Below are 72,089 nucleotides of genomic sequence, written 5' to 3' on the forward strand. Positions count from 1 at the left end.
TTGAAAATTAATTTTCAAGCTATATTGCTCACTTTTTCTCAAAGCCCTCTTGCTCACATATTCTTGCTGAGAATTTTCTGAGATAAACTAAGTCTTTGATCACTGATCTGAAAACAAACTTTTGAGGTTTGATGCAAATCAAAAGGAAGAAACCTGGTGACATTCTTGAGCTTCAAATTTCATTATATTTGATATTTACTTTGAAGTATTAGTTGTGCTTATTCTTGTACCAACCAGCTCTATCTGAGAACACTTCTTGTACACAAGATTTCTTTCGTGTCTCTTTGTTTTCTTAACGGTTCAAGGTTATTGGATCATTGTACCAAGTGTGGGGTATCGCTTGGAGAGGGGGCTCCACCCTAATTGAAGAAAGGATTGTAACAGTTTGTTCCGCCCGTAAAAGAACATTATAATGGAATCCTTAGGTGGTCTTGCCTAAGGCGAGGACGTAGGCTGGTATAAGCCGAACCTCGTAAAAACTCAATCTCACTCTCAACCCTTACTCTTTAATTTTTCAGTATATATAAATTGTGTGGTTATGTATCTGAGTGTAGGAATCTGAAACAAGTGAGATTGAGAAAACTTTTAATTTAAGGAAGTACGTTGATTGATATTTTATGAAAACCTTAAAGGGAGTATGTTGATCAATTGCTTGCGGAAACTTTGGTTAAAAAGAAGTGCATAAGATCCATAAATACAAGGCTTTAATCAAACTCTACACTGAGTTTTGCAAACACTAAATCAAGGAAATGCTGCTGTAAATTTTGTGTTGGTAACTTGTTGATTGGTAAATTGGTTGATTGATTGATATTGTTGAAGGTATTTGGCTTGTGTTGATATTGAGTGTGGATTGTGGTTTGTTTAATTAAAAATCAAATCATTCTTGTGTGTTTGCTAAGTTTACAAAAGGTTGTGAATTTGTAAAAGGATTTAAAAGAAACTTTTAAAAACCCAATTCATCCCTCCCCTCCCCACCCCCCCTCCCCCCCCCCCCCCCCCGGCCTCTTGGGACTACACCTTAGTTTTCACACCACCTTATTTGCCACTGAGTCCCATAGGTTATTCCCCTTCACACCCTCTAGATATCCCAAAAAAATGCAATGACGAGACTTTGGGTCAAGCTTAGACCTCTCCTCGCTACATACGTGAACATGGGTTGGACACCCAAATATTTTTCAATCCGGAATATTCTACTGCATTTTCTGTCCAAACCTCTTCTGCCACTCTACCCTCTAGTGATGCCCTTGGTGATCAATTTATCAAAAACCAAGTCATACTCACTACCTCGGCTCAGAAGTTCTTCGATAGCCCTACATTTAATCTGAGACACTGAGTCTTTTCAGAAAGAGTACGGTTCATCTGTTCTGTCACACCATTTTGCTGAGGTGTCCGGAGAACTGTAAAGTGTCTCTGGATGCCCTGCTCCACACAAAACTCCATAAACCAAGAATCGACGTACTCGATCCCATTATCCGACCTTAAGTATTTGATTCTCCTTCCTGTCAGGTTTTCCACTTCAGCCTTCCAAATCTTAAACTTGGAAAACATATCTAATTTACGATGCATGAAGTAAACCCAAACCTTCCGTGAGTAATCATCAATGAAACTCATATAATGCATATATCCACCCTTTAATGCAACTCTAACCGAGCCCCAAACATTTGAATGCACAAAATCAAGAATACCCTTTGTCTTGTGTATAATTGATCTAAACCTTGCCCTATTCTGTTTTTCAAGAACACAAATCCTGAAAAATTCCCAACTGGCATGATTTCAAGCCCTTCAACAATTTCCTCTTGGGTAGTTCTTTCATGTCGTGTTCCCCCATATGCCCAAGGTGCATATGCCACAAGACGGTCTCATCTGATTTAGCATCTATGGCTGCAGCTCCATCTACAATGGTAGTTCCCTACAATGTGTAGATATTCCCATCCAGTTTCTACCCTTTCATTACAGTTAGATTACCTTTCCATACCATCAAAACTCTACCTTTGGACTTGTAATTAAAGTCATTACAATCTAAAGTTCCAAGTGATATCAAACTCTTCCTTAACTATAGTATATGTCTTACATTACACAAGGTTCTTACAGCACCATCAAATATTTTTATCTTTACATTTCTTATGCCAATGATTTGTTAAGAAGCATCATTACCCATAAGAACTGATCCAGAATTCACTAACCTGTAAGTGCTGAACAACTCCTTGTTCAGAGTCATATGATAAAAACATGCCAAGTCAAGTATCCAAGAGTCCATTAGATTATCCGACCCTATTGAAACTGATAGAACATCACCATCACTATACACTGAACCTCCTTCTTGAACAACATTCACAGATTTTGAAGTGCTCTCATGTTTTTTAGAATTTCCCTTCTTCCAATCCGGACACTTCGGTTTTACATGCCTCTTTTTACCGCATTTATAACACTGGATTTCTTTCTTCTTCTTGGATTGATTTCGGGATTTCTGACTTGATCCATGTTTGGATTTTCCTTTGTCTCGTTCATTATTACCCTTTACCACAAGTCCTTCTCCTTCATCACATATTTTCAATCTTTGATGAAAATTTAGTAAAGCACTTGTTACCTCTTCAAGCTCAATAGTTTCTTTTCCCTATGTAAAAGTGGTCACAAGATTTTCATAGGTATAAGCTAAGGGCAAAGAGTTTAACAACATCAAATTTTTGTCATCCTCATCAAACTTAACATTAACTCTCATCAAATCACTAATAATTTGATTAAAAGTATTAATGTGTTGATTTAAGTTTGATCCTTCAACCATCTTAAGTCAATACAAACATTGCTTAAGAAAAAGTTTATTATTAAAAGATTTGGACATGTACCGACTCTCTAACTTTCGCCATATAGGCGCTGGAGAATCCTCCTCCATCACCCGATAGAGTACTTCGTCGGCCAAACACAAACGTATTGTAGAAGCGCCTTTGCATGCAATTCTCCCTATGTTGCCTCATCCATTCCATCCGATTGAACACCAAGTAAATTCTTTCTCATTCCTTGTTGTACAAGAATGTCTTTCACTCTCCTCTGCCATAAACCAAATTTCCCGGTTCCATCAAATTTGACGATGTCAAATCTTGCAGATGACGATCCCGATGCCATAACAACAATCGTTATGATACCCATTTGTTGTGATATGGATAGGATAAATATAAAGTACAATGGAATAAATACAAAAAGTAAATAAGCACAACTAGAAAATGATAAATAGTAAGAACAACAACAAGGTTTACATGGTTCGGCAAAGCCTACATCCATGAAAGCAATGGCACACGAATTTCACTATGGAAATCTTAAAGTACACAATACAATTCTCAAAATGATCACACACTCTCAATACATGCCCAGAATGACATATTTAACAGTGTTTCTAAGGTTTCCCTCCGATTACCCAACCAACCAAACATTCAAATTCAAAATTCAAAAAACTGCTCGCAGCCCAGAACTTCTCATCGACAAGAACAGGGGATTCTTCGACGAGACCAAGAAGGACACTCATCGATGAGAATAGGGCTTTCGTCAACGAGCCCATTTTCTGCTCTCGGTACCTCAAGATCTCTGAATTTTTCTTGCTCTCTGGATTTCCTCGTCGACGAGTACAGAACATTTGTCGACGAGTCTTCTGCTGCCACTTAGGAACACTTCAAAACTCATGTTTTTCTTCCTTTGTTTGTGAATCCCACTAAGTATAAGAGTCACACACAAATATAAAAATTATTATTATTATTATTATTATTATTATTATTATTATTATTATTATCGTTGTTGTTGTTGTTGTTGAATTTTTGAGTTCTATCCCATTTTGATTATGACAAAGCACCGCATCTCGTTTGTGCATTAAAAAAATGAACGAGTTTACGTTTTTATAAGCACAGATGACCAATGCAAAATGGAAGCCATGAAGCACTTACACGCATACATCATTTGGTGTATTCCATGGATTTGTGAAGAGCAAAGATTGAAGACTTTATATTTGTGTATTGTTTATAAGTTTAAATTGTGCATGCATATCATTTAATTTGAATTGAAGCTTTCTCTCAAACATGACCTTAGTTGGACCCTAGGCACTCTGTATTTCATGGAAAGTTATTTTACAAATGTGCAAAAATTATTTCAAGTGTAAAAATCATCTTTGGAATGAGGAACTCCAAAACATGATTTTCAAAATCCCCTTCATGTTTCTGTCGTCTCATTGATGAGCGATTTTCTTGATCAATAAGTTCTCATCCTAAAATATCTTCAACTTGAAAATTGTATGATTTTATCTTAGCCTTCTTTTGATACCAATAACGTCCCATTTGGAGTTTTCTAAAAAAAGTAATGCCCAAAATATTGAAAGGTGTCCGCAGCTAGAAAAATTCTCTTCATGTTTCTTTTGTTTCATTGATGAGTGAGTTTCTAAATCAATCACTTCTTATCTTAGAAGGTGTTCAACATAAAAGTTGTTGGATGTTTTCTTAGCTTTCTGCTGATACCAAGAATGTCCAATTTGGAGTTGTGTAGAAAAAGTTATGTCTAAAAAACTGAAGGATGTTTGCAACCTCTCGGGAAAGGCGTAGAAAAGGCTGGAAAACGACTAGTTTTCAAAATAAATTATATTTTAACACCCTCAACAGCCATAAAACGGCTATATCTCCAATTCCCCTATAAATACCTTGCCCAAACACTTGAACAAGCCAAGAAAATCATTTGGAAAGCCTACTTGCATATTCTTTGATTTTTAGTCATATTTGAAACTCAATTTGAAGAACAAGTTCAAATTTTCTCCTAATCTTTCTTTTTGAAAATACTTTTAGGGGAAATCTTTTTGGGTTATTCAAGAAAGGCTTGAGCATATATTCACACTCATATATATTGTTTGAAAGCCTTCTAGCGTTTGATTTTACAAAGGTCAATCTTGAAGAAAATATTTCTCCTACTCTTCTTTTGAAAATTCTTTTTGGAGAAAATCTTGTTAGCACAAGAAAGCTTTGCGCATATATTCATTTATATATACTTTCTTAAAAACTTTCTTGAGAAAGGCTAGAGCAAAATATTCACACTCATATATTTTGCTTGGAAGCTTTCTTACATTTTTATATTTAAAAGATTATTTAAGAAAAATTATTTCCATAATCTTACTCTTACTTGCAAAATATTTTTGAAAGAAATCCCTATACTCTATCGAACTTCAATTTACAAATCATTTGAGAATGCATATTAGAATATTTTTCATTGTGCAAATCAGCTTGTGAAGAAGCACTTTCTTGTACGCAAAAACTATTTTCTATCATTTGTATTTTTGCAGTTCAGGTTGTGAACCATATACCAAGTTAGGGGATATCACTTAGAGGGGTGACTCCGCCTATAAGGAGTGGCCAAGTGAGGGGATATCGTTTGGAGAGGTGGCTCCACCTATAAGGAGTGAACCGAGTGAGAGGATATTGCTCGAAAAGGTGGCTTCGCCTATAAGGAGTGTGTAACATGGTGGCTCCGCCCGAATAAAAGAGTGGTATAGTGGAAATCCTTGAGTGATTTGCTCAAGGCGAGGACGTAGCCGGGGATAGCCGAGCCTCATTAAAATTGTTGTATTTGATTTCTCTCTCCCTACACTATTTATATTTTCGCACGTGTATATTTGTTTATTTATTGTTGTGATTGGTTTACATACATGCTTTAAATTTTGTTTGGGATATTATTGGTGAATCGGCAAATTAATTAGCAAAATTTTTTAAAAAAACTCTTGGTATTACACCAATCCTCACAATTATTATTATTATTATTATTATTATTATTATTATTATTATTATTATTATATTTGTTTTCTTTTAATACTTTATCTCAAGTTAAAATATGGAAACATTAAAAATAAATAAAAGTAGCAAAATTGATATTAAATAAATTATAATGAGTAATAATAGTTACAAAATATATAATAAATGTATAATAATTACTAAATAAAATATAGTTTCACTCTCATGGTCTATGCCCTATTCTTTAAAGATATTTGTTATGAAAAATCTATTATTTTCTAAAAACTAAAGCACATTATTTTCTTATGTAATTGGTAAATCAACCTATATATGGATTGAAAATCAAACTTAAACAATTAGGGGAAAAAATTTTCACTAAAGCATTGCAGATGGATCAATCGATCAACAATGCTAGAACTAATATATAGAAAGGAAAAAACTTGCCAAACGCACAAGGCACATTAAGACACAGAATGCACCTAGGGACTTGATATAGTTTTTTTTCTTTTAAATCAAAATTAACTATAGTAAATTTACCTTAACATTTTTAGTTCGTAGAAATATGTCAAGTGATAGGAATATTTTAGGAATTCAAAAGCCTAATCTAAATTAAAATTGTCTATCTATTGGTAAAAGAATACTCATTCCACACACACAAAGCATGTATATATGTTTTTGTCATTTTTAATCATCAATTTAATTAATTTATTTCATTTCTAATCATCAAAGTAATGTCAATTTTATCCTTTATTATGTGTTTATGAAAATTAAAATTCTATGTCTCAAATACTAAAATTGAATGTTTAGATCTTCCAACATCACCCATTGCTTATTCAATGCAAGAAGATCTATAGTCCTATTTCAGGTCCCTATACATACACCCTCCTCTTCATGTATATCATAAGCATCATACCCCTAGCCTCAACCCATTGTTGTCCACTGTCACATGGGTGCGCCATCAAATGCTTTAAGCAATCAATCAAAGAAACTTTTGCCAATTATTTTGGTAAGAGGATCCACACTGTATTATTTTGGTCATCATTAACTAATAAGGAAAGTTTCGAGGTTTTGCGGAGACAAAGTGTCTTATATTTAAAAGTTTAGGTGGATTTTGATTAGTTATGTCTTCAATTATTTGAAATATAAAGATTAATGATAAGGTGAAAGTGAAGATGGGCACAAGTGTTGCTCGTGCTGCATTGCTAGTTCTAGTTTATCAAAGGGACGAAATTGAGTCTAACATAGCCTCAATTTAGTACAATTTATTAAAAATAGCGTGATTTCCCTCACATATGCAAACAAAGGTGGTCTAATCTTTTGGAATATGAAAATTTGGAGTTTAGATTAGTCCCGGGTGAAATAAGTAACTACATTCACTTAACTTGAACAAACATTCTAACTAGCACATTAGTTATAATTTTATGTTACATGAAATTTATGTTTGAAAAATACACAAAAACTATGTGCATACAAAGATATATAAATTTGCAATAATTTTTTTTTCCTAGGAAGTTAGTGATGAAATCACACATTTTCTTACTTTTAACTTTCAAATCATTTTTCTTTCTAGAAAACAACAATTCTCTTATGTATTTTTAGCTTTGATAAGCTACTACTGTCAAGGTCGTAAGTTGGAAACAAGAAAAATGACCATTATTTTTTAATAGAAAATTAGTTGTCATTGGAAGCCTTATCTACGGTGAGAAGAACAAAGCTTGTAATGCATGAACTCTATATATTGGAGGGTTCATTCAAGCAAAATATTTGATAAAAAATGCATACATACGAGAAATTGATGGTTTCTTGATAGTGTGGTCAAGAGGATGAGTCAGTTGGCTTGTGAGGGACGGTTGTCCCATATAGGGAGCCTGGAGGAGGGGGGCTTCAGGGAGTAAAGGGACTTGAAGTCCTATATTGTGGAAGGCTCGAGAGGCTTTGGGCTAAGATCAAGTTTGGAGACAAAGGGGTTGATAGTCCCATCTGCTAGGCTTTTCCAAACGTCCAGTCCAGCTGGAACATGCTGTGCAAACACCGGGGATGGGATAGACAAGCAGAAGAGTGAGCCAAGGAGGCTTAAAGAGTGGGGAGAGAGAGAGAGAGAGAGAGAGGTAAGCTTAAGGGATGATTGTCCAATAAAAGTGATTATCTCATCTAAAACCATCAAAGATATAGTTAAAAGCTCAAACTATTTAGCTGATATACAAAATTGAAGTTCTTTGGAGGATATTGATGCTATGTTCAAGACACTCAACACACTCAATGACATGGCATGGAGTTTTGATGCTATGATTTTCTGAACATGCTGATCCTTGGAGGATATTGAAACACTTATATGAGTTGAAGATGTTTGGTTGTTGGTGATCGTATCTATGATACCTCATGGAAGAAAGGTTTAAAAGGATTAGATGTTACTACTCATATCAACAAGGTGCACCTTTCTTTTCGAGAGCTTTCCCATAAGAACTCCACGGTTAAGCGTGCTTGACTTGGAGTAATCTTGGAATGGGTGACTTTCTGGGAAGTTTTTTCAGGAAGTGTGTGAGTGAAGATAAAACACACTGAAAAGAACACGTATTGGTCTGTGGGGCCAGTCATTAGTCTGATAAGGCCCTCCCTCCATAGTCTGGTCAAGATGAAGGAGGAGATATGCAGTGTTCCCTAATAGACTCAGGTTGGGGCGATACAAAAATGGTATCAGAGCAATTACCCAACCGAAAATGTGATGAGATTCACATCACTTGGGTTTGGAAATGTGGGTTCACAACGAGGACGCTGCGTTCTGTAAGTGGGCGGGAGTCTTCCCATAAGAACTCCACAGTTAAGCGTGCTTAGCTTGGAGTAATCTTGGGATGGGTGATCTTCTGGGAAGTTTTCTCAGGAAGTGTGTGAGTGAGGACAAAACACACTGCAAAGGACACGTGTTAGTTTGTGGGGTCAGTCATTAGTCCGATAAGGCCCACCCCTTATTGTCCGGTCCAGGTGGAGGAGGAGAGACGTAGTACTCCCTCGTAAACTCAGGTTGGGACGTTACAGTGTCTCTAGCTGCAAACACAATGACAGCACATATTTTTGGCACAACATGGACTTTTGAAAAAGGATGGATCTGACGCAATATGGACCCTGGATGCATCAATATGGGTTCTCAGGTTAGATTACACTGTAAATGTATTTTTTGCTATTTTACATTTACTTTTGGTGCCCTAGTAGTTGAATGATATGATAGGAAGGCTATAGATTAAGCTTTTTGATTATATTGTTATGCAATGATGATTGGGGCTTCTTTAAGTCCCCTCTGGGTATGCCCAGAGTATGCTTGTATATACACATTAGATTAATACACTTTTACCTTTACTGATCAAAAAAAAAAAAGCTCAAACTATTTAGCTTAGGAAGTAGACATAGATCTAGTGAGCAAACCATTATACATGTGTCACTTTCTTTTTTTGATTTCATTGTGCATGTAAACTAATTCTATAGGTGAGCATGAACCAAAGTATATGATGCAGGAGTCATCCTCCAATGTGTGTGCCCCAGTTTGACTAATACTTGTATGGTAGATAATTATTGACTCAAATAGATTGAAAGAGCTAAATTTTTGTAACCACCCAATTCAACCCTCCCACTTGGGTGACTACCAAAACCAACAAAATCTAATATGAACTCTTTCAATTACTACATTGTGACATCTACACGGTTTTGATATTCTATAAATTAGCACTTGATTGTATTATGGAATAAAACATGAACTAAAAGGGAAAATTAGTAAAATGACAATCTAGGTGAAACTCCCTTTCTCTCGTCCATTAGTAGCAAAAACCCCGAAACACATCAAACCTCAAAATTCAACCCTTCATAATTCACTTTCAATCTGTGTCAGTCTCTTTATAACCCATGCTTTCTAGTTTCCACTTCCAAAACAGTAGTTTTTAAATCACCATTATGCAGCTTACGCCATAGCGTAGGGGAAATTGAACAATTTGGAGCATCATCCCAACTCCCACTGCACGACAATGCATCCCACACGATCAGCCATTCATGTTCATGCACTTGATTTGTCTTGATGTTAGTATGTATGAACATTGAAATTTAATCACCCATTTATGTAATGAGTTAATATATATATTTTGCAACTTACAAATTTATAAATTGAAACACAAATTTAATTATTACATTACAAAATGAATTACAAATTAAGTAGTTAAAAACAATATATTATTGTTAGAAATGGTGGATTATTTGCCATCCACCCTAGATTATATAATCCAAGCTATCATAAACCCATCAATATAAATTATCATTTATTCATCTATTTACCCACCTAATCCACCATAGATTAGTCATTCTAATCCACTTTAACACACTAATCATGTCCCCTCCCCAGCTTTGGGCTCTGATTTCATTTCAATTCCTATAAGTTTTGCATTAATAGGCATTTAGTTCTAACATCTTTCAACATTCTGATGTCTATAACATTCAATTCCCAAGTTTATTCGGACTACCAAATATCCACATTGTAACATTTAGAAGATTACCAAATGAAAGGCACCCATTCTTACCCTCCCCATGCGTTGGTAGGGAATCCATTCACATGGAGATATTTTACTCTTGGAATTGAATTGCCCTCGCAATCAGTTGGAGAGCAATGCTCCAAAATATAATACTCTTGCACTATTATTATATTTAAAATAATTATCGTTAATTAAGTAAAATTAATATTATTATGTAATAATAATATTATATATATTATAATATAACAATTAATATTTAGAGACCACAATTATTTTTATTTCGGAATTATTTAAGTGCTGATTTTTTAAGAAAATTTATAAGTATTAAAAGAAATTTGGATATAAATTCAATTAAATGTTCTTAGTTTGTGTTGAAAGCATGATTATTCATCCTATACTACTTAAATACATAAACAGGTCAAGAGTACACAAGAATTATTCATCAACTTATATATTTATATGCGAAATGTTTACACAAGAATGTGCAGGAAATTTTGGTGTTAAAACCAGTAGGCATTGCCTAAACCTTTTTTTCCCAACGAAGGTGACCCAAAAACAACACACAAATAAAAAAATGAAATACAAAAAACTAAATGACGAGCACAGGCGCCCGGAAAGAATCAGGTTAGCCTACATTTCTATACTTTACAGAGGAGGATAGAAATAGGAGGACAAGGAAAAACACAGGAAAAGCAGACCCCCAACAGTGGCAACCGTTCCTTGAGAAATCTTTGACGCTAGCATGCTGCCTCCCACCACCGCCAGTGATGTACAGATGGTATGCCCGATCGTGGCACCTACGGCAACTCCAAGCGCATTTTTATGTGTTGCCAACTGCAGAATCAATATTGTGATTGAGAAACAAAGGCCAAAGACAGGTACAAATTACTCTGGTGCTGAAGAGCACACGTGGAGACTTTCTGCACGCTAGAATCAGTGTGATGAGAGAGTTTGAAAAAATAAAGGGTCTCGTCAGCTCTCAGAAAGAATTGAAAATCAGTGGAGGGATATGCAACTTCAATAATTAAATAAATAAATCGATGTACAAATAGGACAAGGACTTTCAGTAAAGAGCCTCAATTCCAGATCAAGGATCATGGACTGATATATGGGCGGCGTCGATAACAGTGGGCAACAGAACAAAGTATTGAAGGAGATGTGAGGCTTCTGCTTCGAAGCATGTAACTCAACTACAGAAGTATCAAAATGTCATGTGCATGACATTGCAACCAACATAAATAACTAGCTGTACGAGATAGTAAACTAACATGTTACACCCATGCAAGGAATCAAGTCAAAATATGAGACATGCATAATAAGCTCAACTTCTAATAAGCTATAGGAATCATATACTAACCTGAAAAGGTCTAATGTCTGCATAAATTTTGGATTAAAGGAAGCCAGTGGGACATACCTCATGTGTTTTGCATACAGAAAATACATAGAAATACATAAAGCAGTTAGGGGGTGGGTCACTTAAATTTGTCAATGAAAAGTGAATATCATCATTTCCACAGAATTTAATTAAAATTGGTTACTTGAACTTTGAAAATTAGATGGTTTACCATCAAGCCAGTAACAAAAACATTCAAAAAAAAAAACCGTAATGGCAAAATATTATGATGAGCATGGAGCTAAAAAGAAGATAAGAATATAATTGAACAAGAAAACCCAAAAGTACAAAATATGGAGGACAAGGTTTCCTCCAACTAAAGATGCTACATTGTCAACCACAAAAGAACAGCCCCTCAATCCCTTTGCAAATCTGTCAACAGAAACTCCCCATAACAGAAAGCAAAAGTCCAGAAGCAAAGAACACAATTCTATACCAAAGAATATTGGAGGAAGTGATTTAATCTTTGGAGGTCCTAGCATTCCCCTCTTGCAGAGAATAGCAATCCTAGCACGAGTCCACAACATATACCCTTTTGTTTCTGTCAAAACCACAAAATTTTACAACAAAAAATCCTCCATATCATGTTGGACCACCAAAGCCTCACCAAAGATAAATAGCCTACACCAGAACTGCATAGCCACCATACAAAGAAGGAAAGATGCTCAGCTGTCCATTCGAACCCAGGCCTACCATACAGATGTTTGGGTCTTTATGAGGCCTTCTCACTAGCAACAAATCATTGTATTGATCCTGTCCTAAACCAAAGTCCAATTTTCAAAATCTTAAAATGATCACGAGCCTTGCAAATTTTACTCAACAGATGGAAATGAGAAGGGGTTGGAGATTTGAATAAATGTAGCTGGAAAGACTTAGAAGCAAATGTTCCAGAAGTACATCCTCGAGCCAACTGCGAGCAACACTCAATCGGGGGAACAAAAGAATCCAGAACCGTCGTCAAATTGACAAGGTGAACAAAAGAATCCAGAACTGTCATCAAATTGACGAGGTCATCAACCTCTTACGCATTAGGATTCTGCAAGAAATGAAGTACCAAGAAATAGAGCCACTCTGCAAGGGAGAAAAAACAACACTATAGGTGCATTATGCAAAGAAGAAAGTCATGAAAGATTAGCCAAATCTGACAACTCATAACACAAGGATTCTACCAAAAACAAATAAATTTGCCATTGCCAATTTATAATGAGTATGAGAAAAGAACAACCGAGATATCTGAGGGACTAACTTCCAAGGACTTGCATTATCAACATAAATATTTTTCTTGACATCCCACCATTACAAGAAGATTACTTGCTCACAGTAAACACGTCCCATAGAGTGTGCTTCTTAGGGAAACCTCCTCGACCTTTTAACTACTAAAGATAAGCACAGACACCAAATTCCCCAGCCCCAAAGCCCCTTTTAATTTGGATTCCTAACCACATCCCAGCTCACTAAATAATCCCTTGTATCTCATACCCAATCAAAGCAAATCTCTCATTATCCTCTCTAAATGATTGGCTAAACTAACAGGGATCCTAAAAAAGTACAGTAGGAATAGTCATGAGACAAGCAAAAATAGGCATGATACATACCGCTAAAAAAAATTCAATCCCTCTTCCAAACCTATATCTTACCCACCTCAAGTCTCAACAACTGGATCCTAAAAAGACACAGCTCTAAGATTTACATATCAGAGATAAAACTAAATAAGATATGGACCAAGACAACAAACACAACCAGCAATAAAAGCCATAAATGCCACTGCAGCATGGCGCAGTGGTAAAGTAGGAGGGTTCTTTACGGAGTATCGGAGGTTCGAATCCTCGCGGCAGCTGGATGACAACATTTATGTTGGAAGGCAGTTTGCCCTGTAGAGACAAAAGTCATGGTGCGCTCTGTCGCCCCTCCGGGGGTCCCATCCGCAGGACATAAAGGGGGGTCCACAGGGAGGGTAACCACTTCCCGAACGTCCGGCCCAAGTGTGTACAAGCTGTGACCACATCCAATTTACCTAGGTGGCAAACCAAGGGGGAAGGCCGCCACTCATCAGGATTAGTCTGGAGAAGCTCGGACACCTGCGCTATCAAAAAATAAAAAATAAAGTAAAATCATCCACCTCCCCTGAACCACGCTAATCCTGGCCACACCACTCTTAGCCATATCAATCCGCAATAAATTTTTCTCCAAAAATTTTGTTTTCCAAAACTTGTCAAGATTATTTCTACCACTAGTTAAAAAGAGGACTTAGTTTTTAATTAATATGTTTCCTCATTATTCTTGTTAAAGCTTGATATACATTGTTCAGCCACAACCTAATAGCTTAAGCTCTTAGATGAATAGGTAATCTAACAATTCTTAAAATGCAATTGGCCTTACAAGCTATTATTTATTCGCAAGATTTATAAACCATGGATTTGTAAGTAATTAAATAGAATAACAATTTTTAATAGCAAATTTTTTAAATATTTCTACGACTCTTCCATTATCACCATTAACAACCCCATCATCAACATAACTTCCACTTTTCTAAAAAAAGGGGCTGCGTAAAACACGCATAGCGTGTGCCCACAGCTAGTTCTCTAGAAAGAGAATGGTAACAAAAAAAAACCTGAAGATAGACACTTCCCCCTCATCAGCTCCCACCCTAAGACAACTGATCGCCCTAAGCATAGGAAAACGATCAACTCAGCCCATCAACCACTAATGATAACAACAAAGAGTAAGGATCCCCCTGCCTAAACCCCTGAGTGGCACTAACCAATACTGAGGTTGCCCATTCACCATTACAGATATATTAGTAGATGATAGATAACCTTTAAACAATTCTTCCAAATCACTCCGAAGCCTTTATTTTCCGAAACCCTATCTAGAAAAGTCCAACTCACCCTAATGTAAGCTTTCTCAAAATTAAGTTTAAATACAACATCCCCATTACCCCTAAACTCAATATCATCTATCACCTCATGAACAGCCAACACAACAACAATAAAATCTGTAACTAACAGAGGCACACTACTCTTTAGTTATCATATGTCCCAAAACCTCTCTTTAGTCTAGAAGCATATAGGAAGTTTTCTCCTCATATGGCTCAAGAAAAAATGATTCCAAGTTATTAGGCCAGTCGTGAGCGAGGAGGCCCCCGACCCCATGGTTCATAGCCACGTGCTCTAATCAAGCCCCATCCTATCTCCCAAAACTACTCTAAGCCTCCTAGGCAACACTTTAGCCAATATTTTATTCAAGCCAGCAACCAAGCTAGTAGACCTGAAATTCCTCGCCTTAGAAGAATGGATATCTCAAGGAATAAGAACAGCTAATGTAGAATCCAGAGTCTTCCTTACCACCCAATACCATGAATTTCATTGAAAATTTCCACGTAATCCTTAATCACCTCCCAACCATCTCTGAAAAGTGCAATCATGAATCCAACCATACCATAAGCTTTATCTCTTTCCATATCAAAAATCACCACCTTGACCTCCACAACCTGAAAAGGTCTCTCAAACCAATTAGCTTTCCCCTCTTTAATTGGACTCCAATCAAGACCCTCAATCATCAACCTATCCTGGATTTCTTCTGAGCAAATAATTGACGTTTCACGCGCCTACTTTTGTTTTGAGAATAGTATGCATATCCAAGTGAAAGTGATATCAAAGACAAACTTTCGTCCATAATTTGCTGTCATGCTACCCAAAGAAAGAAAAAAAGAAGGAACAAAACAAAACAAAAAATGGAGAACAAAAAACAAAAAACAAAAAGAACAATGAAAAAAGTGCACCATATTTAGTTGCTAGGCACTTATCAGCCATTTATGCTCTAACATTTTCTCATATTCATGGCACAGAATTGCTGTCATATAAGGAAATAAATATCGTCTCTAAAAAAAAAAAAACGTCAATATTTAAATTTATTTGCTAACAGATCAAAGAACCAAATATACAAAAAACAAATCCACCCAGAGGACTTGCGAAAAAAGATTAATTCCAAAAAAGAAAATTATTTCTTAGCCATAAGGAAGAAGAAAAATATAAGCCAATTGTACACTAGAAGAAATAAATCATCTTACAGCAATTGTTGCTATCTGACTACGATCCCCCCACTCTGCTAGAAAGGTTAAGATGAATGACTGCAAACAAAGCAACAAAAAGAGATGTAGCAGCGAATCATGCCATGTTTTTTAATAATAATAATAACAACAACAACAACAACAATAATAGTAATAATTCTTGCGAAATAGTAATAATAATAAATTCCCAATGCATCAAGATGACAAGTATCATGGTATATCTCAGGGGAAAGCAATACAAACCACAGAATCTATCATCCCTCACAACTGCTAATTGAATAAATCAATAATTTGAAAGGCAAAGAGGTAATGTGAGAGGCATTTTAACCCTCAAGCCTTTTCAGAATTTTTTTTTTAAGACAAAATATGCAATAAATAAATACATATTTTTTTAGAAAAAAAAAAATTTTAATCACCAATAATTTTTTTTTTAAACCAAATACAGTTTGTAAGCTACTTGTTGGCCATTCTAAGAATCCTAACTTGAATCATTTAGAAAATCATGCTAAGGGATAGTTATAACATAATAAAATTCAAATTATTTTTTTCATCTACTAAAAAGCAATTCTTTATTTTGGAAAGGTTGAGGTTCAAGAGATTTTGATATCAATTTGCTTTAAGGACATTCCTTCATATAAACATGCCATTACAATTTTGCAGGCAAATCTAACTTCAGATCCACACCCAAAACATGTCAGCCTCAGTTGAAAAGGAACAAAAGGCTTGCCTTCCGTACAAATGTGTAAGCCTCAGTGTATAAAGCATTGGCCTTTTCTAGACTTGGCATTTTGGACTATGCTTCAACGCACTTTGGGCATGCCTCATCCACAGGCAACCCTTGATTGAGCCTTTTAAATACTAGAATAATTTTCTAACGAAATATTGGAAAACTTAGACCTTCAAACTACCAGAAAGTTGAAATATATTTAAAACATAAAACATACCTCCAAAAATATTGGTGTACAAAATCTTGAAAAGAAGCGACGAAAAGCCGTTTTCCCTTGTCCCACCTCAAGTTTCTCTTCTACCTATACATGATATGACAGGAAGTCAGCATAAATTCGTATAATCCTAAATTCCAGTGAAAACAAGGCTCATAAATAATGGTTTAGCAATGACCAGTTATGGATAAGGTGTCGTGAATAAAAAAACAAAAAAACTGAAAATTCAGTCCTTACTTTTCTCAGTACAAGGATATTGGTGCTTTTTTTTTTTCTGAAATGGTATCTAAACAATTTGTAAGATGGTAGTGAACAGACTAAAAGTGAAAACAAAGTTTTGCTTCACCATGAAAAGCTGCCAACAGTGTCACTGTAGGTGAAAGCGTCACTGTAAGTGAACTTACTGACCATTCACAAAATGATAGCTGCTAGGCTGATATGTGACTGGCTAATTGGCCAGCAAAACATGCGCGCCTTCTAATGAAGACAACAAAACACAAGGAGTTTGCTAATGAACAGTGTATTAGCTAATCTCACGAGCTTATGGGACATCATGTGCAGCTGATCCCTTCAAACCATAATTGTCAGAACGAGACTTGAATCGTGAATTGAAATTCCAACTTTGAGAACCGAGAATCGAGATTTGAATTGAATCGTAAGATTCGGTAGAAATTTCCAAAATCAAATTCTAAATGACAAGCATATATTGATATATGAACAACAAGCCAAATAGTAAAATACATTTAAATTTTGACAAAAAAAATCATATTTCATGTGTATGATTTCCTTGTACAAATGAAAAGGGAATGAGTCAAGAAATATAAATAATAAAATGACCTTTATGTTGTTTAAGCAAACGATTCAAGAAAAAATTAAAAAAATTGAACTTTGATGTTTATCAAAATTTTTATTAAAAAAAATAATATTTCATGCATATTCTTTCTCAAATTAAAAGGAAAAAAATAATAATTAACTTAAAAAATGATAATAATTGAAGAAACTACTAACGAAAACCAACTTATGACTCTAAACAACACAACAAAACATGAGTATCACCTTAACGAATGAGTGTGATGCTCCTTCCTAATGGCACAACACTATACACCTCCAAGAGTGAATGGTTTGGGAAGGCATGAAATGAAGGTAATCATGAAACAATGAAAGTAATATTTAAAAAAATATTTTTTAGGCTTTTAAACCAGTCCGGTCTGTCAAGATATGACAGGTCAAGAATCGTGCGAATCAATGGATTCAAATCAATTTGTTAGATTCACTAGGTGAATCAATTATCTTCGTGGTAATCATGCACTTCATTGAATTGCTTGTACAGTCAGACATCACTTAATACATATTTTTGCTCCAAGTATAAGGGAAACCATTGATCATATTTTACTGCTTGTTTAGAGCCTGGCTGGTTGGAAGCCCAGCAATCTTTATTGCTGAGAGAGATTCGCCATTTACTGAAAGACACAATAAATCAACAATAGAAAAACAGACTAGAAATGCACCTGGGCTTCCAACCAGCCAGGCTCTAAACAAGAAGTAAAATATGATCACTGGTCTCCTTTCTACTCAGAGCAAAAATGTATTAAGTGATGTATGACTGTACAAGCAATTCAATGAAGTGCACAACTACCACAAAGATAATTGCAAATAAAATTGTTGAAGTGATCTACTAAAGATTGGGATTATTGAAATCTTAACAAGAGAAAAAAAAAAATAAGAAAAGAAAAATAAACTCAAGGAGAACTACAAAGGGTGAGGAGTACTTCAAACAAGCTCTACAAAAGAGGAAGTAGAGCACGCACAAAAACAAAACAAGCTCAACTCCACTGACTATTGTTATATCAGTGATGGTACTAATATTCTTATCACCACATTATACTTACTGCTCTACAAACCACCAACACAAATAACAGCAAAAAACAAAAGTAACAAAAAATGCAAACAAGACCCAAGCATGATAGGTGAAGTATTTTTTAGTATTCATTACTTTATTGATATAATGCATCGGAAGCCTAATGGCAGAAATGTTAAGAGTGAAACTGTCAATTTGGAAAGAACTGGAACCACAAGCAGTGAGTGTAATTATTATTTTCACCTCCACTTCACCTATTATGGTATGAAAGCAGAATTCACATTCCTGAATTGTGTTTTAGTTTAAAATCTCGCAGGACACAGCAACATCAAGCCTTCATTCACTAATTTGAAACACATAATGTCTCAAAATCATTATAACTGAATTTTTTTAGGACAGAAATGGTTCATGCCACTCCAATTTCCAAAAGAAAGTATATAGCACAAACCATCAAGCAATATTAATATCAAAGAAATAATTATTAAATGCAGTATCGAACAACAATCATGAAAAAAATTTTGAAAGAAAGCTCTGCCAGTTTTGTCCCATAGAGACAAATTTAATTGACTTAGCAACTAGGAATCTGACAATAAGTACCAAAGAAACACATACTTCCTCCATTTCCTTTTTCTGGGATGCTTTTGAATCAGATCTCCAAGCAATGTAAAGCAGCCGAAGCCCAAAAAAAGCATAAAGAACTGCAGATGAAAACACAACTGCGAATTAGTTAATATTAACTATATAGGGATTTCCACAGAGTTAAAAAGAAATTCACTTGTACAATTAAACTCTAAAACATCATCCATGCAATTAAAAGTTATTTTCCATACAACATCAGCACTTGAATAAGGTTGCAATTAAGTCTGGAATTACATCTAGAGAATCAATTGCAACAACATAATTGTTTATATAGTAAAATCTTTGAACAAATATGGGAGTTTGTACAAAAGATATGGCATCATAAAATTAAATGAACTCAAGGGGCACGATGATGCAGCATTAAGTAATATAAAAGTTGCTGTCTGGTGATTTAATAAAGGATTCCAGCAGCAATAAAACAGAAAAAATAGCTAAAGGACGGACGCAATTGAAAAGGCAAGGAGAACTATTGCCAAGAGAATTTGGAAGACAGAGAAAGCAGAGAAGGGTGTTGGTAAGAACAGCAGTAAGGGTATTGTCCAAAGGAGAATAGGGAGAGGAGAGGGCAAGAAGAAGAAGACAGAAGAAGGAAGAATAAAGGAGGAAGAAGATAGACGCCATCGCGTGGGGTGTGGTGGTGTAAACTCACACGCTCTCTTCAATTCAAATTCAAGAAAAACTAGCTTCCACATGGCTTTCAGAACCTCTTTATAATAATGCCTAAATTACAAGAAATTATACATAAACCCTTACAGATACATGAAATTACAAAAGAACCTGACAAAAAACACATCTATGACAAACAAACGCCCACATAAACACAACCCTAATAAGTTACTCCTAAATCTAGACTGGAATCCAATAATTCCTCAACCCAATCTCTTTAATCAGCCTCCAAAACAAGGTCCATCCATTGTCCCGCTTCTTGTTCTACACGACATATTTGATTTTCTAGGGTTTGTGACTTCATAGTCAACTCAAATTTGAATTTATTGAGATACATATGAGAAAACAGCTACAAGAGCCTCCATAAGAGGCTTCATAAATAAACTACTGAAAACCTTAAAATCCCAACCTTATCTCCTTTCAGTGAAGAATCATGACAACGCATTACAAATAAAAACCAGATTCCCAATTCTTTCACTTCTTGCGGCTACTGCAGCCATAGTAATTTCATATTTAAATATATTTCTGTGCATTCATTCATTACATAAATAATTTTTTTATTCGAGAAAAAATTAAAATAAAATTGCAGATCGAGATTGTAGATTCAAATAAAAATAAAAATACCTTAAATTTACAAAAATTTTGAAAAATAAGAAAGTTATTCAAAAAAAAAAATTCTATTTTTGACAATATGCATTAAAATTGCTCTTCGAGGATTACAGAGTGAATTTAAAAATATAATTATTAATCAAAATTCCAATTTTATTACAATAAAATTTAATTTGAACTAGTTTGACTTTTTCATTATTCTAATTTTTTTAAATTGATCCAGGATTTGAAATTATTTCTAATGTTTGATTTGTTTGATTTAATAAGTTTAATAGAGGTGCCATCAAATTGCTCAATACTTGATGATGAAAATTTTTATGTTGATTGATGAATGGTATGATATTTTTTTTTATAAGAAAAAAGCATTATTAACAACAGAAACAGAGAATACAAAGAACAAGATGGCCAAGAAGAGTGGAATACATCCAAAAAAATACTATCGCATAAAATTTCAAAAGCAATTAAAAAGCTCCACCCCACACTCCCTAATAAGATCGGGCGGCAACAAAAACTCAAAAGAATGGTGAAGAGAGAGGCCTAAAAATTGATCTATCCCACAACAAAACAGGGGATGTTATGCGGTCCTTCAAGGTTCTCACATTTCTTTCAACCCATAAGGTCCACAAAATAGCAAACACTACACTACCCCAAAGCACTTCACCCTTCCTACCCTTTCCAATACCCCAATAACTCACAAGGAAAAAGACCCGCACAGTCCAAGGAGGCACCCAGGATTCGCCAAAGCAAGGGAAGAGATCTCTCTAGAGGACAGCAATAGGAGGCATCAAAAACCAAAAAACTGAACCAAAGTGCAGAACTGAATCAAACCGAACCACAGTTAACCATTTTCCCAGTCTGGTTTCACTTTGGAGTTTCCAATTTTTCAGTTGAGCATTCAATTTCAGTTTAGCCTATTTAATAACCGCGGTTAACTGAACCAAACCATCATATTATAAATATATAACATTTTAATAATTTTAACAAAAAATTGTTTTTCGATAACTATTAGAAGTTGGGTTGATTATTTTTATATTACTTCTCAGAAAGAGAACTTGGATGCTGATTTTGTTTCATGTCTAATTCACAGGTGGATATTTTTAAGCTTATGAAGGATGTTAATTTAAAGTTTATGACTTTAAGACTTCTTATTGATGCACAAATCTAATGTTTAAATTTTAAAATTTACATGTTGATTATAAATTTATAATGGAAGGAAAAATATTAATTTATAGTGACTTTAAATTTGAAAATTGTATCCAACCATTCAGTTTGGTTAACCATTGGATATCGGCCTAAAAACCAGTTAACCGAATTTCGAGCAACCGTTTGGATCAGTTCAGTTTTGGTTCACATTTTCTAGAGAATTAAAACTTCAATTCAATAAGCATTTCCCAGCCCTACAGAGCAACCCTACAATGTAGCAAAAGGTGAGCACTCATTTCATTGGACTCGCAGCACATAACACACATAGCAGGCATGTAAAGCCTTCCTATGTAAACCAAATCATGTGTGTTAATTGTGTTCAAAGTCATTATCCAAATAACGGTCAGAATCTTGAATGTAACTCTAGCCTTCCAAATGATGTGGCTCCAAAGAGACAATTGGAATTGGTGCAAAAAAGTCCGAGTCGCATCCCAATACTCTCTCATTATCCCTCCTTGCGGAACAAAATGAATCAATGTATGGAGTAAAGTGATCAGCTTAACCACCTCCTTTGTTGAGATTCCTAAAGTAGAAATCCCACGAAGAACCCACCCGCCAAGAAGAAAAGGCGCTAATAGGAGCAATATGGAGGGAAGAGAGATTAAACAAAACCCTCTCCCACCCAAAGATTCTCCCAGAACTCAACCTTTTGTCATTGCCCAATTGCACTGTATCAAGAGACAGATACAGAATAATGACTGCAGCATTGCACGGTATCAAAATGACTGCTTCATACAAGATTCATAACAGCCCAGTTGCACTATATCAAGAGATAGGTACAGATTTGGGGTTCCACACAAATGGACAAGCATGCTAGCAGTTGGGAGGCTGCCACATAGCTCAAATATTAAAATTTTGTTCGCACTCAATCTCATTCAAGTATGCATTAAATGTTGCTTATAATAAATGCTATCTAATATTATTTATATCATAAATAAGCTAACAATTTTACATTTAATCTTGTTTATATCTATCTCTTGAGAACTCCATCTAGGATGCACTCAAATGTCCTAATTTTTTTCCCATACAACTAATCCAAAGCCTGGATAAAAGAGGTGGGTTGCATTACGCAGCTGACAGCTAGATCCTTATGACATGAATCTATGCATTGGTGCATCCCCTACAAGCGATGCTATTGCACTTATACCACCCAGGTGTAGCAAAAAATGGGCGAGGGTGGGCTAGTTGTCAACATCAAGTGACATACAATGCCAAATATGCAGTGGTTCCCACATCATTCTGGATGTGCACAGGTAAAGGAGTTAGTCCAAGAGACTAGGGCAAGATTAGCACTCTAGAATTTAGGGACATTTACCTATAAAAGCATGGAAATATTTAACACAAATCTACCTTCAAGAAACTAAGTGAGTAAGGAAGAAAGCTAGAGAAATTGAAAAATCAAGATTTCAACTTTAATACACTAGAGAAGGAAAATATAAGAATGGGGTAGGAATCACTGTAAACAAAGACCTAAAAGATAGTGTTGTAGATGTCAAAAGAGTAAGGGATAGGATCATAAAAATTCTTTAGGTCAAGGGATAATTATTGCTTAAATTCCTCAAATAAGCTTAGCAGAAAACCTTAAAAGACAACTTTTAGAAGATACGGATGGTATTATACATGGGATACTAGGGATTCAAAAAATATTCATAGGAACATATTTTAATGGACATAGTAGAAAGGGCAAAAAGATTATGAAAGGATAAATGGCGGATAAGTTTGATGATATGATCTTTTAGACTTCACCATGTCGATCTTATTACAATGAATACATACTTTAAGAGCGAAGAACACTTAATAACCTTCAAAGTGAACAAAATAGAAGTCAAATAATTATTTTTTTTTTTTAACTAGGAAGGTAATCATTTATCATGTAACTACGTAAGGATTGTAAAGTTGTCCTAGGTGAAAGTTAAACTACACAATATAGAGTTCTAGTGTTAGATACATGTATTAAAAAATATAAAAGAATGGGTAACATAAATCAATGCAAGAAACTAGGTGGTGGAACCTAAAGGGAGAAAATAATAAAGTTCAAAGATAAAATGATCAAAGAGGGTGATTGGACAATAGTGGATAGTGTAGTTGCAAACACCCTTTAGAGTAGGATAGTCAGCTCTATTAAAAAGATAGCAAAAGAGATTTTAAATAAATTTAGAAGAAAATTTTCGGTTAGTTAGGAAAGTTAGAGGTGGGATCACAATGTCCAAAAAACCATAAAGACAAAAATAATTTAATATGAAACAAAGCAAATATATAGAAACATGGACAACTTTCAAGAAAAGATGCAAAAAATATCAGCAGTGAAGCTAAACGCAGAGCATATAATAAGTCATATGCTAGATTAGACACAAAAGAAGGAGAAAGAGACATATTTAAACATGCTGCAGTTAGAGACAGAAAAAATAAGGACTTAGGTAATGTAAATTGTATAAACTTAAAATTAACAAATGAGGAAAAGCCTAAAAATATGACATTTATTTACAAAGTTAGAGTTAATAAAGTTAGGTTTGCATTAAAAAAGATGAAAAGTGGAAAAGCTATAGGGTTAGATAACATCCCAATTGAAGTTTGGAAATACCTAGGTGATAATGGAATAATATGGTTAACTAATTTATTTAACACAAATTATAAAAAAACAAAGAAAATGCCAAACAAATGGAGGAAAAGCATTTTGATACCTATATAGAAAAATAAAGGAGATATTCAAAAATTGCAATAACCGTTGTGGAATTAAACTTATGAGACATACAATGGAACTATGGGAAAGGGTAACTAAACAAAAATTAAGACTAGAAGACGGGGTCTCAAAGAATTTGGTTTTATGCCTAGGAGATCGACTAAAAAAGCTATGTATCTTTTAAAAAGATCAATTGGAGAAGTTTAGGAAAAAGAAGATGGAGTTTTATATGATTTTTGTTGCCTTGGAGAAAGCCTATGATAGGGTACCTAGGGAAATTATATGGTGGGTTTTAGAAAAGAAATGATAAAAAAAGAGTGAGGAGTAGGCATACTAATGTCACGGTAGCGTAATAACTATCGTTCGGATTATAGGTGAAGAGTCCAAAGAATTTTCAATCACAATACGTGTACATCAAGGATGTGCTTACAGCCCTTAACATCCAAAATGAAGTTCCGTAATGTATGTTGTTGATATTGTCTCTATTGATGAAACTATGAGTGCGGTAGAATTTAATTAGAATTATGGAGAGAAGCTTTAGAATCTAAAGGTTTCAGGATTTGTAGAACTAATACAAAAATATGAAATGTAATTTCAATCATGGTAGAAGGAAAATTGGAGAAAACATTAAACTTGATGGTTAAGAATTAATAGCGCTACTAGAGTTTTGATACCTTGGATTTATTAAGCAAGCTCAAGGAGAAATCAAAAAAGATGTTATACATAGAGCTACTACACAATGGGCAAAATGGAGAAGGGCTTTGGGTGCGTTGTGTGATCATAGAATACCTTTAAAATTAAAAGGAAATTTTTATAAGACTATAAGACTAGTTATGCTTTATGGATCAAAATATTGGGCGACTAAAAAACAACATATCCAAAAAGTAAGTCGCCAAATGAAAATGCTAAGATGGATAAGAGGTAGAAAGTTTAAAGGAAAATTAAATAATGAACATATTCACAATAAGGCATAGCACCAATAAAAGATAAGAAAAGGGAGGGGTAGCTGAGATGGTTTGAGCATCTACAACATAGGCCAAATAGGGCACCAATGAAGAGGAGTGAGCCAAGTCACAACAATATACGGGGCAAGGCCATAACGGTGGATCTAAAATAACTTGAAATGAGATGATGAGTAAAGATTTAATAATAGCCCTTAAATTTTCGGATGAAATTGCCCACCGTGTAAATTGGCAGAAAGAGATTTACGTAGCCTACTCCACTTAGTGGGACTCAATGCTTGGTATGTTGTCGTACATCTATCTTTCAAGAGACTGCCACATTCTTAACATAATAAATTTGTGTTTGTTAAGTGCCAAAAAGAGAACAAATAAATAAATCAGCTGCAAACTCGCAAACAAAACAAAACCCAAAAAAAACAAAGCTTCCTTTCTTCTTTTTATATGGGCCTGACTTATACCCAGACCAAATTCTTTTCACAAGTTAAAGTGGGGTATTAAATAAGTTTCAGATGAAATGTGAAACACTTCCTTTGAAAGCTCTATAATTTCCATACACCCTCTGCATTGGCAAAGAACTCTTTTTGGTGTCAAATTTTACCAAAGGATTTTGGGCAAAGCATTTTAACATTGTACGGAACTTTGAACCCTGGTTCTATTCAATTGTTCTCAGCCTCAGTTTAGGATTGTACAGGAAGAAACCTGGGGCCACAAGATACCTAAACAACACAGGGACCAAGTAGAACGCTAGTAAATGCAAACCAACTCCTTACGGGTGATTGTGTATTACCTACCCACAACAATGTTTTGCTCAACAAGGTAATAATACTCCATACAACAGATCAACTGCGTATGCCCATATCTTACAAAATTGCTTTAAACATACAGCCCTTATTATCTTAACCAGAAGATTATTTGAGGCAATGCTAAATTGCCTCAAGTTCTCAGGTTTCACACACTTACGAAGCATGGACACTGTTTGTGCCAGCAATATCGTCTCTTAGAATATGCTGCACACACTGCAGAATATCCTTATGCTGCATCAATAAAAACTAGGGAAAAAGATGTCCACCTACAAATATGAAAAAAAAACAATAATTGCAAGAGAGAGCAGCCCCAAAACCACTTTACGAATCAGTCAAAGAAATAGCCAAAAACACCAAAGAAGCCAAAACCTAGAGAGAAGCAGGAAAAGCCACTCTATCCCATGAAAAATAGAAAGGCATGACTTGATCTTTGAATACAGCAATCCTCTCAACCCATAAGGTCCTAAGAATAGCATAACAAGAACAACTCAAGAACACGTTCTTTCTTACTTCAACCAAACTTTCAAAACTTCTCTAACATAAAATCATCAACTAGAGGAGTTTCACATCTCCAAAAAAAAACTGCTCGCACCAAAGCTGCCTAGCCACCTAACAATGAAAGAATAAGTACTCATTTGTTTCATTGAAAAATAAGCACATCACGCAAATATCTGGACTAGATTGCTTCAAAAGATAAGCAAAGCATGATAGGCGTTAGTATTAATTCTGTTAACAACCAAAGTCCCAGTAATGCTTTGATTGGAGATGGAACCTTTGCCTTCTAGTTTTCATTCTCCAAAGAGGAAGGTGAAAAGGGGTCAGAAATTTTAAAAAATACATTTGAAAAGATTTAAAGTGAATGTACCATAGATAATCCCCAAGCCAAATACAAGCACCACAGGTCAAATGAAAAAACAAACAAACAAACAAACAAAAAACTGCCATTAAATGGATGAGCTCTACTTCACCACCCTCCACATAATAAAAAAATGCAATAGGAGCACTATGCATGGAAAGTCCAAAAGACACGAAACTAAAACCAACAAAGAAGTTTATCCCACCAAAGGATCCTCCCAAAAGTGCATAGAACTACCATTACCAACCTTATATTGACTAAGAGGAAAGAAAAAGTGAGATGTTGAATACAAACTTTCAAGGACTTGTATGAGTACCATAAACACTGCTTTTGACATCCCACCCATTGTGATGAAAATATAGCTTATATGGTTTCGGTAAAATTAAGTGTTAATTTCTCAACAGTGAATGAAGTTTTGAATCAGTGATCCAATTTTTATTATAAGCTTGGACCAGTCTCTAAGTCTAAGTTGAACTATTAGTTGTTAATTATGTATGCTTTTTCGAATTTTAGTCAGTAAACTATTCAAAGAAGAACTGTTTTGTAAAAATTAAGAGGTAGTTGCAGAAATCAATTTTTTTTTTCTTAACACTAGTTGCGGGCACACACAATGCACATGATCTGTGAATTTTGAGTGACAATTGCAACAAAATTTACAAATAAATAATCTTTCAAAAACAAACAATAAATATATATTTTTTTAAAAAAAATTATTTTATGATAGTTGTGGGTGGTTACGGGATTTTTTTAAAATATTTATGGGTAGTTATAGGAGTAATTTTAAAATATTTTATGTAGTTATAGGGACTTTTTTGGATTATTCATGGATAGCTATAGGGGCATTTTGGGATATTAAAAAACCAAACCAAGAAATACGGAATCCCCTTTCTAATAGCTAATGTCACTCATTATTATGTTAAGAATATTGAGAGACATTAATTTTAAACTCTCACCTGAGTAAGCACAACCAGGTTCAAGGACTCTTTGCCACTTTGGATCCCTAGCCCACCGGACCACCTGACTCCTCACCTTGCTTGGCCAAAGATGTCTAGACTCAAGGAGACTAATACTATGTGATTCAGCTCTCCAATTCTTGCAGCTTCGCTCAATCCTTTGTGTTCCTCATCGAATTCATCGAGGCTTTGACTCTTTGAGCTGCATGTTCCAATGCAAATGAACCTGATCACTCTACTCTTGACAGTGATGGTTCTCCTCTTTGATTTTGTCCGCCTCCCTCCTCCACACTGACATTGCTCTACTGCTACCTGACAGTACTCCAACGCCGACAATCTTAAATGCACTACTCTCCCGATGGTTCTCTGCTTTGACTTTGTCTGCCTCCCTCCACTGAGCTCATGACCATAGCAACTCTCTCCTCGATATCTAAACTAAATTTTTTGTTGTCCACTAGTCTCACTTCGCCCTCCCACCTACTCACAATAAACCTCCACTCGTTTCCTAGGTTTGCAAAAACGCTAACTCTAACCCTAAAAATCCTTTGTTCCCTCCATCCCCTTTCTAAACCTTAAATTCATACACAAGAAATATTGACCTTTTCCCCAAAACCTTTCGACATACCCAGAAAACCCAGCATCTTACTCATTGAAACCTATACCCTTTCCTTCTTTTGCTAACCTAAATAAAACCATGTCTACTTCAGTCAAGATAGAAAAGTGTTCTCTTTTGAATGGCTCTCTTTGACGCAAGCTTTTAGAATTATGGAGCTGGCCAGGAATAAGTTTTCTCGTTGTGTTCTGCTAGAAAATGAGATTCAGTGGACCGAGGAACAATTACCCAAATTTTGGACGCAAAATACTAAATTTCCTTGGATAAACAAAAAGAATTTTTCAGGAGGATCGTTGGTAAGGAAGCATTAGGCTGGTGGTTTTTTCATAATCCTTTGAAATGAGATGAAGGTAAAAGACAGCAGAAAAACCAGAAAGCTTTGGATTGGTCGTGCAAAAAGTGTGGTTCCGTAGACAAAGAGCAGCAAGAAGTGAATAGTCTATTGTATAATGGGCTGCCTAATGAGACTAGTTATGCAGAGATGGTGAAGAAAGGAGCTGCACCCGATTGGATACAAGGAAACTTTAGAGAGCCAAGTCAGAATTTTCAGGAAGGTAAACTTGTGAATATGGAAAGAACAGTGTTATGGGAAAGAGACCCTTAAGCATTAATTAGGACTAATCCTCATTCAGACTTTAAAAAAGTCCTACCTACTACTATTACTAGAATGAAGCCTAGGTCGAAAATAGTGGAAGTGGACAAGGTAGCTCCATTTGGGCCTGGAGGCCTTGTTTTGAAACCTGCTTTCCCAGTAAGCCCAAGAGAATTTAAATGGGTTGGATCAGTGAGTCTAACCTAGGTGGAAATGGAGAAGTCCATTTGAAACAGACACTCGGAACTAAAATGGGGGATCTGACTCAACGAAGGTACATAAGGAGAATAGGGAAGTGGAGATGTCAGTGTTCTCTAAGGAGGAATATCCCGTGAAGATGGATAGGTGCAATCCTTCAACCAGTTTTGGAGAGCCACAAACAGTGCGGAAGAAAGGAATTAAAAATTGACACAACAAAAAGATGATTGTTCCCATTCGAATATTGGCTCCTAGTAATTGTTAACAAAAATTGAAGAGACTCGAGGGGAAGAGATTAGTGAAATGAGGCGAACTTAATTTCAAAAGGTGACCTAACCAGCTTATACAATTTTGAAAACGTTTTGCTAATTGACCAGCTAATAATGAACTAGTTATGGAAGAAGACAAATTGGTAGAAACTTCAAGAGATCTCTGTTTATATGAAAGGGAGGGAGAAATAATATGAAGTGAGATTCCCTCACATGGAAGTCAGCATATAGGAGAGGACAGTAGTCAAATGTCCTTTGACACTGGGCAAGGGTTAGAAGATTCTGCTAAGCATGACTCCTATCAAAATACAACTTTGTTTGGAAGGGGACCTTTGTCCCCTGTTCCTAAGCCTATTCCTAATAAAGTGGGCGTCGCTACTATTCCTTCTAATAATGGGAGGTAATGATGAGAAGAAAGCAATTCCTTGAGATGATGAAGAGAGCAATTCCTTCAGATGATCTGAATTCTTTAGAAGCTAGAAAAGGTATTTTTCCTCTTCCTGTTCAGTCCTTTTCTCCTTTTGATGCTTTATGCCATAAAGAGGGATTTGCCAGGGGGTGGTGCCTTTGATTTTGGCCAAGGGAATAGTGAGAGGGACTATAAACACCCAAATGAACTTCTGAACAACATGAGTTTGAAATTAGTGAGTTCCACTGGAACTAAGGTTAAGGTAGGGATAAGTTCTATAACGTATGAACTAAGAAAAAAAGTAGGTGCAAAAAGAATTAAAGAATTTGGTTTCTTCCATCAATTATGGGCGCAATAAGGGTACCAGGAAAGGGGGCAAACATGTTAGGCTATGAAGATTACAAGTCAGAAAGTTAGGGGCCATGGGGATGTCAGGAAGAGGAGTTTGGTTAGGGACATTTTGATTAGGTATTCTCCCGATATTGTGTTAATCCAGGAGACTAAGCTTGACTTAGTTGTCAAGGAGGTTGTTAGAGGTGTTTGGGAAGGACATAGTAAGAATTGGGTTTATGTACCCTCCCAAGGGTCTATGCGAGGTATACTAATGTTGTGGGATATTCGTTCTATTACTAGAATGGATAATCTAGTGGGTTTTTTTTCTCTTTCTGTCCTACTAGAAGTTAGAGACAAGGGTCAATGGTGGGTTTCCTCTGTGTATAGCCCTAACCAGACTTGTCTTTCTAGTATCCTGCTTTATTTTCTTTCTATTTCTAAAATTCTTGTGAGATTTGCAAGCAATATCAAGAGAATTATGAGAGATTTTCTTTCGTCGGGGGTCGGGGGTTTTAAGGATCATTTGGTGAGTTGGGAGGTAGTTCTAGGTCTAAACAAGAGGGAGGGTTTTGGGTCTTGGAAATTTGGTGTCTAGAAACATGGTTGTCTTAGCCAAATGGTTTTGGCAATTCCCTCCAAAGTATTCTTCATTTTGGCATAAAATTATTAAAAGCGAGATTGGAATTGACAGGAATGGGAGGGATGCTAGTTTGGGTTCTAGATGTTCTTCGAGAAATCCATGGAAAGCTATTTCTTATATTTACCCTCTCTTTATTCCCTATATTAAATTTATGTTGGGTAAGAGGTTTAGTATTCATTTTTGGAAAGACATTTTGGTTGGGGAATATTGTCTTGTCCATCTCTTTTTTTCGCCTATTTCGATTGAACTCAAAACAAAATGATCCCATTATCTCTTTCCTTGTGGATTTGGATGGGTCTTTGCCTTTTTATGTTTTCATTTTAGGAGATCCTTGAACGATAGGGAAACAAATGAGTTATTTCCTTGTTGATCCAAATGATCCTTTACCAATTTGGGAATTTCATTTTTAGGAGATTCTTGAACGATAGGGAAACAAATAAGATATCTTCATTGTTCGTCCTGTTGAATAATAGTCGAGTATCCTTGGAAGCCGATCTTGGCAGTTGGATTCCTCAAGGGGTTTATTCTTGCAAATCTTTTTGTGAATTCTTGATTAGCACCGATTTTTCCTTCACACTCTACAAAACTATTTGGAAGGCCAAAATCCCCCCTAAAATCAAAGCTTTTTATTTGGTTGGTAGTGCTTAAAAGGTTAAACACTAATAACTTGCTGCAGATTAGGAGGCCTTTAAAGGCTCTCTCTCCGGATATATGTGTGCATTGTTTTAAAAGCTCAAAATCTGCTCCGCATCTTTTCTTGCATTATAATTTTGCATGGAAGGTTTTGAACAAGTTATTCAGTTATTTTGGAGAAAGTTAGGTTTGTCCAGGACAGTGGTGGAGTTTTTGGGAATATCTTTTGTTGGGCTTGGTAGGAAGAAGAAAGGAAAAGCACTCTGGATTAGTTCTTTATTTGCAATATTTTGGGGTTTGTAGAAGGAACAAAACTCGCATTTTTCAGGGAAGAAAGTACCATTTTGTGGGTGTGGGAGAAGATTCATTTCCTGGCTTCTCTGTGGTGCATGGGTAAAGGTAATTTCAAAGGGATATGCTTCTCAGATATTCAGCGAGATTGACATTCTCTGTTGACTTCTTAGGCTGTGCTGATTTCCTTGGGTTGTGTTTTACACTCTTTGGTTTTCTTATTTGTTTTCCCAGGGAAGACTTTGTTAAGGAGATGGTCTCATCTCTTGATTGTACATTCTTATTCTATCTAATGAATTTATTTTGCTATCAAAAAATATATATTAATAATATCTCATGCGACATTTTCATATATTAAAAATAAAGCAAGAAATATAATTTACTATAAGACAATTGTCATTTATTATGTTTAAACTTTAACAATTCAACCAAATCAGGTTCATTTTGCCTCAATTTTACACTAATTTAAGTGCAAATTTTTCATGCAAAGTAATCATAAACTATTGGTCTTGCAGTCCATACAAAAAAGTACAGCAGCAAATATGATTTTAAAAAAAAAAAAAAAAAGAATGAAACTCATATTCGCAGCTTAAAATTGCTAAAACTTAAAAAGAAACAAAAGAAAAAAAAAATCAGATTAGAAAAAAGATACAGTTTTAGGGATAGGACACTGGGATACGAATTCATGTGCATGAAAATAGTTGATGCTATTGCTGCCAGATTCACATGAATGGAAATGATTTCTGACGCCTACTGGACAGTGGAAATTGAAATTTTGTTCGGGTTTTAAAATTGTCCCAGTCCGCCAGATTCACATGGAGTTGAGAACTATTAGGGTTTCCATCTCAGGCCATATATCAAGAGAAAGAACATAAAGTAGGCGTTTTTGTGGATTTTTTTCATTTTTATTCCTCCTCCTGCTGCCGCTGCTGCATTGTCTTACCCAAACATCTTCTATGGCATTGGCCGCTTGTCATCTCCAAATGTACGTCTCTCTCAATAGTATAGCATATTTGCCACCAACAAATCTAATTCTCCTAGAAAGCCCATCATCCTCTCTGATGCAGCTCTCACTTCACCATTCTCAAGCCACCCACTTTGGCCCAGGCGATTAAAGTCAGCCATATGTCTACACATACTTGTCAAATCGAAATTTGAATCGTGAATTGAAATCTGAGGCAATTAAAGTCAGTCATATGTCTACGCATAGTTGTCAAATCAAGATTTGAATCATGAATTGAAATCTCAATTTCAGGAACCAATAATTAAATCAAATTGTAAAAATTCACTATAAATTTTCAAAAATCAACTCCAGAAAACATGCATATATGTTCAACAACCAAAATAGTAAAATATATTGAAATTTAACAAGAAAAATATTATTTCTATAGACAATAAAAAAATAAGCCAAGGAATGAAGAAAAATTAATAAAAACTAAACTTTATGGTGTTTAAGGGATGGAATAAAGAAAAACAATTGTGTTTCTATAAAAAGAAACTTTTGGTGTTTAATAACACCCTAAAAAGTCATATTTCATGCATATGCTTTCTCTAACCAAGAAGCAGAAAAAAAAAAGTAGAGAAAAATCTAAAAAAAAAACTGATAAGTAATTCAAAAACTAATAAAAACCAACCTTTCAATCTTGTGAAAATAGCAAAAAGACAATGCTGCCTTAGCCAACCGTGTTCTGCCCTTTCTTTTCAATAGCAGAAAACTATACTCCCCCAAGAGAGAAGAATGGTACTGTGAAGGTAGCAGAAGGCCTAATGTTTTCTTTCATCCACCTTTTTAGGACATAACCCACATAAAGTGGGAATGGAAGGTAATTGTGTAAAACTAGCAGTAAAAAAGGCATTTTTGGGGTTTGAAATCAACAGGCTCTGATAGAATCTTATGGGCTCAGAATCGTGTCAATTCAATTTAAGGGGTGATTCAATCAATTCAATTTGACAAAAATTTAATTGTTGTCCAATTCTATGGAAGCAGTCATATCTATTGGTGTGGAGTCAATAGTACGCATACAATTCGAATTGAGAATCTTTTGATTCTAACTATATACATTTAGCAGCTAGAAACAAAAGATCAAAGGAATGAAAGACTCTTGCCAATCGCCCAAATGAAAAAAGAAAATGAACAAATCTTGCATTGGCATTTTTTCGTGAAAAATTCCTGTTATCAGGACACTGATTATTTAAGATAAAGAATAACTTCTAACTGAACAAGAGATCAAAAGGTATTACTAAGAGATGCAAATAATGATGGCTGGTTACTTAAGTTTGGACTAGATCAGGACTAGGCCTCAAGAGACTATTACACACTGACACATGACTTTTATTCTTTAAAACCTAGTGCTAAAAGGAGCCTATTTTCCCACTAGAGAACATTTTGGCGTCAAATTCAAAGTCCCAAGCATTCTGATTTAGGCCTCCAAAGTCCTAACTACATCTTAACTTATAAGATGATCCCTCTCAACATTGCCCATGCCAAACTATCATCTCTCATCAATCACCATCCTCTCTAGATTGTCAGCTACACTATCAAAAAAATTTCAGAAGGGCAAAAAAAATAAATAGGAAAAATGGAAAGCAATAATAAGCATGATGCAACCCCTAAGGAAATGTAAGCTCTCTTCCAACCCCTCCAATCCCCTACCTACTCTCTCGACCATTGGATCCCAAAAATACACATCAAAAATTACCTCTAACAGAAGGCTAATTAAGTCAACAGCCAAGAAAAAAAAAAACACACAACGTGCTAAAACGGTAAACCCCACCAACTTACGTTGATCCATATTGATGCATGCAATACCACATATTAATCTTTAAACCTGAAATTTTCTCAAAAAAAAAAATTAACTGTCCAAGCACTTTGTGAAAATTCACATCATTTTTCAAGAAAAAAAAAATGGTGTCAGCAACAGACTGATGATTGGGCACTTCAACATCATCACTATCAACCTTAAGCACTTTAATGACACCTCAGCTCTGAGCCAGAAAAACTATTCAAATATGGAATGCTTCTATTTCAAAGTTCAGCTAACTATAGTTACTAGAGAACAATTTGTCATTGACTATTAATATTCCAATAAAATTTTGAAAGGAGGGGAGGCGAGGAAAAAAGGAGGCTGAGGAAATAAGCATGAGCTGCCAAACTGAGACTATTTAATGCTACATAGAACAGCTCATACTCAAAACTTTTCCAAGTGTTGCTCCAATTCTGTGCTACATATGTTAAAAGTAAAATCACAAAAGTGCAAGACTTAGAGCCTCATATTTTATATATCATTTACAGGGGAAAGAATAAAACAATAGTTCAATAAAAATGATTGAATAGTTAGAAAAAATAAAATAAAATATGGATAGAATTTAGAAAAAACCAAAAAAAATAAAAGAACAAGTTCTTTATACGAAAGTAGTTGGAAAAATGAAAAAATAAAATAAAATAAAAAAACCTGTGGCTGCACTGTTTGTATGCTTCCTTGATATCAAATTGGGCACAATTCTACCAAGTCCAGTGGAAAGCACCTAATCCAAACACACAAGAAGTTTAACCTTACTAGCATTAAGAAAAGGGAAAGAATAACCATGCCTAAAGCTTTATAGTTGCAAAAACCACACCATGCATAAAGCCCACAACATGATGATAACATTGAAGTACATCTACCAAGTGCATTGAAGATCAGGCAATCAACATCGCCACATACACACATGCACACAGGCACCCACACACACACAGAGAGAATGCATTTAAGGAAAGAATAAAATTCTTATCACTGACAGACAAATCAGAAAAATAGCTTACTTACTGTCATTATAATCAAGGCAGTGAGAGCACCAGATAGTACAATTGACTTGGGGTGACGCATCGCCATTAGAGCTGCTATTATAAATGTTTCATCTCCAATCTTGCAATACCATCATCAGTCAAAAATAAAAATCCAGCAAGAAGAAAATATGCCACTAACGATTACAATTCATCATTAGTAGAAAATTAACCACATGTACTGAGAAACAATCAACAATAAGGGACATAATTTCTTCCCTAAATTGGTTGAATTATTCATACATCTGTTAGATTAACCTATAAGGATCTCAGAAAAAATATAGTGAAGGAAGAAGCAACAATCTTCAGGTTTGTCCAAATCAGCAACAAAAATAATGAAATAACAAAAGGATTAGTATGCACAAACCTCACTGACAAGAATCATCGACAAGCTTGCAAAAAAAGCATCAAAAACTCCCAGGCCAGAATCCAAATTGAGACCAAGATTGACAGGATCACTCTTGTCTCCTATAGCATCACTCTCTAGATTCACAGTTATCTGTCCCCAGAAAATACATAAAAGGCAAAAGCAAAAAAGTTAAATTTCTCAAATTCAATGCATATTCGTTATTTAAGTGAAGTTAAAAAATGAAACAAATCTTCTAGTTATCTAAACTCTATTTGGTCACCGAGAAAATATACAATTTAATATTTGGAAGCAAAGGAAGCAAAACCTCAACGGAGCCAAATACAAGTATTTGGTTTACAAAAATTAGTTTTTTCATTAACTCGGAAAAAAAATAATAAAAAAGGAAAGGTGAACGCGCACAGCCAACATCCAACACAAGCGTCAAAATCGTTTGGCACATAAGAAGTGCTTTCATTCATTTGGTCTCATTCCTCAAAAGTTTTCTCATCAACCAAGCAGAGCACAAAATTATGCGGGGTGAAAAAAACAGGCGATAAACTCACTTTACTCCGTCGACCCAGATCCGTAATCGACCCATTTGACTCTTCCTTGTCACTCTCGAGCACAGACTCCTGAAATACCAAAGCACATTAAAGTTTAACATCCGAGAGAGAGCGAAAAAAAATAAAACACGCGCGCGCGCGCGCAGAGAAAGAGAGAGAGAAAGAGAGACTTGAGCAGATGCACGAGAGACCGCAACGAGGAGTAAAGAGACGGACAGCAAGAAAACACAATATCTTTTGTTTAAATTTGAACGCGAGCCCATGATGTGAGTTCTGAAGTCTGAAATTTAAAATTTAAGATAAGAAACTAGTCAAGTGACGAGAATTCCACATAAAATTGGACGGGAAAACCACAGATTTTCTCGAGAAAACTGAGGAAAACCTGGGAAGAATCTTAGCAGGACGGAAGATATTGGACGAGATCTGCGACCGTAATCAAGAAGTAATGCTACCGAAATTCAGGAAGCTAGCGATTTCACGCACATGATCAAGGGAAGCGGAGATCCAAACAAAAGGAGAGACCCCGCGGAAAGCACAGGGTCGCTTTGGAGGCACACTGCATTCGAACAAGATCTCCAAGGCGCGTGCGTATTCGTGGTCGCGTGCGCGTGCGGACGGTGGGAAGTCGGAAGGAAATACGCTTTCCAGAAAATGGTTTCTTTATTGATCGGTGTTCCATTAAAACTGCCCTCAGCTCAAAACAAAAATACTTGAGATCGAATTCGAACAAGTGAAATTTAGAATTTTAGAACCCACTAATAAATTGTTATACTAATATTCATCATTGAAATTCATATTCAATAATATTTTTATTTATATAAATATTAGTATTAGCATAATATTTTACCATTCATAAATTTTAAATTCTACATAAATAAACTGCTCATTCTATATATTTCTTCTCCACTCAAAAATTCTTCCCATTACTTAATTGTTAATACGTGTACTTGATTTAATTAAAACATATAATTATATCTGTATATATATTTATATTTAATAATAAAGGATTCCAAGTGAATAATTTGGAGTAATATTTATGCGTAAATTATGAAAAATATACACTATTATTTTATAAAAGTATATTTTAAAAACAGTTTATAGATTTATCTTTTTTATAGAAATTTTATGAGTTACATATTCTTATGTAAACAATTTTAATATATGATAATTAATTAATTTTTTTCTTATTGCAAGGTAGAATTTAACTTTTTTGTATAGAACTTTATTTTTTAAAGAGCCATGTAATTTTCTGTCCATTAATCTCTCTCCGAAGAATGGGTCTAATTCCAGATCTATTCTTATTCTTCAATTTTTTTAATTTTACTTAGATTTTAATATTGTAATATAACTTTTCAAACAAGCTCTTCGGCAAGCATCAAGTCCTTTATTTCAGAAGACAATCTCAAGTTAAGTGATGAAATGGTATGAAAACTAACCACTTTTCTGAAGATTTTTTCAAGTAATGGTTCAAAGAAAATCCAAGTTTCTCGAAAACTCTATAGTTATCCTCCTCAAAAGATGCTAACTCAAAGCAAAATTGACCCAAGCCATTAAAAAGTTTGTTCAATATCTTTTTTAGATCGAACCTTTTTAAGGACCAGTGTCTTGTTCCTTGGGCATAATTTCTTCCCTTACTCACTACCACAATCAAAGTCTATAACAAATCTGTCAATATTATCAATATTGTAAGTTTGTATTAAAGTCCATCATAAAATTTTGTTCAATAATTTTTTTATTCAATATAATACAATACATAAATTTTAAAAATAATATTATTAATATGATACCATTAAATATACATACATAATAATATATTTGAATATAAATATTAAACTACCATTATTAATATTTATTATTATGTACAATAATATTATAAGACATAAAAAATTAATAAAATAATATTATATATTAAAATATTATGATAGAATTGTTGTATGATTATTTATTTATTATATTTATTGCGAGAAAAAATCAGCGGGACTGCTCTTTCGACTTCCATTAACCTGAAAAAGAGAAAAGGAAGAAAGGCTTGGAGGACCCGGGGTGTACTCCGGGGGATTGCTTTGATGCCTAAGTAAGGGAATGCTTTAGAGAGGTTAAAGGCAACAGTAAGAATGGGTGTCAAATGACTTACCTTGACATCTTCCCCGCGTCTCTTCTTATAGCGGCTAGAGTTGACCCTTGAGTTGAATTGTCTTTATGGCGCGAGGGCGTGAATTGCTCCCAGGTCATAAGTGTCCGCGTGTGTCACTCCGATCGTTTAAGGTGCCAGCGTCGATCTCTCCCCCTCTTTATTAGGTTGGAGTTGATTACTCTTACCAGAAGGTATGACTTGGGGAGTAATGACTAGGCATTGACTTCCTCATATTAGTTGATATATTTTGGTCACATCAGTTGTCCCCCCCTAGTTCCAAATTTCTATAAAGAATTTTGAAAGTTGTCGTGTCTTCTTCTTGTATGTACTAGTTGTTCTCCCCCCCCCCCCTTTTTCTTTTCTTTTTTTTTGAATGGCTATTGCTCAGTTGGCGGACCCCGACCTGGTTCGGCTTGTCCAAGTGGATGGTGGGTCTTTGAACGACTTGCCTTGCCGAGGGGGCATGGTGCGACTTTTTTGAGTCGATCCGCAGAATGACGGCTGATCCGAGCCGTCGATGGGGTTCGGATGGCTTACTGAGCTAGCCCCAACAGGGTTGGTTGATCCGAACCATAGTGGCGCACTGCGTATGCCAAGCTGATTTTTGTTGAGCTTTTCCTCGAAGTACTTTGGTCGAGTTGTTGCTTCGAGGCCTCTTTGCTGAGCTGCTTCTTCAATGCACTTTTTCCGAACTGTTGCTTCGAGGCTTTTTAGCCGAGCTGGTTTTGTCGAGCTGCTCTTCGAAGCACTCTTTGCCGAGCTGGTGCTTCGAGGTATTTTAGCCAAGCTGGTTTTGCTGAGCTGTTGTTTCAATTCATTTTCGCCAAGCTGCTCTCTAGAGCACTTTGGCTGAGCCATTGCTTCAAGGCCTCTTTGCCGAGCTACTCTTCGAAACACTTTTACCGAGTTGTTACTTTGAGGCCTTTTTTTTTTTTTGCCGAGCTACTCTCCGAAGAACTTTTGTCAAGCTATTGTTTTAAGGCATTTTTGCCGAGCTGGTTTTTTTGAGCTGCTCTCCGGAGCACTTTGGCTAAGCCGTTGCTTCAAGGCCTCTTTGCCGAGTTAGATTTGCGTAGCTGCTCTTCAAAGCACTTTTGCCAAGCTGTTGTTTAGAGGCTTTTTTTTCCCGAATTGGTTTTGCCGAGCTGCTCTCCGAAGCACGTTTGCCGAGCTGTTGCTTCGAGGCATTTTTGTCGAGCTGGTTTTACCGAGTTGTTCTCCGAAACACTTTGGCCGAGCCGTTGCTACGAGGCCTCTTTGCCGAGCTAGAATTGTCGAGCTGCTCTTTGAAGCACTTTTGTTGAGTCGTTGCTTCTAAGCGTCTTTGCCAAGCTGGATTTGCCGAGCTGCTCTTTGAAGCACTTTTGCCGAGCCGTTGCTTTAAAACTTTTTTTTTTTTTTTTGCCGAGCTGGTTTTACCGAGCTGTTCTCTGAAGCACTTTGGCCGAGTCGTTGCTTCGAGGCCTCTTTGCCGAGCTGGAATTATCGAGCCGCTCTTCGAAGCACTTTTGTCGAGTTGTTGCTTTGAGGCATTTTACCCGAGTTATTGCTTCGGGGGCCTTATCTGCCTAATGAGTTGTGCTCATTTGTTGGGCGATTACGTAGCCTCACGAGTTGTGTTTGTCAGTTGAGCCTTATCTGCCTAATGAGTTGTACTCATTTGTTGGGCGGTTGCGTGGCCTCACGAGTTATGCTCGTCAGTTGGGCCTTATCTGCCTAATGAGTTGTGCTCATTTGTTGGGTGATTGTGTGGCCTCACAAACTGTGCTCATTAGTTAAGCCTTATCTGCCTAATGAGTTGTGCTCATTTGTTGGGCAGTTTCATGGCCGCATGAGTCATGCTCGTCAGTTGGGCCTTATCTTCCTAATGAGCTGTGCTCAGTTGTTGGGCGGTTACATGGCCTCACGAGCCGTGCTTGTTAATTAGGTCTTATCTGCCTAATGATTTGTACTTATTTATTGGGTTGTCAGTTTGACTGCTTTCGAAGTGACGTTGCAATCTTTTTACGACATCTCCAGCCCTACAAAAGTATAATAAGTGCATGTCAAATTGGCCGTACCTTGGGAAGTCATGAATTCTTGGAATTAGCACCACGTCAGTGTATGTTCAAAGATTTTTTATATATTTTCCCTCGAGACGCACACCCTGGTTATGCATTCCTGCCCCCTCAAGATGCCAACTACCTCGGGGATCCGTGCAGGCTTTTCTCTATAAAGGTCGTGGGCTCCTTCATTCGCTCATCATCTCACCCAAAGGGTCCCTTCTTTCTTCTAGGTACGCTCTCATTCTGCCCTTTCCTTGGTTGTTTTTCTCCGCTTTTGTGTGGCATTGTATGTTTGTCTTGTTCTTTACGTCCTTCACTATTCTTATTAGAAGTTTGCCTTTTGATATGTTTTGCATAGTATCTGTCGTGTTTTTATGCAAAGTCTATCCACTTAATCTTGTTTGGCACAATGTCTTCTTTGTTTTTGTGGGAAGCTTGCCTATTTGATCTGTTTGCATAAATTGTTTGTTTCTTTTGCTCCGCATTTTGATTTTGTCATGGAGTCTTCAGCACACCCAGTGAGGGCTTCGAATACAATAAGGAGTGCTCAGTGTGATCTGTCATCCTCAGATGTACAAAATGTTTGGTACTTTTTTGCTATTCGTACGAACATTAGTATTAGGTTGCCCACTAGCTCGGAGTTGGTCCTTGATCTTAGCCCTAGTGAGCTCTATTTGTATACAGACTATTTGGACTTTGGTCTTAGACTTCCTTTTCTCCCTTTCATTTCTAATGTATTACGTTTTTACCACATAGCCCCCTCACAGCTTGTTCCGAACTCGTACCTTTCTTTGGTGTGCTTTGCCATTCTCCTGCTCAAACAAGGTCATCAGCCCACGGTGCCTCTCTTTCGAAATTGCTTCCATACAAGGACGCACTCTATGGAGAAGTAACTGTACTACTTCAACTCTTTGTCCAGCTATAAGCTTTTTACTCCGAACAGTTCTTCCATACACAATTGGAAGTCTCAGTACTTCTTTGTATCCGGGGAGTTGAATTATATTGGCTCTCGCGTTTGGTCTTCTCCTTTTGATGGTGACGTTCTCTTCACTTTATTTACTTACTACGTATGTAGAGGCTATGTAGGTACCTATTTCTTACCCGTTTCTTCTTTTTCTTTTAGCTCAGGTGCGTCATATACATCCGACGCTCTTTCCCGGAGAGCAGGCCATCCTAAAAAAGTTACGAGCCCTGGTCAGCAGAGGATAATCCCTCACGAGGAGCTACTCAAGGAGCGAGTCCTTGTGCAGTGGGGGATCAACCCCATTTCTCCAAGTTTTATCTTACCTTTGATCTCATGATGTATATATATCCAGATGTTCCTACTGTTCTTGGTATTCTTACCTCCTCTTCTACCTTTGTAGATATGGAGTTTAACAAGTACGAATCTCTCATAGGAGAAGCTAAAAAACAAAGGGCAAGCAGGAGTAAGAAGAAGAGGAAGGAGCTCGAAAGAGGGTCATCTCAGAGGGAAGCGGCCACTATAGGCGAGAGTAAGGCTCCTGCTGCGGAGAATGTTGCAGCAGCGCATCCTCCTATCTCAGCGGTGTTTAATGAGGCTATTTTTCATGAGCCAACCTATTCCGCTCCTGCGCTACATAGGGTGATTCACGTGGAGGATTTTGTGCAGGCTCAATGTTCTCTTCCCGACGTCCTTTCAGTGAAGATCAGACACACTACGTACCAGGTATCTCTGAAATTCATGTTTTTTTACTGTGCTTGTCCGTCTTCTCCTTTTTCTCCTTAGAGTTTTTAACCTACTCTTACCTTTGTTTGTTCTCAGCTAGCGACCATGGCCCTGGCACAGGAAGAAAAGGTTGTCGAGATGTATCGGCAGACCTTAGATGCTAGAGAAAAGTAAGTTATTGCCCAGAATGAGCTTCAAGAGGCCGAGCTCTATGAGTGGGCCCTTCAAGAAGAGATTGAAAGGATCCGAAGGGAGGAGGTTCCTACTGCTATGGCGGCTACCACTGCTGATGCTGCTCGAGCTGCGATAAAGGAGTATAAGGATTCAACACGGCTCGTCATGGACACCGCCAAAACTTATCGAGTAGGCTTTAGGAGGTGTCGAGAGTAGGTCAGGACTATGCACCCTGACCTTCCTCTAGATGGTGTGTGTTCACATGGGTACGCCGAGAGAGTCCCGAATCCATAGATGAGGAGGGCGAGGGGGAGGAAGAGGAGGCTGGAGAGGGGAGCAAAGCCAGCCGATCTACTGAATACATTTTATCTCTGTAGTTTTATTCAATATGATGCAACGCACTTTTGAGTTTATTGATGATACAACTGTCGTATTTGAGACTTACTACTCCGTTGTACGATATTTGGTGAAATGACAAACTCAAGAATAATATTTTTTTAGCATATCAGAGTTCCATCTATTTTTTATCTCCTTTTCCCTCTATGTCCTCTAATTTATGTCCCTGGTTTTATTTCCGCTGTAACTCGATATAGTCCCTCCCAGTTCGGCTTTAGCTTGTGCGACCCTAGTTCTACTAGGCTAGTTTGCACCTTTCTGAGGACAAGGTCTCGGGGTTGGAAGTTTCATACTGTTACGCGATTATTGTAGTATTTCGCCACCTTTTGTTGGTATGCTGCGATTTTTAGGCATGCCTGCTCTTACCTCTCTTTTAGGAGATCTATCTCTGCCCTGAGCTCTTCATTATTGTGTTGCTCGTCAAAATATAAATGGGGTTTCCCCTGTCGCTGCTCTTTGGGTAGTGTATTATGCCCAGAGTATAGAGGGGAGCTATTCCACCACCTGCCTTACATAGACTCAAGCCGTTTCCATAAGTTGTACAATATCGTTCGGTTTATATTTTCCATATGACCATTACTTTGGGGATGTGCCATTGATGCGAACAAGAGTTTAATAGACAGGTCGGAGCATAATTTTTTGAAGTGCTCATTATCGAACTGTCTCCCGTGGTCAGTGACTATGGCCCATGGGATTCCGAACCGGCAAACCACCGATGTCCAAATGAATCGTGTGATGTTTCGCTCGGTTATATGAGCTAGGGCTTCGATCTCTATCCACATAGTGAAGTAATCAATTGCCACCAACATGAATTTCCTTTGGCCGGTCACTGGAGGTAGAGGCCCTATAATGTCTAGTCCCCACTGGGTGAAGGGACAAGGAGTGGTCAGAGGAGAGAGAAGATTAGACGACACGTGAGGTACTCCCGCGCACCGCTGGGACCTGTCACACCGTTTGACGAACTCAACCGCGTCCTTCCTCATTGTGGACCAGTAAAATCCTTGTTGTAAAGCCTCTTGAGCTAAAGCCCTGCTGGCTAGATGATTTCCACATACCCCTTCGTGGATCTCCCTTAGTATGTATTCTGCTTTTTCATTACTCAGGCACCGCAGGTATGGCAGTGTTAAGGATCTTCTGTATAACTCTTTGTTTATGAGTGCGTATCTTGCTGCCTTCCTCCTCACCTTTAGAGACTCCTTTTTGTCCTCTAGTAAGGATCCGTCGCAGAGGTATTGCACTAGAGGCGTCCTCCAATCCCCCTCGTTGATTTCAGAATCCAGCAAGTTAACACTACCCTCCTCGTATGAAGGTTTTACAATTTGCTCTAGGTAAATAGCATCCCTCCATTCCGAGCCGGTGGTTGAGGCTAATTTCGTGAGTGCATCAGCCTTTGTGTTCTCAGCCCTTGGCACGTGTTCTATATCGAAATGAGTGAATACTTTAGCATATTCTTGGACCTTGGCTAGATACTTATTCATTTTTTGATCCCTAGCCTCAAATTCTCCTTTCACCTGCTCCACCACTAATTGGGAATCACTTGATACCTTGATTTGTGTTACCTCTAGTGCCTCTGCCCGACGCAGCCCTACTAGCAAAGCTTCATACTCAGCGTAATTGTTTGTTGCTGAGAACTCAAACTTTAATGCATATTGGGTCCTCGTATCATCTGGTGTCGTGAGGATAATCCCCGCTCCTCCTTCGACTGCATTAGATGACCTGTCGACGTGTAGCGTCCATACCTCCAATTTTCCTGCTACCTCAGGGGGGTCTTTCGGTTGTGAAGTCAGCTAGAACCTGGGCCTTGACAGTAGGCCTTGGTAAGTAATGTATGTCGAACTCGCCCAATTCGATGGACCACTTCATCATACTTCCCAAACTCTCTGGTCGTTGAAGAATCTACCTCAATGGTAGGTTTGTTAACACAATTATCTTATGCACTTGAAAGTAGGGGCTCAACTTTCGTGCGGCACAAATGATGGAGAAGGCCGCCTTTTCTGCTGTACTGTAATTCTTCTCGACTCCACTCAACACCTTGCTAGTGTAGTATATGGATCTGTGCTGCCTACCTTTTTCTTGAATTAGGACTAAGCTAACTGCATTTGTTGTCGAAGCGATGTAAAAGTAGAGGTCTACTCCCGTATTCGCCTTTGTTAGTAGAGGCGGAGAGTCAAGATACTGTTTAAGCTGTTCAAAGGCTCTATTCTGCTCCTCCCCACATTCAAATACTCCTTTCTTCCTTAATGCCTTGAAGAATGGTAGGCCTTTGTCCCCCGAGCAGGTGACAAATTTACTGAGGGAGGTTATCCTTCCTGTCAAGATTTAGATCTCCTTCTTCATTCGTGGGGCCTCCATTTCTAGCAGCGCCTTTATTTTGTCCGAGTTGGCTTCTATCCCTTTGTTCGTCACCATAAACCCAAGAAATTTCCTTGCCAAAACACCAAACACACACTGCGAAGGGTTTAGTTTCATTTGGTACCTGCGCAATAGCTCAAACATCTCCCTCAAATCTTTGTAGTGCTCCTCCACTTTTAAGCTTTTCACCAGCATGTCGTCTACGTATTCATCCATCATTTTCCCAAATTGATCTTTAAATATCCTGTTCACCAATCTCTGATATGTGGCCCCTGCATTTTTTAATCCGAAGGGCATTACTCGGTAGCAATATAGTCCTCTCTCAGTGATAAAGGATGTTTTCTCTTCATTAGCTCGATGCATTAGGATTTGATTATATCCCGAGTAGGCATCCATAAAACTGAGAAATTCATGCCTAGAGGTCGAATCCACCAGCTGATCAATTCGAGGGAGAGGGAAGTTGTCCTTCGAACATGCCTTATTTAGGTCTGTGAAATCTATGTAGGTGTGCCATTTTCCATTTGACTTCCCTACTAGAACCACGTTGCTTAACCACTCCGGATAGTTAACCTCCCTGACGAACTTGGCTTGCACTAGCTTCGTCACCTCTTCATCAATTACCTTGATTTTCTCTATCCCAAAGCTCATTTTCTTCTATTTTACAAGCTGGTGGTTGAGGTCAACTTGCAACCCTGCTCTATGATTGCAGGGTCAATACCTAGCATATCTTCGGCCAACCAAGTGAACACGTCTGCAAACTCACCTAGTAGCTCGCTTAGTTCTGCTCTCAAGGTGTCAGCTAGGCGATTTCTGATCTGCACGCACCTTTCCTGATTGCCTTTTAGGGGTACACGTGTTATGTCTTCATCCACCGTGCTGATTTGAGGGTATTCCCCCCTCACTTCTAGGTCTTCTATAGTTAAGGTCTCCCTTGCTTCCATCTTCCCTTTTAAGGCCATTACGTAGCAATTCCAAGCCACTGCTTGATCTCCCTTGACGACCCCTGTCCTGTGCGGAGTAGGGAATTTCATCTTGAGGATGTACGTTGATGTTGTGGCTAGAACCGCATTAAGCAAGGGGCGGCCTAGTATGATGTTGTATACTGATGGTCGGTAGACCACCAGGAATTCTGTCAGTGAAGTAACTTCTTGTGGGGTCGTCCCCATTGTTACTGGTAGTGTGATTGTTCCCATGGGATGAACTATGTCCCCACTGAACCCGACCAGGGGGGTTGAGATTGGTTTGAGTCGCTCCCTGCCGATCGTCATTCCTTCGAGCACCGACTAGAACACATTAGCGAAGCTCTCGTTATCAATCAATACACGTCTTACTTTGTAATTTTCCACAAGTAGGGAGACTACTAATGCGTCGTCGTGTGGTTGTTGCACTCCTTCTTTGTCTTCGCTGTCAAAGATGATAACATCATCTTGTTCCTTTTGCCGCTTGGTTCCCATCTCTCTGTTGAGAGTACCTGCTTAGGATATCTTTTGCGAGCACCTCCGCTATCTCCACCACTAGAGAACCTTCCAAAGATATCGCGATTTCCCCTATGATCTTTTCTTCCTTCTCGTCCCCGTTGGGTCTCTTCTACTCGCGAGGTTCCCCTTGCTGATCTCCATTCTTTATGAATCTCGACAAGTATCCCCTTTTGGTTAAGGCTTCAATCTCGTTCTTTAGCTAAATACACTCCTCTGTATCGTGCCCATGATCCCTATGGAATTGACAGAACTTGGACATGTTACGTTTATATGAAGAGGTTCGCATAGGTTCGGACCACAAGACATAGTCCTTCTTCCTTATATGCATCAACACATCAGACTGCGGTGCGTTTAGAGGTGCATAGGTGGAGAACTTACCAGACTGCCCTCTCGTCATAGAGCTAGCGTGTAGCGCACTAGTATCCTCTCTCTTCATAGGTCTAGAGGGTTCTCTCGTCTCCTAACTATTACCTTTCCTTTTCAGCTCGATGTGATTTTCCCTCCATTATTTCTTCCAGGTTGATGTACTTCTGCACTCGGGCCATCAATTCTCCCATATCAGTCGACGACTTCTTCCCCAGAGAGTACAAGAAGTTTCTAGGCTGAAGGGTCGTGGTCAGAGCTGCCAAAGCCACCCCTGTGTCTAGGTTATGGATCTCTAAGGTCGCAGTGTTGAAGCGATGCATGAACTTCTTTAGCATCTCCCTTTCTCCTTGGACCAAGCTCATTTGATGGGCTGATGTTTTGACGATTCTTCGACTATTAAGGAAGTGGCCGATGGACAGCTATTCCATCTCCGAGAAGGAACCAATCGATCCAGGTCGTAGGGTCCGGTACCAATCCCTGGCACTACCTTTGAGGGTTGCAGCAAAAGCTCGGTACATAATGGCGTCAAGAGCGCCTTGCAACTGCATCAACACCTTGAAGGTGTCCAAATGGTCAATCGGATTGAACAGACCCTCGTACCTTTCAAAAGTTGGCATCTTGAATTTGCTCGGCAGTGGAACCTCCATCACTTTTTTGGTGAATGGCGGCTCCTTGGATCTTAGAGATGCTTCCCCGTAGAAGGGGTTAGTCTTGCCTTCTTTCATCATTTTCTCTATTTGTTCTATTTTCCTAATCCTTTGTTCCAGCTCCGTGGATCTTTGTTGGTTGACACCTATGCTATTCGCATCTTCTACCTTCTTGGTGAGGTAGGTTTTATCTTCACTCTCCTTTGGCTTATCTGCTTTCTTGGTTTCGCCGGGACTCACCTGTTGTTTATGGGGGACATGCCCTTCTGTCACTCTTTTGCTGTAAGAGCGGGTTGAACATATCCTTCCACTTTCTTTTGAAAAGCAAGGAATTCTTCCCCGGTGACCACCGATGGTTGTGCGGGTGTGGAGTGAATAGACTGGGGCGACTCTTTTCTGGCGGCAAGACTAGAGCTAGAATTGCGTTTGGTTGGCATTGTTTGAATGTCGGAGGTCGAGAGCAAGATAATCACCTTTCAGAAGCAAGTTCCCACAGACGACGCTAACTGTTGTGGGATAAAATCAGGGGAATTGCTCTTTAGACTTCTGTTGACTTGAAAAAGGGAAAAAGAAGAAAGGCTTTGAGGACCCGGGGCTTACTTTGGGGGATCGCTCTGATGCCTAAGTAAGGAAATGCTTTAGAGAGGTCAAAGGTAACAATAAGAATGGGTGTCGAATGACTTACTTTGGCCTCTTCCCCGCATCCCTTCTTATAGCGGCTAGAGTTTACCCTTTAGTTGAATTGTCTTTATGGCGCGGGGGTGTGAATTGCTTCCGGGTTGCAAAGTGCCCGCGTGTATCACTCCGATCGTTTAAGGCGCCGGCGTAGATCTCTCCCCCTCTTTATTGGGTTGGAGTTGATTGTTCTCACCAAAAGGTCTGACTTGGGGAGTGATGACTAGGCGTTGACTTCTTCATATTAGTTGATATATTTTAGACACATCAATATTATTATTGATAATCTTAAAAATAAAATAAAATATTATTATTATAATCAACTATATATATATATATGAAAAATGATACAATATACAAAAGAATGTAATACTAATGTAAATATATGTGTGCGCGAATTTATTATAATTAAATATAATATATATTAGATAATAGAATATAATATTATATGATTAGAAAGAGAATTTCCCTTTCTTGGTCTAATTTTTAACATCCCCAAAATGTCCCTACTACTATCCATAAAAAGTTTTAAAAAGTTCTTATAACTATCCATCTATATTTTTAAAATATTCCTATAACTACCCATAAATATTCCAAAAATGTTCTTATAACTATCCATAAAAAAATTCAAAAAAATCCCTACAACTAACCACATATATTTTAAAATATTCTTATAAAAAAGTATGATAAAATATAATATGCACTATGATCAAGTAGATGATTATCAAAATGATTTTATTATAAAAAAAATAATATTATATAATAATTATATGGTTACAATATTATTATTTCATATTAAAAATTAATTGAATAAAATATGATTAATTTTCATTTTTATAATATTATTATTTATTATAATTATGGTACAATTATTTAATTATTGTATTATCATATATAATCTTAAAATGAGATAAAATGTTAATTATTAGTATCATTAATACAATATATATTAATAAACATTAATAATAATATTTTTATTTACATTTAATAAATTACATATTAAAAATAATATAACATAAAATGAAATAATAATAATAATAATAATAATAATAATAATAATAATAATAATAATAATAATATAGTTAAAACAAAATGCTAATAAGAAAAAAGTATGATAAAATATAATATCCAAAGTATATTCAAGTACATAATTATCAAGATGATTTTATTATAAAAAAAATATTATCATCAATTATAAATATGTAAGAATACTTAATAATGATACAATATACAAAAGAATGCAATACTGTCTTTGTTTTTCAAAAATAAGTCATCAAGTGTGCCTCGAAAAGTTTTAAAGTCAAAACATCTGACATAAGCCACCGCCCAACACATCTCAACCACAAATTATAAAGTGTTATAATTATTAAGTTTCCTTTAATTATTATTCTCTACTTTTACTTCGTGTATAAAAAAATGAAGGATTTTTATTTGTAATGCATCGAGTAATATTGGTAGTTTTAGAGAGAATTGAGAGGAAAAGAAGTCTCTTGTGAAAAGCTTTTGGAAAGCTTGATTCTCTATTGTATGTAAAGTATTTAATTATTGTAATATTAATCAATTTCTATAAAATGTTGTATAAAATTTTCAATTTAATTTCTATGAAGTATTGTATTTTTAACGTCCTTTAATGTAGCTGAGTTTGATTCTAATTCTTTTTTGTTAACTGTTTTGAAGGGTGAAGTTGATACTTCTACATTTCCTATATTAATTTTGAATTCTTCTAAAGGTGGATGTATTAAGGTTACAATTTTGTAGTATGAAAGTTTCCAAGTTTTGAAGTAGTTGATATCTAATGTATTAATTGTGTTGCGGGATAAGATGTTAATGGAACTCCGACGAACCTTCTGATCTCAATCGCCTGAAAAAGAAGAAAATGAGAGTGGCTTGGAGGACCTGAGGTGTACTCCGGGGGATCACTTCGATGCCTAAGTAAAGGATTACTCTAAAGAGGTTGTAAGCAACAACAAAGATAGGTTTAGAATGAGATACCTCAGCCACTTCTTCGAGTCCCTATTTATAGTGAAGGAGTTGGACTTGAGGGTAATTAGCCATTTATGGGCGAATTATGGTGCGAGCGTGAATTGCTCCGATTACTACCCCATTGGCGTGGATCACTCTGGCCATTATAGCGCCGATGTGGATTGCTTTGGCCATTATTGGGTTGGCACCAATTGTTAGTCAGTTAACTTCGGTGGTGACTGTTGGGCTTTGATCCCCTATTGACTCATTGTGGTTGATATATTTGGGTATATCAGTTGCCGCCCTCCCTAGCATTGAATTTTTCGAAGCAGGCTTCTAAAGTTTGAAAGTTATTGTTGTTGTTATTATATATGTATGTATATATATTTAACTACGTGCCGGCTGGACTCGATGGGTGGTCGGCTGGTCCTAGCCGAGGCGGAGGCCTACACGGCTTTGCCGAGCTGATTAGCTGCGTCCCTAGTTTTGCTGAGCCAAACTCAAGGGGCGGTCAGCTAATCCAAGCCGATGCAGAAACATGTACGGCTTTGCCGAGCCGACTAGCTACGTCCCTAACTTTGCTGAGTCGAACTCGAGGGGGGGTTCGTTAATCTGAGCCGATGCAGAGGTTTGCACGACTTTGCTGAGTCGACTAGCCTCGTCCCTGGCTTTGCCAAGCTAAACTTGAGGGGGTTCGGCCAATTCGAGTCGATGCATAGGCTTGTATGGCTTTGCTGAGCCAACTAGCTGTGTCTCTAGCTTTGCTGAGCTGAACTCAAAAGGGGTTGGTTGATCCGAGCTTATGTGGAGATCTGCACGACTTTGCCAAGCTGACTAGCCACGTCCTTGGATTTGTCGAGCTAAACTCGAGTGGGGTCGGCTGATCCGAGCAGGTTTTGTGTCGAGCGGTTCCTCTTGAGGGATTTGTGCCAAGCAGCTCTTCGAGAGGAATATTTCTTCCGAGTAGCTCTTTGTGAGGCATTCGTGCTGAGCAGCTCCTCATGCGGTATTCGTGCCAAGCAACTCTTCGTGCAGCATTCATGCCGAGCAGCTCTTTGTGCGGCATTCGTGCCGAGCAGCTTTTCGTAAGGCATTCGTGTCGAGCAATTCTTTATGCAACATTCGTGCTGAGCAGCTCTTCGTGCGGCATTTGTGACGAGCAGCTCTTCGTGTTAGCTTTGGTATATTCCCAATAGGGGGTGAAATGAGTATTTAAAATTTACTCCTAGGTTTAGCTAATCCAATAGCAGTATTTGGGTTTCTCTATATACAAATAAACCCAAATGCACAGATAATATGCAAAAATTAATTCATGCGCGACATTCATAAAATAACATACACGTGTAGAAAATAAATTACTGAAAAGTAAAGTGCACACACGATATGTTATCGGGGTTTGGCCAATACTGCCTACATCCCTACCTTTAGCTCGCAAGCTCGAGGATTCCACTAATGCTTACTTAACGGGTGGAGTGGCACTGGTTACAACCAGGTCAATTAACGGGGCTGACCTCAACCAACACGCCTTACTAGGATGATGTACCTAGCTTTCCTAATTGGGTCTAAGCTAATCCGAGACTATTCAACAGGGCTAGTCTCCCTTTTCAGACCCACGCCTGGAATACAATCAATATAAAATTTTCATACAAATAAACGCTTCTTATACAAGCAGATATGTACTACTTTATGCACTAGTAATGATCAATCCACACCAAACATGTAAGAACTATAAGCTTAGTGGTGTATATGTGTATCTTTGTAGCAACACTTAACAAGATGTGTTACTATAATGTTCAGGAGTGTTCTAAACAAGCTATATCTTTGAAACAAGTTATATCAAATCTCAATACCAAATTAGGGTTTCAAAGATGCCAATCAGATAATCAAACTAACTTAAAAGATTTTCTTCAATGAAATGAGTGCAAGAATAGTTTGAAAATATTATAACTTGTAGAAAATATTTTGCACAACAAAATCAAGCTATAGGAATCTTGCAATGATAATGCAAGAATCCACAAGCCTATGAGTTTATCCCAACACAAGATTTACTATATTCAAATTTGTGGGATAAACTTTACTAAACTCCCTAAAATAAAATCAAACAATCAAGCCAAGCAAATGGGAGTATGACAATCTATACTAAACAATAACAAAATATAGAACTCTCACAAAGTTAAGATATATCAAAGGAATGAAGATTTGAGAGTGTTTGTAAGTTAAATGGGCAATATGAACTTTTGAAAATATAGAGGATTTTTTATCATGATTTTTGCTAATCTCTATCTAATCCTCACAAATGAACTCATATTTATAGACTAAGGTGAAATTATAACCATTTAGGACCCATAGGGAATTCTTAGAAAAGTTTAAAAGCACTTAGGAAATATTAACCCTATTTAATCAATTTAACCTCGGTAAAAATTTAATTAACTCGAGAAGGTTTGGGTGGCTGAACTAAGGTTTGGTCACCCGAATAGACTGAGCTTTGAAAAACATTTTAAATGATTCGGTAGCCCGAGTCTGGGTTTGGTAGCCCAAACAAAAGTCAGAAAAATTTGCTCCGAGGTTTGGGTGCTTGGGTTTGGGGTCGATAGCCCAAACACAAGAGTTCGATCACCCAAGGCACAATTTGAACTAAAATGCTCGGCAGCCCAAGTTGGTGAACTGTCTTTTTCAAAGGGTTTGGGTGCCTGGGGGAGATATGATCAAAATAGGTCCCCCGAAACCTGGTCAAATTGTTGAATTCTCAACAGTTCGAGCGCCCGAGGTGATTTGTTCACCTAGGGTTCAGTCGCCCGAGCTCTCTCGTACTTTCCCTATTATGTTCAATTCAATTTCAATTTGATCCCCTGATTGAGCATATGATTATGGGGACTTTATCACATGCAAGTGTTGGGACCTAGGGTCTTTCTAAGGCCTTTTTAAGTACGCCAAAAAACCTAGCATTGGGGGTGCTCCCTAAGGTCTTTCTAAGTTCTTAAGCTTGTAGTTCCTACATGCATGATATGCATTAAATATTATAAACTTTTTTCCTATTTACTATTACAAACCCGAATTGAATGATAATATAAATTACAACATCAACTAATCTTCAGGGTCTTTAGGTTTCAAGCTTTCATGTGCCATCAAATATGAACTTCCTAATAAGAACTTGCACACAAACTTGAAAGTAATCAACTACAAAGAGTATTTGTCATTACCAAAACTGGGAATGACCTATAAGGTCAACACTTTGTGACACATTTGTGTCGAGCAGCTCTTCGTGCCACATTCGTGTCGCATTCGTGTCGAGCATCTCTTCGTGAGGCATTCGTGCCAAGCAGCTCTTCGTGTAGCATTCGTGCTGAACAGCTCTGGCCTAATGAGTTGTACTCATCTTTTGATCCGTCTTCTAGCCTAATGAGCTGTGCTAATCTTTTAGGTTGTCTTCTAGCCTAACGAGTTGTGCTCATATTTTGGGTCGTCTTCTGGCCTAATGATTTGTACTCCTCTTTTGAGTCGTCTTCACGAGGGAGGCTCGAATACTGGACTGCACTTGCAGTGTCTCGAGATCCTCCATTATTTTTTATCATACCTGCAAGATTTCAAAATTTCTATTTACTTGAGCAATACCTGGAGAGTTTCGAGATCTCCCTCGGGATTCGTTGTTACACCTCTTTAGTGTGTTGATTACGCGTCAAAACTGCGTAATTGGGCATCTTAACCCGGGCTTTACGGTTTATATTTTTAATTAAATGTCCAAAATTGTCCAATATTTTAATAAAGTGCCAAAATCATCATTCTTGAACTTTATTACACTATTTATGAAGTTTTGGTATTTTTTTTTGTCGCAGGAAAATTCCCAGGAACCAAAACCGACACCTGTTTGTATTTCATGCATAAATTTTCCGTCCAAACTCTGATCGAGACGATTCAAATTTCTAGGGAAAGAGAAAATGATTATCTACAACTTTTGTGTTTTGAGTTTTGTGAGATACAAGCTCCAGAAGAGTCAGATTTGTGATGAAAAAAGAACAAATAAAACGAGAAAATAAAAAAAATATATTTATGAATGGGTATTTGATGTGACCCGGCCATGCAGGGTTGGCTAAATCGGGTAGGGTTCAATTTTTACCCCTTTATAATCATCTTCCCCGCACAGCTGCAGGGATATAAAAAATCCTTTTTTCTTTTTGCTCCCATTCGCTCCTCTTCTCTTCTCCTTCTTCTTCTTCTCTTCTTCTTCTCTTTCCCTTTGATCCTTTTTCTTTTCTCTCTGGCTCTCTTCTTCTCCTCTCTTTGTTTTTATTGTCTCTATTTTTCTCTCCTTCCCCAAACTCCTCTCTTCTTTATCCCCTGTTCTTTCCTACACATAGCAGTCTCCAAACACCATTATAGCAGCAGCAGCTTCACGGCACAGCAACAATACCAGCCGAGCACTCTGCTGCTGCCATAGCAACAGCCCCATACCAGCACCCACAGTAGCAGCCCGTGCACTAGCTTCCCCTGATCCAGCTCTCCTCCAGCAGAGTAGCAACATAGCAGCTGTTGAACCTCTCTCGGCCAGTCTCCATAGCAGCAGATCCTCCAGCAAGCTTTGCAACTTGCTGCAATTTTCCGGCCACAGCACTGCCTCGGCCATAGCACAGGCCCCTACTTTCTCTTTCTCTTATTTCGTTTCTATTATTTGTTTAGTTTTCTTTTCTTTCCAGTTTGTTTTTAGTATTGAATAATTGTTAAACTTTGTTTTGTGAATTTTAATTAAAGCATCAATTTTTAACTCCCTCTCTTGGTTGTTATTATTTAAATTAAATTGCATTTATCCTTATCTTATTTTAAGAGCATTAAAGTTGTTGTTAGTTTGTTTTTTTTAGAGTTTGATTCGGTTTCTCGAAAAGAAAAAGAAAAATGTTTTTGTTTAAGGAAATTAAGTTAGTTGCTTTTTCAAAATTTAGTCTTTTTATTGAAGCATGGTTTCGTTAGGGTCGGTTTGAAAAAAACAAAAAATTCAAGTTTTTATCATATTTCGTCATTGTTTGTGTGTTTTAAATTCTCGTTGAGTTTGTGTTTGCGTTTAAAATATGATGTTTGATTTAATTTTCGTAGTTTTGTTAAAGGTTCGATTTTAGTATGTGCGTTTGTGTCTAATTGAGTTTCCATTCTTGCATGTTCTAGTTCCATGTTCTAGGTTTCCAGTTTTTATTAACGCGTGTCCCAATGTTTCCTTAAGTAGACGTAGGGTTTCTATTCTTGTTTTCTTTTATTTAGTGCATGTTAATTTTAGGGTTTAAATTGCGTGTCATTTAATTTGTCAAAAGTGAAATTGAACCATCTGAAAAACCCGAATCTGAACTAAGTTCAGTACAATTTTGTTTTCCATTGGACGAACGTAAATTTTGAGATTAAACGCATTCCCTGAGACGATCTAGCCCTTGGGCTTAATATTACATGACGTAACTCCTGTACTTGGGATAGCTTCCGAGCTGCTCATTTTTCGAGTGAGTCATGTGTCTCCCCTGGTTGGGGTATGTGTTTATACGGAGTCTTGTCAACATGCGTTTGATATGTTGTCAGGATTTATATCTTCTTAGGAACGAGCGATGGTACAAGGACTTGCATCCTTTTCCTCGAGACGTGAGCTAATTGATGATTTCCCGCCTCCTCTAGATGTGTGCTTTGTGGAGGTTCGAGCCCACTTTTCTCTATAAAAGGCACTTGCTTGCTCATTTGCTCCTTGTCTCAACCTAGAGGTTCCTTTGTCTCTTCTAGGTACGCTTCTCCATCCGTCTTTCTCTTTGTGTCTTTCATTGCTTTTTTTTTTTGCTTTTTTGTGTTAATTTTCTGCTTTGTTCTTCATGTGTTCGTAATGTTCTTCACATTTCGTTTGAATGTTCTTTATGTTCTTCATTTCCTTTGAATGCGTTCCTGGTAAGCTATAGGAAATATGCGTTGTTGATCCAAATTTTTGTATAGTGTAAATTGTTTCTCCTTTTGACCCTTTAAAGCTTTGTCCCCATGAATTCTTTTGAGGCCCAGTCTAGGCCTCCTGTTACCATAAGGAATGATCAATCTAACCTCTCCTTAGCAGAGATGCAGATTGTACGTCGTTTATTCGCTATCCCTAACAGTATCCACCTTAGACTACCCCCAGCTCAGAGTCTACTCAACAACCAGGTTGTAGTGAGATTTGTCTATATACCGACTACCTTAACTTAGGTTTTAGGCTTCCCTTTTTAGCTTTCTTTTCCAATGTGCTTCATTTTTATAATGTAGCTCCTTCGCAATTGGCCCCTAACTCTTACTTGTCATTAACGTGTTTTGCCATTCTTCTCCTTAAACGAGGTCACTAGCCCATAATGCCTCTATTTTGAAGTTTTTTTTTTCAAATGAGAAGGCATACCATAGAGAAGGACATGTACTATTTCAATTCCCTTTCTGATTACAAGTTGTTCACCCCTGGTAGCTCCTTCATTCACGATTGGAAGTTTCAGTTCTTTTTTGCATCTAGGGATCTAGATTATAATGGGCTCCACGTCTTCTCTACTCCTCTTGATGGTGATGTTCCCCATTTCATCCTTTACTTATTCTGCACATGGATCGGTTATATATATTTTCATATAATTGTATCCTTTGTTTCAGCTTGACTACGACACTTGGCTCCCACTTTGTCTCCCTCGGACTAAGCTATCCTTCAATATCTGCAGGCTAGTGCTCAATAGGGGATTATTCCCCATGAACAATTGCCCAAGGAACGAGTCCTTGTGCAGTGGGGACTAAGTTGCGTCTCTCCTGGTCTCTACTTTTCATGAGTTTTATGCATATACATGTGTTTGGCTCTATTTGATTTTTTCCTTAAGTTCCCTATTTTCTTTTTATAGACATGGACTTTAATCAATATGAGGTCGTGATGGCTGAAGTGAAAAAACATAAGGCGAGTAAGAAGAAAAAGTGGAGAGACTTACAGGGCAATTCTCCTCAGCTGGAGGATGCCCCCATAGCAAATAATGAGCCTCCTTCATCTTAGGTGATTACCCCTACTACTACCTCTTTCGGAGGACCCATCTTTCATGATCCCACTCTTTTTGGTCCCGCCCTTCGGCGTGCAGCGCACATTAAGGACCTTGTGGAGGCGAAGCTAACTCTTCCTGAAAATCCTATTTCTAGTATTCGGAACACCACCTATCAAGTAGCGTTGTTAGACACATGAGGTTTGTTTTGCTGTTGCTTGCTAATTTCGATATTGTTTGCACCTAGCGGCTATGTCCCAAGACAAGGTGGCTGAGATATACTGGATCTCTACAGAGTCGCGGGAGAAATATGTTGTTGCACAAAATGAGCCATATGAAGCCCAAGCTGCCGCTGATCGTCGTGAGAGAGCTCTTCAAGAGAAGATTTCGAGGATTTGGAGTGAGGAAATCCCTACTGCTGCTACTGTTACGAGCTGCAGTATCAGAATATCGAAGTTCCAAGAAATTTATCCTTGATACTTCCAAGTCGTATCGAGTAAGCTTTTGGAGATGCCGAGAGCAGGTCAAGATGATGCATCCTGACCTTTCTCTAAATGGTGTATGCTCATATGGCTATGGCAATGAGAGCCCATAATCAAGGGAGGAGATGGACGAGACTAAAGAGTTTGAGGAGGAAGGTGGAGAAGGAAGTAAGGCTAGTGATTAGGAAATTCCAACTCAACATTTTATTGCTTTTAACACTGTATGTTTGCCTATCAAGCCTTCTTAACTTAATCAATTGTACAACTTATGCAATGGATTTTTAAGAGTAGTATTTCTTCAACATATAAGAGTTCCACGTGTTTTTTTTTATCTCTTTTCCCTCTAAGTCTTTTAAGGTGTATATTCCTGGCCTAATCTCTGATGCTATTCAGTATGGCCCCTCCTAATTGGGCTTCAGTTTGCTTAAACTTGGTTTTGTAGGGTTGCTTCGCACCTTCCTTAGTACCAGATCCCCTGGGTTAAACATTAGTGCCCTAACCCAAGTATTGTAATATTTGGCCACCTTTTGTTGGTATGCCATGATCCTCGTTTGCGCTTGGTCTTGTTTTTCCTCCAAGAGATATAATTCTGCCCTTAATTCTTCATCATTGCTCTCCTCGTTAAAATGTTGCCTTCACCAGGAGGAGACTCCAACTTCGGTAGGAATGACAACTTTTGCTCCAAAGGGGAGCATGAAGGGGGTTTCCCCCATAGCTATTCGTCGAGTTGTGTGGTACGCCCATACAATGGGTCGGAGTTATTCTACCCACTTTCCATGTGAAGTCTCGAGTCGTGTTCTGAGACCGTGTAGTATTGTCCTATTCATGTTCTCTACTTATTCGTTACTCTGCGGGTGTGCAATAGACTCGAATAGGAGTTTTATGCCCAAGTCGGCGCAAAATTTCTTGAAGCGGTCATTGTCGAACTATCTCTCATGGTCTGTGAATATATCCTAGGGGATGCCAAACCTACAAACCACCAAAGTCCATATGAACTTGGTGATGTTGTACTCTATTGTGTTTGTCAGGGCTTCTACATCTACCCACTTGGTGAAATAGTCAATGGCCACCAATAAGAATTTCCGCTGCCCTGTCACTTGAGGTAATGGTCCGAGGATATCTAGTCCCCATTGGGCGAAAGGACATGGAGTCATCAGGGGGGAGAGAGCACTAGCCGGTAGGTGTGGCTTGCCCACGCACCTCTGGCACCTGTCACACCGTTTAACCATCTTGATTGTGTCTTTGTTCATGGTGGGCCAATAGAACCCCTGGCTTAGAGCCTTGTGAGCTAAGGCTCTACTAGTCAGGTGATTTCCACATATCCCTTCGTGGATTTCTCCCAACACGTATTCTCCTTGCCTTTCTCCTCAGCCTCACGGACTGCTTCTTGTCACTTGGTAAGGACCCATCTCGGAGGTACCGTGTTAGGGGGGGTCCTTCAATCTTCCTCGTTAACTTCTACCACCACCATATTGACACCAACCTCTTTTTGAGAAGGATTCCCGATTCTTTCTAAGTAGATGGAATTTTTCCAATCTGGTTTTGAGGCTATGGCCAATCTTGCCAGTGCATCAGCCTTTAAGTTCTTTGCTCGTGGTATGTGCTCTATACCAAATTGAGCGAATGTTTTGATGTACTCTTTCACTTTTTCTTGGTATTTCTTCATCTTTGGTCCCTAGCCTCAAACTCTCCCTTCACTTGCTCAACCACAAGCTGAAAATCACTTGAGACTTGAAGTCGAGTTTCCCCGAGTAATTTTGCTAGACGTAGGCCCACCAGCAAGGCTTCATATTCTGCATTGTTATTAGTTGTTGGGAAGTCCAACCTTAGTGCATACAAAATTTCTAAGCCTAAGGATTAGCCCAGCTCCCCCTCTGGCTCCATTCAATGACCCATCGATGTGTAGTACCCAAACATTTGGCTCCTCTGTTCTCCTGTAGGACTATTCCACCATGAAATCAGTGAGCACCTGAGCTTTGATAGCAGGCCTTGGCTTGTAATCTATGTCAAATTCCCCTAGCTCAACTGACCACTTCACCATTCTTTCTGAAGTCTCTAACTTCTGAAGGATCTGTTTCAACGGTAAGTTGGTGAGCACAATTACTTTGTGCGCCAGAAAGTAAGGTCTAAACTTTCAGGCTACACAAATGACGACAAAGACTACCCTTTCCACTGTTGTGTAGTTGATCTCAGCACCGCTTATCACTTTGCTCGTGTAGTAGATGGGCTCGTGTTGCCTTTCCTTTTCTCTGACTAGGAACGAGCTGACCGCATGTGGGGTGGAGGCCACATACAGGTAAAGGTCTTCCCCTGCCTTCGCCTTTGTCAATAATGGTGGGGAGCCAGGGTACTGCTTATGTAGCTCGAGGGCATTACTTTATTCCTCCCCCAACTCGAATCCTCCCATTTTCCACAATGCCTTGAAGAACGGTAGGCTCTTATCTCCCGAGCAAGAGACAAACCTACAAAGCGAAGCAATCCTCCCAGTCAGAACTTGGATTTCCTTCTTCGTTCAGGGTGTTTTCATTTTCAGCAGCGCCCGTATTTTATCAGGGTTAGCTTATGTTCCCTTGTGTCACTATGAACACTAGAAATTTCCCTACAAAAACACCAAACACGCATTTAGCAGGATTTAACTTCATTTGACACCTACGCAGGGGCAAGAATGCCTCCTTTAAATCGTTGCAATGCTCCTCCGCCTTCAGACTTTTCACAAGCATCTCATCAACATATGCATCCATTGTTTTTCCAAGTAAATCTTTAAATATCCTATTGACTAGCCTCTGATATGTCGCACTGGCGTTCTTTAACGCAAAGGGCATCACTCTGTAGCAGTAGAGCCCCTTTTCGGTTATGAACGACGTCTTCTCCTCATCTTTAAGGTGCATACAGATTTGGTTATAACATGAATATGCATCCATGAAGCTTAGAAGCTCGTGTCTCAACGTCGATTCTACCAGTTGGTCAATCCACGGAAAGGGAAAGCTATCCTTTGGGCACGCCTTGTTCAAATTTGTGAAGTCGATGCAGGTCCACCACTTTTTTTTGACTTTTTTACTAAGACCACGTTGCTAAGCCATTATGGATAGCTAACTTCCCTTACAAAATTGGCCTTTCCTAGTTTATTCACTTCTTCCTATATCACTTTGACCCATTCTAGCATGAAGCTCATCTTCTTTTGTTTCACAGGCTTATGGTTAGGGTTCACCTATAACCTATACTTCATGATCGTAGGGTCAATCCCTAGCATGTCATTAGCCGACCAGGCAAAGATATCTGCATACTCACTTAGTAGTCAGCTCAATTCTGTTTTCAAAGTGTTTGATAAGCGACTCCTAGTCTGTATGCACTTCTCCTGGTTGCCGCTTATCGGGATGCCTGTGAGGTTTTCATTTAGGGTGCTGATTTGTGGGTATTCTCCCCTTACCTCTAGATCGATATTCGATAGTTAGGGTCTCCTGTGCCTCGTTCTTGCCTTTTAGTGCCATTACGTAGCAATTCTGAGTTGCTGCCTAGTCTCCTTTGATCACCCCAGCCCCGTGGGGAGGGGGTAAAGAATTTTACCTTCAAATGATAGGTGGATGTTATGGCTCGAGTTGCGTTGAGCATGGGGTAGCCTAGTATAATGTTGTAAACCGTCAGCTGATCGACCACCATGAAGTCTGTTATCAAGGTGATTTGTTGTGGGGATGTTCCTATCGTCATGAAGAGTGTTATCGTACCCATTGGACGGACCATGTCTCCTCCAAATCCAACCAATGGGGTGGAAATAGACTTCAAGCTTTCTCTACCAATTTTCATCTCTTGTAGCACCAACCAAAATATTATGTTGGCCGAGCTCCCATTGTCTATCAGTACTCTTCTTACCTTATAGTTGGCTACTAGTAGCAACACCACTAGGGCATCATCATAGGTCTGTTGCACCCCCTCCTCATCTTCGCTATTGAAGGTGATAGTCTCTTCTTACTTCTGTTTCTTGCCATTCGGCTCCTTTCCCTGTGTTAAGAGCACCTGTTTGACATACCTTTTCTGAGCACCTTCGCTATCTCCGCCGCTGGCAGTTCCGTCGAAGATGACGACAATCTCCCTGATGATTTGTGTCCTGACCCCCTGGAGCTGCTTTGTAGCTTGTTGTTCTCCTGTATTTTTCCTGCTCTGGAAGTTTCACCGATGTCTCTTATACCCTTTCTTTTCAACTCGGCTCGGTCTCTCATCGTATCCATTACCTATTCCAAGCTGATATACTTCTGTGCCCTTGCCATAAGTTTCCCCATGTCTACTAGGGGCCTCTTTCCCAGCGAATATAGGAAGTCTCTAGGCTGGAGGGTCGTGGTTAGGGCCGCCAGTGCTACCCCTTGATCCAAGTTGCGGATCTCTAGAGTTGTCGTGACGAAGTGATGTATAAATTTCTTCAAAGTATTTTTTTTCTCCTTGGACAAGGCTCATCAGATTGGCTGAGGTTTTGGCTATCTTGTGGCTGCTGATGAAATGGCTGGTAAATTGCCGCTCCATCTCAGAGAAAGAGTTTATTGACCTAGGCTTCAGTGTTCGATACCATACTCTGGCATTACCTTTAAGGGTGGCGGCAAATGCACGGCGCATGATGGCATCAGGTCCGCTTTGTAATTGCATCAGTACGTTGAAGGTATCGAGGTGATCAACTGGGTCTATCGATCCTTCATATCTTTTAACGGTTTTCATTTTGAACTTGCTTGGTAGCAGGACCTCCATCACTTCTTTGGTGAAAGGCAGATTCGAGGACATCAACGAGGTTTCTCCAGGAGAGGGGTTGGTTCGACCATATTTCATCACCTTTTCTATTTGGTCAATCTTCTTGATCTTTTCCTCCAGCTCGATCGATCGTTGTTCATTGATCCCTACGTTGTTGGCATCCTCCACCTTCTTTGCGGGGTAGGTTTTTCCATTGCTCTCCTTTGGGTTTTCTGCTTTCTCCTGTGAATCATGATCAGTTGGCTTTTGGTGGGGAACACGCTCTCCATGCCCCTTTTTTTGTAAGTGCATGTTGAACGTGTCCTCCATCTTCTTTTGGGTGGCTATCATGTCCTCCATTCTCCGTTGGAAGACAAGGAATTCCTCCCTTGTAAGCCCCAAATGGTCTCCGGGTGTAAAGTGAATGGACTGTGGCGATTGATCACCTGCAGTAAGATTTGACCTGGAATTGGTGGTTGTTGCCATGATTCAAGAATCGAAGATTGAAAGTAAGATGAACACCTCTCAGAAGCATTCCTGCAGACGACACCAACTATTGCGGGATAAAACGTTGATGGATCTCTGACAAACCTTCCGATCTCAATCGCCTGAAAAAGAAGAAATGAGAGTGGCTTGGAGGACCCGAGGTATAATCTGGGGGATCACTCTGATGCCTAAGTAAGGGATTGCTCGAGAGAGGTTGTAAGCAACAGTAAAGATGGATTTAAAATGAGATACCTTAGCCACTTCTCCAAGTCCCTATTTATAGTGAAGGAGTTTGACTTGAGGGTAATCCACCATTTATGGGCGAATTATGGTGCAAGCGTGAATCGCTCTGACTACTACCCTGTTGGCGTGGATCACTCTGGCCATTATAGCACCAACATGGATCGCTTTGGCCATTATTGGGTTGGCACCAATTGCTATCTAGTTGACTTCGGTGGTGACTGCTGGGCTTTGATTCCCTATTAACTCATGGTGGTTGATATATTTGGGTATATCAAATAGATTTATAATAAAATGGTGTGTGGATACATTCATACCATGTGAGGAAGTCTATATTTTGTTTAATATCGTATATATATTGATACCATATTTGTTGTAATTCATCAAGTTCTTCTTGACTATATTTGTTGAATAATTATTCACTTTCTTTTTTATCGTCTTTATCAAGAAAAGCTTCTTGGAGTTCTTTTTCATTTATTTTAATGTTTTAAGCGTGTTCTTCTCTTGTTATAACAAGTAAATTCCTAAGTAGTTTGATCTTCATTAAAAACTTGAGATTGAGAGGTCGGAGATGAAGGGGACTGATTACGCGTCAAAGTTGCGTAATTAGGCGTTTAGATTCATGCATTAACGATTATAATTTTAATTAAATGCCTAATTATGTTCAATATTTTAATATTGATCTCAATTTGTAATAATTGGAATTTTATTTGATAATTTACGGATATTTGTACTCTATTATTGCAAGATAACTTGTAGGAATTGAAGTCGAAATTAAAATTCATGTGAAAGATATGCAAGTGAATGTGAGGGCAGCAATCTAAGTCTGAAATTCGCAGGAGATAGCCTGAACATATTTTGGTAATTTTTCAAAAATTAAAGTTAAAATTAAAATGCACTATGCAATCCGAAGACAAAGATCGGTTGATAGAACATTTGGAAACAAGTGTGTCAAATGAAGGAGGAGCTCCTGAAAGAAGTTTAATGTCCAATTTCCATCTTAACAATTCCATAAGAATGGCTACTAACATGAAGCGTAAGAGGCTTTGGAAATTGGAAATTGAAGAGTAACTGCATGTGACAAAACCCACGTGGAAGCGGCCATGAGTTGGCTTTAAAAAACCCAAGTGTCGTGCCAAGGTTGGGCTCCAATTGATGTGACCATGTGAGTGGCCGTACCATGTGCATGCGTGGGTAGTGGGCCAAGTGCTAAAGATCTATGTGCAGGTAGTTGGTTTTAGAGGGCTGGGCCTTACCGTGTGAAGGGTGTGTGTTGGAGGCTTTGGTTGTTGGGTAGCCTCTAAAGGCAACGAGGGTTTTAAAAAAAAGGAAGCTTTTAGGGTTTTGATAAAAATTGGCTTTTATAGGCTTTGAAAAAGGGAGGCAGGAAGGGGGCCCGGCAGGCCGTAGAGAGCAGCCGCAGTAGGAGCACAAACGCTGCAACTCTCCTCCTTTCTCACGGCCTTCATCTCTTTCTCTCTCTATCGCTAGTCTCTTGAATTCCTTGGATTAATTAGTTTATTGTTATTTAGTTTTATTTTTCTATTTCAATTAATATTTATTTTCAGTTAATTCGTACATTGAATACTTTTATTCAGATTTAATGTTGATTTAAATGATTGTTTAAATTAGTAGGTGCATTAGTTATTTTTTTATTGAAGAGTATATTTTTTTTTTAGTTCTCTCTCTTGTTTTGATTAATCTTAATGTTTGTTTGAGTTAATTTCATAGTTGAATTTATTATTTTTCGCCATTATTGAAGTAGTTGTTTTTTTTTTTTTTTAATTGAGTTACTTTTAAGGTTGAAATTAGTTATTTTTTATTTAAAGTTGTAATTGGAATTAAATTGTTTTAAGATAGTGGTGTGTTAAAAATTTACTTTAATGTGTGCTTGTTTTAAAGAGGAGTCAAATTATTTAAGCACTTAGTTGAGTTTAAGATTTTGTTTAAGTGTTGTTTATTTTTGTTTAAAGTTTAATCCATTCGCCTGTTTTAATTTTGCCACAAAATCTCAAAAAATCCTAGGAACCGAAATCTGAACTATGTTCAGTAAACCTTTTGTTTCTTATTTTCTTTTGGAATTACACAAAATTTGGAATAAAACTGCATTCCCTAAGGAGATGATCTGGCCCTTGCGCTAATTATTGTACGAGTAAACTCCTATACTTGGGATAGCTTCTGAACTGTTCATTTTCAAAGTGAGTTAAGTTTTTGGCGCCATTGTTGGGGAATGTCAATTTTAGTTTCAAACTAGTGTTTTTCCTGTTATTTTAATTCATCTCATGAAAAAAAAGAAAAAAGAAAAAAAAAGAGTATTGAAGAAAATATGGCTGCGTCTGCACCACACAATCTTATGAATTTTTTGCAACCTACATGCGCCACTGCACCATCTTACACTGCTTTACCTAATGACACACTTAATTTCATGATTCAGCACGGGAGGACGTCATTGATGCCTTAGTTCTACGGGACAGAATCCAAGTGTCCTTATCAGCACCTGACGGAGTTTGAGTTGACTTGTAATACTTTTTTTCTTAGAGCTAGAACTAATGAATTTACTAGACTTCGTTTATTTACTTCCTCTTTGAATAGTAGAGCTAAGATGTTGTTTAATTCTTTAATGCCTCATTCTGTCTCTAATTAGGCAGATATGGAACATGAATTTCTGCATAAGTTTTGTCTCTTATAGAGAATTCAATTTTTGTAGGAACAGATCAGTTAGTTTATGCAGAAGGGTGACGAGACTTTTTAAGCATGTTGGGAGAGTAACTCACTCTAAAAATGAGCAGCTCGGAAGCTATCCCAAGTATAGGAGTTGAGTCGTGTAATAATTTGCCCATGGGCCAAATCATCTCCTCAAGGAATGCAGTTTAATTCCAAATTTAGTATAAATCCCAAAGAAAATGAGAAAAAGAAGATTTTACTGAACACAGTTTAGATTCGGTTCCTGAAATGTTTGAGATTTTTGCAATGAAACTTAAATTTTAACTAAAAATTTAACATGCATAAAATAACTAAATAAACGCTAGACTCAATACCAAAATCACAAAATCAACAAACTTGCAATTATTCAACTTAAAAAAAAAAATACTAACTTTAAACATAAAACCAAACAAAAAAAAAAAAAAACTCTAACTAAATAAAAACGCTAACTTTAATATAATAATAAAATACTTAAAGGGAATATTTAAATGCAAACAAGATTCGAAAAAGGAAAACTCAAATAAGATTCAACTTTGACAGTGTCCTAAAAATAAACAAACTTAACTTGATAAAAATTAACTAATCCAAAATAAAATTCCAACAATAATTTTTTACTAAAAGCAACTAAAAAGAGAGTAAGAGAGAGAGAGAGAGAGAGAGAGAGAGAGAGAGAGAGAGAGAGAGAGAGAAGATGAGAGATTAAGCTTAAACACAAATTAATTATAATTAAAAGTCTTCAACAATAAAATAATTTAAACACACTAACGAATTTAATTATGATAATGAGTTTAAAGCAAAATAAATCTCCTCACTAAAAATACTCAAACAAAAATTAGATGAAAACAAGGTTAAGAGAGAGAGAGAGAGAGGAGAGAGAGAGAGAAGAGAAGAGAAGAGGAGAAGAAAAAAAACTACAGGCCGTAGCAGCACTCGGGTTGGCAGCAGTAGCACCGACCTCCTACAAAAACCAAAACAAAAAAAATAAAGCAATACTTCATGAGAAAAAAAAAATAAAGCAAAGTAATAAGAGAGAGAGAGAGAGAGAGATAAGAGAGTAAAGAAAGATATGAGGGAGTAAAGAGAGAGATGAGAGAGTAGAGAGAGAGATCGTGAGAGAGCTACTGTGCATGCCTCCCCGACCCCAGCCTGCTGTTGCTTTCCAAAAGAACTCCTAAAGAACAAAAGAAAAAAAAACTAAAGAAAACCTTTGAATAAGCCTTTCCCCCTTTGACTTTTCAAAATCAAAACAAATAAAAAGGAACTCCCCAGCCCTTCAATTCCAATTTGGCGCCCTAGAGTAGACCAGCGCATGGGCCTAGCATGCAGCCTTCTCATGTGGTCACATCACTTAATAGGCCTTTATTCATTTTTTTTCTTTTGTTAACATATGGCTGGTTCTACAGTTTTATGCCCAATTTTGACCTTCCTACAACCCCTAACTCTCAAAACTCAAAAAAAAAAAAAAGTTGTAGAGCATTTTCTTGGCTTTCCACGACATTTTGAATCATCTCGATCGGAGCTCGGATAAGGGAGTTATGCCTAGATTACGAAGTAATGTTGGCTTTAATGTCCTTAAATTGCCCTGCAATAATAAAATACCAAAAATTCATAAATCATTGAATAAAACCCAAATATTATAAACCTCGCCACATACTGCTGAATTGATTGCTATCCTTGCTTTAGATCCAAGAACTCCTCCACCTTGGCCTCCCTGATAGTGGCCAAAAAATATTTGTCGAAGAACAAATATTTAAACCGACACCAAGTCATAGCTATAGTCACCAATCTCCATTCCTCCAATAGTTTTACCATGGTCCACCATCTTTTAGCCTTTCCTGTCAGTTTATAAGTGGCAAATAAAACCCTCTGCTCCTCCGTGCACTGTAGCACTGCTAATACTTTCTCTACTCTTGTATCTAGTTTTCGGCGACTGCAAGATCTGCTCCTCCTGAAAATACTGGAGGATTCATCTTTGTGAATTTCTCTACCATGCTCCCGTGGCTTGTAGATGCATCTCCCTGCTCTCTGGAGCTCCGTGCGATCTCAGTCATGACCAACTGAGCCACACTGTGTAATACTGCATTTGAATCAGCTCTGCCTGCACCTGAGGGCCCTGCACCCTTACTACGGCTCGTATGAGCACTGCCACTACCTGGGTCCATCCTGAAAAGATAATAAACATAGCTTAGGGACCCTATCCTTATAGTTTACATATCTAACCAAATCTCATATTATCCCTTATATCTTAACATCCTTATCTTAATTCAAGATTTAATTTTACACTTCAAAAACATAACCCGAAAATAGGTTACTATGGCTTTCCTGAAATCATCACCCCAAGAAAGACATAGAAACCACCACGGAAGTCCTGCCCCTAAACTATAGAAAAAAACCTCAAATCCTTTTCCTATACTCTGGTATTGTTTCTGCTGCACTCTAGAGTTTACAGAACCTAACAATCTAGGCCCTGATACCAAACTGTAACGACCTGCCTATTTTTCCATATTTTTCCCCACATGATAATAATATTAATAATTCTAACATCCTCCTAAACTGTCATAATCATGATCAACTTGGACCCATGAGTACCAAGGATATCTCTACCATACAACTCTAATAATTAAGCAGCGGAAAACATAAAATTACATACATGCCATATAACACCAGAAACCATACCAAAGTTCTACTGAATCTGTCATATATATACAATCATCCTAAAAAAGACCCAAAAATTATCGTAGGGTCATAATCACAAAAACTCAACCAACCCTAGCTCACCCACTTACTCTATAAACAATATAGCTCAGTCGACTTCTATTATTGTGGGGCTCTATCCGCTTTCCTACCTAGATTTCCTAAAATGTTTATACGATTGGGGTGAGACACCTCTCAGTAAGGGAGATAAACTAATATCAATGTGTGACAACATGAGTATTTTTTGTGATATACATGTAATCAGTACATAATTCATAACTAGTATAAACAGTTGTATCATATATGAATAAAACATGATTTATCATAACATAGCTTAACATACTAAATTTCTATACTTGGAAAATCATCTTTTATAACCATATCATACTTGAATTATTACCCAGGATAGATAGATAGTTAGCTATTGTCATGTCTTACCCCCCACATGATAGGGTTGTGCGGCCCGAAGGCGAGACCTAGCAATGGCTGACTGACCATGCTAAGTCAAACATAGGTGTGTAAGTACGATGGACCTGTTCCACCTGTGCTGAACTACTAGGGAAACTACAACACTCCTATAAAGCCACATCGACTGCCATCTCCCACACTCTACGTAAGATGTGTGGTAGCACTAACGTAAACGTGAACATACAGCTACGGTATCATACTTTGTGAAACTAAACTAAGCTATCCGAATTATGATAACATATAATATATTTCATGATATTGAACATAGAAGTTTCATATTTTATATTGAACATAGTAGTTTCATATTTTAGAGTAAAACATGACATGATAATATTTTCTTGAATCTTGATATAACATGCATAATTACGACATTTATGCCGTCATATCATAACGTAAAAATCATGACACCGGTGTCGGCATAACATGACGTACTTGTACATGAAAATCTTGCATTTGTTAACATAATATTCTTAAAACCATAATTTTTGTACTGTTTGCATGGTTTTCCTGAAAATTGCTATAACATGCTTATCTTGGAAAACTCATAATATTCCAATATAGCATGACTTTTAAGAAAATATTATACTTATGCCACACAAATATACATAGCCTTATAAACTCATAATTTATTCTGAAATCATATTTCGATATAAAATGTGTTAAAATCCTTTCCTTGTTTAACAATAGTATTCCCAAACATAATTCTATATCATACATATTTTCCTAAAAATAAATGCTGCATAATATTAAATAATTTCATGAAAAAGGCTGACTTAATTTATCCTCTTACCTAATTTACTGAGAAGCCCAAAATTATTCAAAACCTACACCCATGTGTTCCCCAATTCAATACCCTGAAATTGTATTTTTCCCAACAAAACTTCAGTATTATTCTATCTAAAGCATTTTCTTCAGTCCAATAACACAAAATACCTTATAAAACTCAAAATAACCAACTTACCCATATTTTGGGATGGTGCCCAAGTTGGCCTAACCAACGAACTACTCCAGTAGACTTGAAGAGAATCTTCCCAGAAGTAGCATAACGGCTTTCGATCTTCGAAACGGCGAAGGACGAAGCCTAAATCAAAGAGAGAAGGTGGGAGAGACGTTTTTAGAGAGAGAAAACCCTTGCATGAAATTTTCCTTCGCTAAAACCCAAGTTTGACATATTTATAAAACACAAATTCATCGACAATACGTCACCTCATCTACGAGTCCATATAGGGAGTTTGTCGACAAACACTTACTCTTTGTCGACGAGTTTCAAGCCCTGAAATCAACCCTCTCGGTAATGTCTTGTCGACGAGACACGCATCCATGTCGATGAGCCCAAGAGGTCTATTCATTGATGAGCTCTCTACACTCGTCGACAAGATCCTATTGAAACTCGTTTTTGAAAAATCTTTTTCTCTCCTTTCTTTTATTATTTAATTTCTATAATTCTTCGGGTCTCTACATTCTCCCCTCCTTATAAAATTTTGCCCTCAAAATTTACTATCGTTATTGAACACTATCCTTTGAGAAAAATAGGCTACTTAGTTTATTATTTACCCTCACTTGTGGCGGAGGAATACCGTGGTTACATTCAGAGTTTTAGGAGATTACAAATACATAAAAGAAATATTCTCTCAAACCAAAATACTATCTACTAATAGAAAATTATTACATATAATAACTAACCTGCACAAAAGAAACTTAACATACTTACCCGTATCTTTTTCTTATTACTGCTGATCCCCACTAAATAGATGCAGGTATTTTTGTTGTACTTCTTCCTCAAGCTCCCTTGAAGCTTCTTCCACCGCATGATTCCTCCACAGGACTTTTACTAATGGAATTCTATTATTATGCAATTCTTGTTCCTTCCTGTCTAAGATCTGCACTGGTATCTCCTCATAAGCCAGTGATTCTCTGAGTTCTATCCGTGCATAACTGACCATGTGGGACGGATCTAGGATATTTTTTTAGAATAGAAACATGAAACACATAATGTATTCTGGATAAAACTGGTAGTAAGGCTAGCCGGTAGGCAACTGACCCCACTCTCACAAGTATCTTGAAAGGGCCAATAAACTTAGGCTCAACTTACCCTTCCTCCTAAACCTTATAGTCCCTTTCAATGAAGCTATTTTTAAAAATACATGGTATCCAACTTCGAAGTCCAATTTTTGGTGGCGATTATTTACATAGCTTTTCTGCAGACTTTAGGCTGCACTGATTCTTTCTTTAATAAGCTGGACTTTATTGTATGCTTGCCGCACTATTTTTGGTCCCAAAACTCACCTCTCACCTACCTCATCCCAGTATAGAGGAGAACGACATCTCCTACCATATAGCGCCTCGTAAGGTGCAATGCCGATGCTGGTTTGATAGCTGTTATTCTATGCAAACTCTACTAGCAGCAGATACTAGGTCCAACTACCCCTAAAATCCAACACACATGCCCGTAGCGTATCATCTAATATATAAATCATCATCTTTAACTGCCCATTCGTCTGAGGATGAAATGTCGTTCTGAATGACAACTAAAACCCCAGAGTCTCCTATAAGCTCCTCCAAAATCATGATGTGAAGCGTGGATCCCGGTCTGATATTATAGACACTGGCACACTATGTGATCGTACTATCTATTGAATATATATTTCTGCCAATCTGTCCATGGAGTAGTTGATTTTAATAGGAATAAAATGAGTGGTCTTCGTCAGTCAATCTATGACCACCCAAGTAGCATTCTACCCCTATCGTATCAGCGGTAAACCTATCACAAAGTCCATCGAAATGTGATCCTATTTCCACTC

General features: G+C 37.5%; 2 protein-coding genes across 3 annotated transcripts; both read right to left on the minus strand.

The window, feature by feature from the left end:
• Positions 1–10,693: 10,693 nt before the first annotated feature.
• On the minus strand, positions 10,694–37,280 carry LOC131152999 (GDT1-like protein 4). Of its 2 annotated transcripts, none has more exons than XM_058105004.1 (10): positions 36,986–37,280; positions 36,774–36,883; positions 36,604–36,672; positions 36,059–36,190; positions 35,675–35,773; positions 35,321–35,393; positions 19,132–19,217; positions 16,665–16,748; positions 15,721–15,780; positions 10,694–11,092 (listed from the first exon to the last, which is right to left on the minus strand). In XM_058105004.1, exons 2-10 carry the CDS (start codon positions 36,864–36,866, stop codon positions 10,904–10,906), a joined length of 885 nt encoding a protein of 294 aa, XP_057960987.1. In that variant the 5' UTR covers positions 36,867–36,883; positions 36,986–37,280; the 3' UTR covers positions 10,694–10,903. The 2 variants fall into 2 exon arrangements, with proteins under 2 accessions (XP_057960987.1, XP_057960988.1); XM_058105005.1 differs by having other exon boundaries at positions 10,694–11,185; positions 36,986–37,240.
• A 6,268-nt stretch (positions 37,281–43,548) lies between these two features.
• On the minus strand, positions 43,549–46,039 carry LOC131153877 (uncharacterized). Its single transcript, XM_058106326.1, has 2 exons — positions 45,516–46,039; positions 43,549–44,755 (listed from the first exon to the last, which is right to left on the minus strand). Exons 1-2 carry the CDS (start codon positions 46,037–46,039, stop codon positions 43,549–43,551), a joined length of 1,731 nt encoding a protein of 576 aa, XP_057962309.1.
• Between the last annotated feature and the right edge of the window lie 26,050 nt (positions 46,040–72,089).

This window comes from Malania oleifera, chromosome 4 (genome assembly GCF_029873635.1).
Source record: "Malania oleifera isolate guangnan ecotype guangnan chromosome 4, ASM2987363v1, whole genome shotgun sequence".
NCBI lineage: Eukaryota > Viridiplantae > Streptophyta > Magnoliopsida > Santalales > Ximeniaceae > Malania > Malania oleifera.

What these genes read in the sequence shown, in the direction of transcription:
- LOC131152999 (XM_058105004.1), bottom strand. Translation starts at nt 36,866, where the DNA reads ATGGGCTCGCGTTCAAATTTAAACAAAAGATATTGTGTTTTCTTGCTG. An exon ending in AGAAAAAGGAAATGGAGGAA is followed by an intron (nt 16,749 to 19,131) that starts GTATGTGTTTCT and finishes TATCATGTATAG; the next exon opens with GTAGAAGAGAAACTTGAGGT. An exon ending in GTCAGATAGCAACAATTGCT is followed by an intron (nt 11,093 to 15,720) that starts GTAAGATGATTT and finishes TTGATTCTGCAG; the next exon opens with TTGGCAACACATAAAAATGC.
- LOC131153877 (XM_058106326.1), bottom strand. Translation starts at nt 46,039, where the DNA reads ATGAGCTTTGGGATAGAGAAAATCAAGGTAATTGATGAAGAGGTGACG. An exon ending in ATGTTTGAGCTATTGCGCAG is followed by an intron (nt 44,756 to 45,515) that starts GTACCAAATGAA and finishes ACACGTCGACAG; the next exon opens with GTCATCTAATGCAGTCGAAG.